This window comes from Dysidea avara, chromosome 3, assembly GCF_963678975.1.
Source record: "Dysidea avara chromosome 3, odDysAvar1.4, whole genome shotgun sequence".
In the NCBI taxonomy this organism is placed as follows: Eukaryota; Metazoa; Porifera; class Demospongiae; order Dictyoceratida; family Dysideidae; genus Dysidea; species Dysidea avara.
The window spans coordinates 6312108-6372490 of NC_089274.1; the positions used below are offsets into that span (position 1 = coordinate 6312108).

The following is a 60383-nucleotide window of genomic DNA, read 5'->3' on the forward strand; positions in this document are numbered from 1 at the left end:
CTATACAGTGAATCAATCCATTTGGTCGATTTTTCAATATCTGATTATGGCATACCTATTTGCAAAGTTGTTACTTGGACCCAACCAACCCAATTTTGTATATAGTCTTAATTAGCAAAACAATAAAATCACAAGACACCTAAAATATGAATTGCATAATTGCTGCAAAATGATCTAATTGGAATATTCAGTGGGTAATATCTTAAAAGGTAATGTTATCCATAATAATTATGCATAGATCCCTTAAAACCAGTGCCCTATAGCCATGATGTGTGCACGCCATCTATGGCTCATGCTATATATGTAAAATAGTAACTAGAAGGTATTCAACATGTCTGCAGACAGTGCAGTATGAATTTTTTTTTTTAAATTTAATCTACTGAAACAAATGGCTTGTGACCAGAAATTGTAAAATGTCTAAGGCTATAATGTTATAAGTCTAGCTATTTTTTTGCCTACCGACCAACCCATTTTTGTTGCAAAAAAAAACTCCCAGCAACAACTTTTCAAATAGGTATGGCTGTTTACTTATAAATTACATTGAATGTGTTGGTGACATGTCTACCTATAACAAAATGCATGCATGCTATGATTCTGAAGCAAAAAGATTGGCATGTACATACATCCATGCAGTTGTACAAAATAATTGGAGTACAAACAAATACTCAAGTAAAACACAAAGATGTCTTCTTCTACTACACTATTAATTTTATTACTTGTTACACTGTAAAAAAAAATTAGTAGTGAATTTAATTTCTGCCACAACACTCACTATTTTTGTGTAGTAACCTTCACTACTCTTTTGCATAGTGACCCTCACTACAAAATTTGTAGAGGATGTCATTACACAAAATAGTGAGTATTGTGGCAGACATTAGTAGTGACCTTCACTAGTTTGTTTTTCTGTGTATACATCAAGTCTATTAGCTAATATAAGTGCTAGACAAGTAGTAGAATCTATACACTGTCAGTGGAGCACCACTTCAGATATTAATAAAAATTTGATCTTGTTTAAACAAGACAATAACTACCATAGATAATACAATTCAATCCTGTTATATTACTGCAAGTAGCTAAAATAGATGCATTTCCAAGTTTCATAAGTTCAGTAAGATTATGGCCCATGGTAAATGTGTCATTCAAGACTTATACAGCCTTTTCTATACTTCTCTACCCTATCCATGGTTAAGCTCATGCACATGGTCGACCTGGAGGCATGCAATATACCAATATGTGGAAGTTAGCTTTTTATTTGTAAATAAATTTGTGCATTCAGTGCAGATGGTCGCTTTTTACTATCTACCTGTAAACATAGTCGTATTAAGTTAAGTAATTGTGAATCTTCTGAGAATGGTTTTGTTTGCTCTAATTGATGTATCTATAATGATAACCAGAGAATACAGCTAAACATTGTTAAACACAACCATTACTATATACCTTAGTTGTTTTTTTCCCACAGTTCTTTTGAACAATGATGAGTTTGGGATAACAGCAGTGCTGCTTCCTATAAACAAGACATTGTCAACTAAACACACTTTATAGATAATACAAGACATATACCTCTCTTTGTCTCAAAGCTGCAGTCTTTCCAATACAAATATTCAAACACAGACATCCAAATGACCACATGTCAACTGCAAATGTGTACAGTGTTTCATAAGGTCCTGATAGGGTGATGTGCATGGATACCAGTAGTTAATACACATATCAACCAACTACAACACTATAAACACAACATCACCTCAGCAGCCCGATATCCTGGTGTTCCTAGTGGCAGGATGGAGGCAAACTTGATCATCTGGTCAGTAGGCACTTTTATACCAAGTCCTGGTACAGTACCAGCAGAGTCAAAGTCTCCTAGTTTGACTTGGAATTTTGAGCTACAATTACAGTAGAGTGGGTTACACTTGCATCTCATCTTGATCATTATGTTGCTGGCTGCAGAGGTTAAATAATACAGTTCCATACAATATTCTCTCTGCACGTTCATACCTAACTACAGTGAACTATACGCATTTACAGTGCATGAATTTAATACACAAATATATGTGATTGTCTCAACACCTAGTTCACACAACTTCTAAATTTCTTTTTATTTTCACACCATTAATTTACTGAGTTCAAAGAATCAATTGTTGTGAGGGAGTACATTTTAGAATTATAGCACTAGACAGCAGGAAGATCAAGGAAATCAATCTGTACAGTGACTGTACTGAAAAATATGCTACACTCACAGCCATAACTTGCGTTTGCAATAGTCTACAGCCTTGGGATTTGGAATGAAATCTTCACCAAAATCAACGACAGTATGGTTTTAGCCCTGTAATCACTTGTGCATGTATAATATATATGATGACATGTCTACTGCATCATAAACAAACACACGTGACATGCATGTCATTGGGGCTACAGAAATTAAACAAGGGATTATCAAACTCTCCATGAGCAGGCAAATAATACTGTATGGAGTATAGGTTTAATTAATGCCGGCTTCCCTGAGTAACAGCTCGATTAAAGCTTGAATTTTTTTTGTTGTTGTAGCATGCACAATTTTACCAACATTTAAACATTTTGTTTTTCTCACACTTGTGTGAACTAGGGAGGTTATCGCTGAGACGGTCACATATTTACAAATTTACACATAAAAAATATTATATATATATGAATGAATGAGCTTTGGAAACAAGCCATCACTATAGGTACATGACATTAACCTATAATAGCCAATAATTCACATACCCTTTAATGTAGAGTTGGGAAATATTTCAATAAATCACCAATATTGCCTAAGCAAGTGCTCGCAATACCATTATCGCATGTATTTTGCCTTCGCGATATTATTGTATAGGCAATATTTATTGCATTTCACAATAATTATTGCACTGATCATCTATTTAATCCCTTATATGAGCTGAGCCACACAGTACAGCTATGCAACTACCATGCAACTCAAAAGAGAAAGCACGAAGATCATGTGCATGCAGAACTAGTGTGTAGACTCCACCAAAATTAAAATGGCAAGAAGTCCCTTAGGCCAACACTTCATTATCATATAGCTCGAAAATGTTTGAGGGATGAAAGTTTCATGAATCTGTGTAAAATAAGAATTTCACGTTATTTTTTTTAATTCACGAAAGTCTAGAAAACCTTTGCACATTGTTTTGCTAAAGTACTATTAAGCTATATGCAACCTTAAAGTTTCACATTTATATCTGCTATTACTCATGAAATTTGCAAGTTTCATCCCTAAACAATTCAGGTTATACAGTACTTGTTTTGCATCACCTTAAGAGCAACTAACTAGTGAGGACAAGTGGTTATTATTACTTCAAAAGTGACAAAACACTGTGCACCAGGTAACTATAGTTTCAAATGCCTACAATATAGAGGAGTTTGAACCTATGAAAATATCTCCCAGTTAAACAATGGTTTTGATTGCAGTATTACAATAACCAAGCGACATAATGGCTAACTGCTGTATTAGATTATCATGACCTAACTCTTAATTACAATTACCCTATGTGGTAGGGCGAAGTGATATGCAGGCAGCTAACAGGAAATAAGGTTTCAATCAGCATTGGCATTAATTCCATAGTAAACTTTGATATGAAAGCCAACAGTTTGTGAAATAGATTAGATGGCACAGCATTAAAAGCAAGCTTTGAAGTACGGCGACCAATAGCTATTTGTAATAAAATTATAGATATAAATGATCACTTCATGTTATATTTCTACAATTGTGCTCCTAACGTACATTGCCACACACAACTTCATACAAACAACACAGTATTTACCTACCCTTTACATCCCTATGGACATATCCATTTGAATGTAAATATGCAAGAGCTTTGAGTACTTCTTTTAACATAAACTTGACATTATTAAAGGCTTTCTTAAACTTTCCAAGATCTTTTGAACAGTTAACATATAGATGTTTCAAGCAGCCAATTTCCTTAGCTGATAATATTTGACGTAGATCATAGTCCATTTTTGGCATGAAATGGAAGCAGTGACGAATGACGTTCATGCCTATCTCCCATCAGAACTGCCAGTAAAGGTAGAATATTCTCATGCTTTAGAGCTGCATGCACATTGACTTCATTAGGACGATAGACAGTCTGCAGACACAAAAGAAATGCTAAAACAATTAATGACATGTAGAATTTAAAAAGTACCTTTTTAACAGCATATTGTTTTCTTTCATGAAACATTATAAATACAAATCCATTTCCACCTTTTCCTATTTTATTATCAGTAGCTCGTCCACTCGGTGTGGGGTACTTTGTATTTCCATTAAACCTTATATCACACTGAAATAAAAAAGAAGGGAAACATGAAGTACATAACCCTACACAAGTATACATACAGTGAGAGATAGCGCTCTTCAAATTTTTTTGTCTACCTACTTACTGTAAAAATGATGTAGCCAGGATTTCGACAGTTTTCTCGATGATGTAATCTTTCACCAATTCCATCAGGTACCAGCCCATCAATTTCATCTTTATTCACTTGCTTATATCCATCTTTCTCCTCACTATGTGACAAAAACAAACCAGTGATATTTTACATAAATTTCTGTACACAATATACCAACTAGGTATCATAACACTTTTACAAACCTTTCATTTTCATCACTTGATTTAAGTACTAGCTTCACTTTATTTGTTCCAGGTATTCGTTCTTTGACCATGTATTTGTTACGGACAGGGAGGGATGCATATAACTTAGTATTAACTACTTTAACACTATCTCTCACTAAAACAATATAAGTTGTTTTATTATAATATTGCGGTTTGGAAGGTGCAGCAAAAGCTGCATCATGCTTTTCTCTTGTGTTGTCATGTTTATGTGGCACATCAACAACAACAGCATTGTCTCTAGTCCAATTATGGTCTTGATACTGAGGTGTTTTCATAGCAGTTGAAGTTTCAGTGACTGTACCAGCCTTGTGCTTAGATTTAAAGGCATTTGAAGAGCTGGGATGATGCTCAAAATCATCCTGATTGTTCAAAGCTACTCTTGTGGTATTTAGTTGTACACTATCTTGTCTTTGTAGTGATTTAGGAGCTTCAGTTCTAGTACATCTATCAGGCTCACTGTCATGTTTGAAGAGTTCTGAATGCAAATCATTATCAAGTGGCTTAATCAGTTTAACATCACTACATTTATCAGATTCACAGTATTCATTACGGAAGTCACATTTCTGCAATTCAGGTAATTGTTCAGGTTTGTTGTGCTCTGTTGCTTGCTCACAATCTACAATACTATCAACATGATGGGTACTATCAGATCTTCTAACATGATAGTGATTGACATCTTGTTTAACTATGGATAGTTGGAAATTGCCACTAAGATGTTGATGATACTGTTTCTTGTTTTTAAAACTTGTTTGATTGCTTTTCTGTGACACAGTCACTCTATCACTTCTTTCAGTATCTGACATAAAAACTGTTCCGACAGGTTCCTTACAGTAATTAGGCCTCTTGACTGGACATAGTGATGAATTAGATCTAGAGTGACATGTTCTAAGCACACTGTTATTGAACTGAGACATTCTTCCTTTAGTTAGATGAGCTTGGTGGCATATAACATATAATCCTTTTGTAAGTATCACTTATTAAGTGCTGGAATTGGACATGAAACACTAATTAAAATTCATTACAAAAGAAAATAATAATAATAACAACACAATGACAATAGAGCAGTTGCACAAATAATTACTTTAGATGCACTTAGAAAAACGTGTGGCAAGAATCCATTGCCACACTAGCCATTACGTACAGTATGTTACCATTTACTCTCACTCTTACTGTGTTCCTAGGATTAGTAACACCACCCCTAGGGTTAGAAAACGCCTTTAGGATTAGGAACACCGCCCTTAGGATTAGGAACACCGCGCTTGGGATTAGGAACAGCGTCATTGGGATTAGGAAAACACCCTTAGGATTAGGAAGAAGCGCTAGTAGGATTAGGACAACGTTTTAAAACATTAGGTTAGGGTTAGGTAGGGTATGGGTTAGATATACAGTGATATATATTGATTTACATTTGTGACATTTAAATATGGCAAAATAAAAAAAGCTGACAGCTAGCACCAGTGGTACAGTGGTTAGGAACGTTGCTCTTCAGGCTGGAGGTCTATGGTTCGAGTGTCCATTGTGACAAGTTGTATTTTTTTTGTTGTCTGTACCTTTTGGTGTCACATTTTTTCTAAGTTATAATGGTAACATACTGTACCTAATGGCTTTTCATTGCCACAATGCATGAAAATTGCGTATTCGATTCTACTGCCACAACACAAGTATGGATAGCTTAGATACTACAGTGTTACATTCACATATTATAAGGTATTAATATACTAGAAGGACGAGAGCGTAGCTGGTCTGGTTTCTGAAATTACGATAAAATTCCGCTTTTTATTAGCACACTCACTAAGCCAGATGCCTATTCACGTTTACCAATGTGTTAAAAGAGTTTTTCTGACACAATTATGAAGAAAGAAAGCAGTTTAGCCTCGCCATTTCAACTTACGGGTGAACCTGTTTCGAAAATGCGTGAGCGAATAAACACTATTTTTGCTATCCTAGTAGCCACAAAGCAGACCAGCTATGCTCTCACTACTCTAGTATGTTAGTACCTGATAACAGACGATTATCAACACCCACATAGTTTGGCTGTTAGTCACTCTACAATAACAGGAAAATGAAACACGCAATTTTCCCAGCATCTGGCTGTACAAATGCCACACGTTTCAGTTGAACGCCGCACCTGTGACGTCACATGCAACTGCTCTATGAGGATTACCAGCAGAGGCATCAATGGGAACTTGTGTCAGTGTGTTAGTACATAGATATTAGAGAGAAGGGATAGGCAACCGAGCGCGCGCCGTGTATATCTACCATTGATTGTGGTTGAAGCACTCCTCGGTATTGATTAAATCCATGCGGACAGGATGGCAGTTTGTGGTTTAGTCGTCTTACAGTTGATTTCAACCACCTTGTGGTATTGTAGTTGATATACAAGACTTTTAATGCTTCTGGTTTCTGCTGTTTAATCGTCTTGGGTGGTTTTCATCGCCATTTACGATTTTGATCATCAATGGGTACCTCCGTTTTTTGTCTACCTGTTACGAAGAACAGAAGTCTAGTTCCACTGGGGAAATAGTGCCGAAGTCTTCGCAATACTTTGAAGTTTTGCACAGTACCACTGAAAGATATTTCTCGTATAACAGCGCTTGTGTTGTAGTTGATAAATCATGGAGTAATATTTTATAAAGAACCGAGATGAGACTGCCAAAGGGCATTAATCAAGCGGAATAATAAAATGAAGTACACCATGCAAAACTATGTTACTTTAGGGTTACTGTGGCATTGTTTGCCAGTCGAAAGTGAACTTACCATGAACACAACAGGTACACAAAAAAATCGTGTCAACTGAGATTAAAATGATTGATGGCGGCAAAAACTCACAAGACTTACAATAGGAGTTTGCCTAGTACTTGTAAAACATAAAGAGATTGTCATGAAATACTCCACGCCCGTAGAAAGTAGTCCAGAGCAGAAGACACCATTTTGGCCTCATGCATTCACCAACGGCGGAGAGTTTCAGGGCGCGCGCTAGTTTCTAATCCCTGTACTCTAATATCAAGAGTTCATAATATATATACTAAGGAGAGTATCCTACTCTCATATACCCCTGTAGAAAGGCGTATCGTGAAGTTATGACGTAACACATCTGAGTTCGCCCGTTTTTCTTTGTATAATTAATGATGTCATTAGTTGAACACGGTATCGATTGAATGCGTGCCTACCAACGTCGCTAGCAACCAAATAAACTCCAGCTCTAAGCGTTTCTCACCCAACTACAATCGTTCCTTCATGGATTAAGACCTCTTCGTAGGCGTTTCTTACTAGGCCATTCGCAAATACGGCTATCCTGAGCGTCACAAGTGTGAAACGGCACAAACTATTCTTGCACTTTTACGGCTTCCTGTACGTCACAAACCATAACATCTTGTCGTTACGTCATAACTTCATGATACGCCTTTCTACAGGGGTATATGAGAGTAGGATACTCTCCTTAGTATATATATAATGAACTCTTGCTAATATCTATGGTTAGTATAGGGCAAACTGACATCTGCTATTCTAAGAATTCAACCTTATGATGGAATAATGGAAATGGACCACCCGCCCGCACGCAAATATGCCTATGGGAAACAGAACTTTAGGAGTGACCTAAATGCCGAATTAAAAAGCGTTGCTGCCGCAGCAAGTTTGGGTGCGCCAGGACCGAGCCCGGCCAGGACAATTTAAATGACTGGTGCAGTATCACAATAATAACACTTGCCATGCGACATCACTCACATAAAACTAGCTTCGTCTTGCTGCTGCATAAAGGGAAATACCCCCCGACTTAGGCGTTAGTTAGCCCGCCAAAAAGTTCCACTACTTCCTTCACCAGTCGCCATTTACATGATGCCATCACGTGATCTCAACTTCGCCCTGATTACAAGTTTGGGGCTCTGATCTCTCGTCCGCGCATGGATTGTCGTGGTGAGTTATTTTACCCTGCTCGATAGAGTGCATAAATACAATAATAGATCTATTTTATTGATTTGCAGCTATTAATATTCTCAAGCAGCTGTACACGTATTGTGCATCGTTAAGGGAAACAGTTAAGTCGTTATCTTCAGGATATGAACTAGTAATCAATGGAGATGATATCAACTACACTCACTTTTGTCACACAGCGGTTGTTGCAGCTCAGACGATCCCAGGTGGTCAATTTGATGTCGTCCAGACGCGAGCACAGCTAGAAATATTGCATAGCATTGTGGAGGTAGGCTATGAGTATGCATAGCTTATATTATTATAATTTATAGTAAAGCCATATAATATAATTACAATGAAGTCATGGGAATAATTTTCTATACCCATGGATTCCATTTCTGTTTTAATAAAGTGTGAACAAGAGTTAATAATAGTGGAGGGAGAGTGTCTAACACTGCATAGGCCTGTAAAAATGATCCTGAGAAATTCAAAGGGATTCCTTCAGATGTGTAAAATGTTCACACAGGCAGAACAAGGTAATGTGATGATTGCACACTGAGAGAATAAAGAAATGTGATGATTGAAACAATCTTCACCTATGGAGAATACTACAAATTACAGAGTTTTACAGAAAGAATCCCTTTGAATTTCTCAGGATCATTTTTTACAGGCCTATGCAGTGTTAGACACTCTCCCTCCACTATTATTAACTCTTGGTGTGAACTACAGTGTCTCTGTGTCGGGAGTTTGTAAAAGACGGAATAAGGAATAGCGGAATAACGGAATAACTCACATCACAACGAACGGGCATTTAAATGGCTTATGCAATGTTAGGGTGATTGTACTGTTACAGCTGTGAACTACACTGCTTCGTCACTCATAGATGTCCTAGCGAAATGATTACTATACGCTCTTACTACTACTGTATGTAACTAAGCTAGAATATACAATAGTTACTACCAATGTCGCAAGCAAAAGGGGGTGTGACAGCCGTTTCGTTTCATCCCTCCACTGGAAGGATGAAGACTTAAAACGAAACTAATAGCTAACTACTGTATATTCTAGCTGTGCTAGCGCGATGATACTTAGCTACATACAGTAGTATATAGTAAGAGCATATAGTAATCACTTCGCTAGGACGGCTATGAGTCACTCTGTGATGAAGCAGTGTAGTTCACAACTGTAATAGTACACGCAATCGCCCTAACATTGCAAGGATATCTACGAGGGATGAGTTCACAGCTGTAACAGTACAATCACCCTAACATTGCATAAGAAGCCATATTGATATAAAACACCCATTCGTTGTGACTCGAGTTATCTGCTATTCCATTATTCCTTAGTTCCGCCTTTTACAAACTCCCCTCTGTGTCCTATTTTGCTGAGTCAAGTTACCTTGATCAAAGTAATACTTCAACCAGTGACAGAGAAGTGTTGATTGGTGTTTATTTGTGTTGATAAGGTCAAGGCTTTATTTGACTTAGCTGGTGATTTTCCTGGATGTGTTTCCAGTTAGACAATTCTCTCCAATTTCATTATGAATTCTTGCTATGACTGTTGTAAAGATCGTCAGCTGAAACTTTTTATCCATCATGTAGTTTACACTTGTACTGCTGTGCTGACATGGTGTAATTGCTCACTGACTTTTCACCCATCAATGGCTGGACTACTGCCTGAATAACGTCTTCCTCGTTTGTGGAATGCTCTTCCTGTAATCAATACCAATTTATCAATTGCAACCATCAAGGCTAAACTAAAGAAATTTATGTGGAATCATTTTCTAACTCATTTTGACGATGACAATCACTGTACCTACCATTATCTATGTCCGTGCAGCAAATGTCACAATCTCTCGCCACCATCAAACTTTCAAACACTATAGCTAAGTTATAATTAGTTAAAATAATTATAATGTATGTATAACTTGTGTTTTTAGGCTGCAAGCATCAGTTGCTTGCAGACCCTTGGCATACTTGCCATAAAGTAATAATAAATAAATAAATAATAAATAATATCACACTGTTGTAAAATAAGAACTCACCCATATACACGTTGTTTTAGTTTACATAATACTAACCTCAACGAAGTTATTGCACGGTAGCATGTAAACTTTGGTAAAAGCCAGCCCAAACAAATAACGGGATGTTTACAAAGACGTCTTATACTCCATAGAAAGTTTATAGATATTGCAATCCATTTCACAGCTGGTTTCTTCATGATTTATTCCATTTTGGTGTTGTGCACGTGTATATTATGGCTACAGTCCTTAGTTAAATTTTAATTAATCCCAATTTCATGACAGTAGCTAGCTGTAGGTGTACACTATTTCCCTTACTTCAGCACTACGATCCCTGCTCAAACCTGGAATTCTCTTTACACTTTTTGTTTAAGGTAATACAAGTACAAGGAATTTTAAGACTTCAGAGTAGGAGTTGTAGCCATGAGATTAAATAGTATAGCTGCAGGTGTAGGCAACCTTCCTTGCTTCATTTTTTTCTATGGCCTCCTTAAAATAACCTTTGTTTACTCTTTTTATCATTGTGATTGCATGGTTATGCATCAAAGGATAAAATGGCACCTGAATTCTGCTTCATTTGCTGCTGATTATGCAATACTAAAAATGAAGGAAGCACCTCTGCTATCACTACGGCAATCGCAGACGGTTTCCCTGAAAAAAATAGCAACCATTACATGCAGCCTGAGAATCAGCACCTATGCAGTAGTAGAGAAAGAAATGGAAGACAAATGTAAGTTTATAATGCATCCATTATAGCTGCTGCTATAAGCAAAAGGCATGTCTTGGGCCTAAGCAACAGCAAGCAGTGAAAAACTCAAGCCCATAGCATTGTATTATCTGTAGTCAAGTTATGCTTGAATAGAGGCATCGGTCAGTTAGTACAATTTTATAGTTCCATAGTGAAGTATTTGGGGTTGCTCTGAAGACACATTTGGGTTTGATTATGCCTAACCAATGCTGTCAAGCAGTCATGAAGGAAAAACAAAGCTGGTTTTTGAGTGATGTTTTTAGACAAATCCCTACTAATACTACTGTACTGTATAATGAGGTATGCTGTCAAGAAATATTATTTCAGGTTGACATGTGCTCTCCTTGCAGAACATGTGTAGGACCTCAACAGCAAATGTTCTATCTCTTGGTTATCAACAGGTAAATGCATGATTTAGCCATGTTCCTGGTAGTCATGCTGTTCTATTTATGTAGTTACGACACAACAAGGGGTTATTGGTGGCTGGTACTAAGAATATAGAAAGTTATTATCCTAATACTATTTCTACATATGTAAATGGACAACTATGGCAGAAACTTCTCACCAGGTTTGTTAATCAGAAGTTGTATGATTGTAAGTGCTCAACCAAAGCACGCAATGTATATAATGAATATTAAATCAAAGAGTTAATGATTCTTGGTACATTGCTCTGTGTATTTTATGTGCAGCATCTAACTTATGAAAACATCTTGTGACTTCACTATGTATTATTGTTCTCCTTTCTGTCATATGCATATGATACGTCCAAATTTTGCATTTTAGGATTGGATAAGTCACCGTTGACACTAGGGATTTGTTATTACATGTATGAACTTTTGGCTTAAAAGTTTTTCTTTCATATGTACGGAACTGCAAAACATGTCAAGCTATCATATATACAATAGCAGTGCTAGTATTTGGAAACTTGACCTGCGTGTATAGGTACAAGTAAAGGTTTAAGTTCGATTAGGGATTAAAGAAATTCGCCTACAGTTGAAGATGTACCTAGTGGACATTTAATCCCTAAATCTTATCTTGTTTGTTTAACATTATTATGACTGGTGAACCTGTGCGTACCGCATTAGAAGAAAGGCTTATTGTTTTCATGCCCCAGCAAAATGGCCATCATGCTTCGTTTTCAGTACCAAGCCCAAAAGTGCCTTTAGTACAATCTGAAATGTTTCCAGCAGGTTGCTTAAATTCATTCAGTGGATGACTGACTGACTGATGCCTTCAGACAAGCGTAACTCAATAACTGCTAAGGCCACACGCTTGATGTTTTCACTGTTTGACGTCACTTTAGCCCGACAAGTGCTTTTTGACATACTGCAGTATGTACAATGCATGCTTTATGGACTTAACTGTGTCCTCCTTTGTGTCCCATTTATCTTTGCTGATAGCACAAGGTGTTTGCAGTGACGGCTTCCCTATACTGTACACTTGTGACAGGAATCATCTTAGTTTTCCGTTGTGACTGGATGTCCTTTTCATAGTGTTCTTCATTCGTAATGCTGTGTAATGGGCTGGAACATATATACCTATCCAATAATGCCAAGATGCCATGAAGGTATTGTGAGGCTGTTTTAGGGTTTTGTCCAGAAAACCCAAGCCTTCATGATCCTTATATACAGTACTATTGTACTGTATGATATGCATATATATATATAGTCTTCATATACTTTTGGTTCTACATACATGTAGCACCTTACTATAATATAGCTAGTTTGTTTTCTCAGTCTGTTTGGGTATGCAGGAATGTTGTCTAGTTATGCTACTGAACTTTTAGTGACATGTGGGAAAATTTGCCATATGAAATGGCTTCTTTGACATCATTTTAGTTCCTCAAAGTTAATCAATGGTGAATCTCACAGGTTTTTTTTTCTATGAATGTAGTTAGTGATAATGATATTTATTACAAAAATAAGTACCATGGTATGTTATCCTATGCAACCCTAAAATATATGCATTGCTGTGTGGAAGTGTATGATCTATGATGCAATCTTTTTCATAGGATTATGCATATCAAGCTAGGAGTTGATGTAGCATCTTTTGTCACAAAGCATTTGTTTTTTTCTACATAGTTGTCAGGATTTTCTACTCTGTAACCATATGAATTTCACACTCACTCAATGTTTACAACATTGCCTAATTAATGTAGTTCACCACCTGATATTCACCAAATTTGGGTATTCACCAAATTTGAGTCCCTTGTAGATAGGTACTTCCCTCACTTCATTGTTGTAGCTACAATGTACATGCTGATTTTTTTTCAAAATCAGTTTCTTAGTAATGCAACAGATGGGACTAACTTTTCGGTAAATTATTTTAAATATTAACCCAGTGAGGTCATATGTGTATGTGTGACCATCTCAGCAAAAACCTGCGTAGTTTGCACGAACTTTTCTAATAAAACATATTGAAAAATAAATAGTGAAATAACACATACTATAAAGAAAAAAAAAGTTATGAATTTGAAATCTTGTAGTTACTTTGTGAAGCAGGTCTAAACGTTTATACTGTCTTGTTTGGAGAGTTTGTTTTGTTGTTCCTGCAGCCTATAAAAGCCATAAGTGTTACATGTGTGTGTTTATGATGTGATAGACGTGAGTACAATGTTGGTTGTCATTTATTCATCTGAAATGCTTAATGTACTTGTATGTTCCAAGTGAATTTAGGACTGAACTATACCTTGGCAGATTTGCCAATTCATGGCAAACACTTGAGACCAAGTCCCAATTCTGTAGACCAATGTGCACATCAGTTGTGGATGTGAGTTTAAATGCCTGTAGGTTATTTTCAGTTGTGTAAATTGAGTTCATTGCTCCTTCTACTATCTAACAGTATAATTCTCTAAAACTAATAACCACAATGGGCTGAATATTTATTAACCTATTCCATTTATGCTGTAGATATTACCGAGGCAATAAAAGAAATTTGGAAATATTGTTAACTGTATGGGATTTTACTGGGAGGTCACACATGTGTTGTGTACTAGTGGCTTTGCAAAACTGATGTATTTAAAACGCCTTAAACAGTCCCTGGGTTATTTTGCAAGCATTCAAGATGCTATAACTTGTTTGCATCATTGACTGACCTATAAGTCTTATTAGGCTTATAGGTTTGGTTATAGGTTTTTATGTATTCAAGTCCATGTTTGAGGCTGACATATGGATAGTAATTATTCCAGCTGTACTATATGTGGGAACACTGCCATGCTACAGAAAGGGGAAAGTTTTGTGGTAAGATGAATTGTTTTGATATACAGACCACTGCAGATGCTGCAATTGTTGTTTCCTGAGCTGTCTAAGCTTTTCCATTGGTTCTTTTTGTAGGATATCATATGTAGTAGGCATGTGCACACACCCACACACAGTACATAGTACATACACATATGCACATGCACAAACACACATGCAACACAAAGATCTTGTGCAGCATTGCATTTTTCTACAGGATTGGTGATGATATGATGATTTACTTGTTGCAAAACTGTTCACTCTTTGTCAAACTTGATCATGGCTGTTTTCTGCAAGTTACAGGTAAACATTAATACATATTTCAGATGTCAACTAGCTGTATATCTTACAGGACCACCTATTGGAAATCTGTTTCCAACTGCCAGCGTGCTTTTTCAACGTGTAAAGTCTAGACAATCCCAATCTAAACAAAAAAAGCGAACTATTGATGATAAAGCTTTCAATTCAGTTCCCAGTGCTAAAAGACACAAACATCAACTGGAACATATTGAACCAACCAGTTGTCATATTGACAGAGTTACTACATCACATGCTATCCAACCCAATCCACTGGAGATGTCAGAGCTGTATCTTACTGCTTGTGAGTCACCTGATGAGATTGTGGGACATCCCACAACCAGTCAGTCCCATGGCAAATCACCTCAGAGAGGGAAAAAAAGAAAACATCAGGATGCCATGCAACTGATGTCTAAAAAAAGACTAAGATTAAGCTATAATGAAGTCATTGAAGTACCTAGGACAAGGAAAAAGACCATAAGGAGAAATGGTTATTTTATATTATTATCATATCATTACTATTTAATGGCATTTATAGGATACAAAAGTGATAGGAGGATGCCAAAGAAGTAAGGGTTATCCCTGTTGACTTTTATACACATGACTTCTGTTTAGGGATGTTTTTATTCGTAGAAGTCAACTGTTCTATACCCAACAATTAAGAGACTGTTTTCCTAGCCCAGGTAAGGAATTAATTGGCATTCCATCACTGCATCATTGTGTTTGATTTGGAATGGATCAATCTAGTGGGACTAAAGTATATGGTGTCATATAGTTTACCGATATAGGGGACCCCAGAAAAGGTAGAATACTGAATACCTGTGATCAGTATGCCAAACTTGCTCCTTGGAGTGGTACAAATTTCTTTTAATATTATATGCATGTAATACATGTAGTATTAATTTTCAAAAGTCAATGATCTGTGCTCATCATTTGTAATGCCACACGAAGTTTTAGTGGTGTGTGACTGAGGCAATCGTGTATTTTATATTTGACTTGATGTTCCTTGATGTGTCTGTGTTGCACGTTACTTTTGTATGGTGGTCTATTAACAATGTAGGCATTTTTTTGTGATGGCCCATTAAACTATATTAGGTAGACAATTTTCCCCAACAGAATGTTTATATTGATAAGTTTGGGTGCAACTGTACTGTCCCTAATTGCAAGATAACCCTGTAAGTAGCCATCCACTCTAGAAGCCTGTTCATATGTTACATGCTGTAATCATACAGGACATTGTCTCCTAGATCACATCCTTAGCAATATCAGTTCTAGTAGGAGAGGTGCCAAGAAGTTGATTATTGATGTGTTCACAGTTAGTAGACTAAATGGTGACTGGAATAACTACCAGCAACAACAGCAAAACAAGGTGTCTACAGGTGTGAACAAGGTTAGTAACATAAACCTTGTGGTTTATGATGTGATATAGGGTATTTCTAAGGGTATTACCCTTGGAAATACCCTATGATGTAACTTGTATGTCATCATCATCATCTTGTATAAATAGGACTGTATTGTGAGGATTGCTCACAGACTGATACAACTCATTCCCACATTTCAGTCACTGATAGCCAGTCATGAGTGAGTGATGTCTTATTCCACAATGATGTGTCTGCAGTACAAGTTTCAGTCTGTACAAATCACTTCTGTAGTCTGTAGTTATGCCAATAGCTCCTATACTCTCTTAGTTTTATGTGTTTAAAAGGCTTTACTTGTTGTAGTAACTTCTGTTAAAAATTTTTCATTTTAGTATTTCTATTTCCAAGCAAAACTAAGAAAATGTTTAGCTTAACCATGTACATTAAGGGAACATTTTTGTTGTTATGGAATAAATGTCAAGGTCACACTGTGCATAAACTTGTGTATGAATGTGTTTCACTGTTTAGTTGAGTTTCAATATGACATCAAGTTAGCAAGCCATATGCCTATAGTGATCAGACTAAATTTCAGTCTATTTTTTTTTTCATTTTACAGTGGCCACACATCTGACAACTTCCCTGACATGTGTACATAATATTGTGCTAACTGATACATCTACAAATCCTGGTGTAGCAGCTCATGAAATTACAGACCAACTTGATACTACATGTATTAGACCTTCTATGTTTATTTTCTGGCATTGCCTACGTACAGCCTGTGACATGTTTACATGGGTTTGGTGGTCTAGGGTCTTCAGGATGGCTCTGAAATTCGTACAAAAGTCTTTGTAATGTCGAGCAATATCTTTTACCTATGAGCAGCTTCAGAGGAACTGGTTTTGCTTTCATGCCCTTCCAATGTGGCTATACTGACTATCCTATCTTCATCCTCTATGTATTCCTACAATAATGCTCATTGTATAGCAACACCATTCTATGAAAGTACAAAATGACTGGAAAATTTACAAGGAGTGTCAGTTTTGTACATTGTATTCTTTATTGTACAGAATTTACGTAAAATACTGCATCATTGTAACTTTCCTTGTATAGATAGACCAGATGGGTGTAGCTCTAAACTACAATGACTGTTGTTATGGTATCATTATACAGGACTACCAACTACAAAGTAAAACTGAAGAAGCATTGTCCTTTGCCTCGAGTAAGTCTGTCTTCATCTCTCATTGTCGTGATAATTACACATATCATTGTCTTGATATACAAAATTACCAGCTACACTGTACAACTTATTAATGTTATGTCATACAACTAAACTACTCCATGTTGACTGTTGCCTTTTTATAAGCCACATCTGTACACTGACCACAAAGTATACTGTCATCTACATGGCTTGTGGTCAGGTTAACATTTGTTGTATCATTCTAATGTTTTGATAGCATGACTGAGTTGTGTGGCAGAGTTGTGTGGCAGACAGGAAGTTTTTACTATATATGTGTATTGTGTGTGGGTGATTTATGTGTGATGAACAATCACCATTAGCTACATGCATAGTACACATTTTTGAAAATATTATGGATGGAAGACTTGCATGGCTTGTGTTTATCTCATGCCATTCTAATGTAATTCCTTAGCTATACTATAATACCTTATATGGTTACTCACTATACAGGGCTTCTATGAGAAATCCCCTAGTGGAGAACTGACTGGTTACATCACATTTGACACACTAGTAGGATGTTATACCAGTCACAGTCAGGTAAGTTACTAGACTAGTTACTGTAGTTACCACATGTGCTACTGTTAGGTTGGTGACTTTGTAATATCAGTAGTTGATCAGGTGATACCTGATGTGTTGTGGGGTAGCAAGTCAAACAGGAACACCTTCTATCATCGTATCTTTAACATGATCACTTGTTAGTCATAATATTATGATTTCTTAATGTGATAAGACATCAGAAGATTTATTAAGTTAGGAAGATATGAACGATTTTCCTTGAAGCAGATTTTACATAAGATGAAGGTAAGTCAAGAGAAGAGATTAATGATTTGTGATTTGTACACTGTAGATGCACAATTTAATCTTGCATTGTAGCAAACTTCACTTGTGACTGAGGTTAATATTTGAAACTTAGTCATCTTGAGACTGTATAAACATTACATGACAGTGATGGCACACAATTTCAAACTAATGTTGGTTAACCAAAGTCAGGATTTGGGAAGGTTATTTTAAGACTAAATTTTTAAGTAGCAAAATGATGATGTGTATGCATGTCAATTTAATATTTAACATTGTGAGCTGATTACAGAACTGATCTATGACTTGAAATATACTGTTACTATGTCAAACAATAAATAGAGCATTTTGCAAAATATCCCCTCCTCTGTGTTTATTATAACATGATTTTGTGTTTGTGTCAACTGTACAGCCTTCTCAGTGTGGCTGGTTGAAGGTCAAGACTAGTGGATGGAGACAAGTTACTGATAGTAATAAACAAAAACAACTCTTCAGTGAATGGTTGTTATGGCTGATGGATGAGTTAGTGGTGAAGCTGCTAAAGGTAACAATATAGCGTTCTAATTATTGTATTATTGAAAAGTTGATTATGGGATTCTTGGACCACAAGGATACCATAATACAGTTTCCCTAATACCCAGAGTTGGGGTTGCTACTCTGCAATTCGTTACATATTACTAGTTACTTCTATGCAATGTAACGTGTATTACTCTAAAAAAAAAACAAGTAAAGAGTTACATATTTACTCTAAGGGCAGTAACTAATAATATTATTACATATTGCATTTGTTCGTTACAAGCTTTAAACTAAGCCCAACCTTCTAAATACATGCTCCCAGCCTACAACTACAAGTGAGACAAGTGTTTCTCTGGTGTAGTTCAGCCTCAAAAACATATTTTGTTGTAATATCTTGGTCTCAAGGGGGTCTTCAGTGCTGTCAGGGCCCAAAATGCAGCCAATCACGTATTGAATACAATGCATATTAAAAAGAAGTACCGCCTTACGATTTCCAGATGTAATATTTGTTATATTACTCTTTACTTTGTCGTGTAATGCGTTCGTTACAACATCAGTAATATGATTATGTAACGCATTACAAATGTAACTCATTACCCCCCAACTCTGCTAATCCCATTTAGAAGTTCACACATGTCTTAAATATTACACAATATACAACTTGCAGTGTATTAAGTAGTGCACAATAGTGCTTTACCTACTGGACACTTGCTAGTTTTGGTGTACACAATATCTTGGCAGAGTATTATGTTGTGTTGGTCTCTTTATATGACTTAATCTATAGTACATAGTGTCTTACTCTACAGTACAACAATAGCCTGGTGCATATTATATGTATGCATAGACTTCACACATACTTGTAATGTTATTTCATTGTAGGGAGGTATACTAATAACCATTTCAGTGGTTGGCTTCCTTTTTGGAATTGTATAGTTAAGATTTTGCCTAATCAAGGTTGATAAAATTATTTCTCATCCTTCTTGTGTGTGTTCTATTAGAGTATTTTCACTGGATTGACAGGTCTTTGTTTTTGTAGGGATATTTCTATATTACTGAGAGCTCCAATCATCGCAACAAAGTGTTTTATTACAGAAAGCCAGTTTGGAAGAGGATACAACAACTTGCTCTAAAAGGTTGATAACTCTGTTATCTTCAATTATTCACTAACTTGGTATTTCTCTCAGATGTTACAAAAACTATGTTAACAAGGATTAGTCAGGTAAGATCTTGTACTGCAGTAAAGACTGTTAACCTGAAAAAGAGGACATCTTTTTGAGTCAAACGTTTAGTTTAAGGTCTCCAAGTTGCTATAGGCCTATCAAGCACCTTAATATCATGATAACTAACGTACAGCCTCATTACTAGTGAAATACGTTTAGGACTTATTTGACTTGTCCTGATGGTCCTGGCTGCTAAGGGAAATCCTGTTGAACAATCCCAACTACAATGTAGTTTTTTGAGACAAACGCATTGGAATACATTGGTCATAACAAAATGCATAGTGTGAAAATATTTTTACGCACACCTAATTGCTTCGGTAAATGACCCCATTATCTGCCTGTTCATGGAAAGTACAAAAAGCTTTGTTTTACTTCACTGTCATATTGAGGTGTGTGTTTGTTCATGTTGTGGTAAAATGTAACTTTATCTATAAACTTGAATAGCCTTGTAGCCCTTGTTGCTGAGCTTGCTCTCAAGCATGGGTGAAATGTACGTATACCAAAACAATACCTTGATTAATTCCCCAGTTCACAGCAAGCACAATGAGACAAGTTGTGCTTGTGAGATAATGTACAAAATCAATTGTTTCGTATTTCCTGCTTTTGTTGCTGTTACTCAAGTACTCAACAGAAAATTAAAGGCTATGATTTTATTTTAACAGGCCTTTCCTCTAGACAACTAAGAAAGAAAAATGCAAAGTAGTTAGGTTTTGGTGACTAAGGATCACATTTGGTCTGTTTACTAGGATGAAGTGAAGGAGTTGGTTGAGCTGAAGCAAACAGTGGGTGTAGCTAAACTACGATTACTACCTAGAGTGGGTGGAGTTAGGCTTATTGCAAACATGGGGTCACGTTTGAACTTGCCATTTGTACAGGTAAACATCAAGTATAGCTGACTGTGTTACTATTACTTGTGATGTGATAGATGACTACAACTGGTAAACAGGAACACTCCATCAACTCTAAACTACAAAATGTGTTCCATGTACTCAACTATGAAAAGGTAACATATAGTGTCACTGGTCAAAAGTGTTTAGGCCTAGATCAAAACACCTTCTTCTCTAATAGTAGTCCTTTTAAAGATGCTCACCCCAGATGTGTTTTGAAGCAACTCTACTATTGTTTGAAATTGCAAATAGTGGTCTTTCATGTATGCAGCAACGTGTTGAATACTATAAATTCTATAGTTTAATTCACCCAGTTATATTTGAATGAGGACACCTTGGCACCAACAAAAAGTATCCTGGTTTACAAGGTGTCCTGATTTTACAAGTCAGGTTATATGCTAAGAGATTCTTTGGGACCAATATCAAATGTCCAGATTATACAGGTGTTCTTATTGTCAAGTGCCCTGATTAACAAGCCCCACCACAACCCCCCCATGCACACACATAGCCTATAAATTGTAAAACACTCTAATAGAACAGTCATTTTTTGGCAAGTAGTTAAACAATCAAGCATATTATCTAATACAAACATTAATTTGTTGTTTTCTTTCATTACATCAGATGAACCACCCAGAGGAACTAGGTCATTCAGCATTTAGTCCTAATGATATTTATAACACTTTGCTACCGTTTGCTCAAAGACTTCAAGAGGAAAACAGAACAGGGTGAGTTGTGATGTTGTATTGTATTTATTTTGCTTGACCTGAAAACCGGATTAATAGATACCAGACCTTCAGTGATATTAAGAGTAAATTACTATTAAATAATACACCCCCTTAAATTAATTGTATGTTCAGCCCTTGCTTAAATTTGTCTCAGACAGTTATGCAGTAATACAGGTTTAGTGTATGCTTTATTAGGGAGTTTATTGTACTATTAAAGAAAGTCTTATTGTTGATTTTACTTTGCTGATTGTGATTTAGTTACATGCATGTATCTAAAACAGTTTGTAAAATGTTCTAATACTTTCACCCTTTACAGACCACTGTTCTTCATCAGTGTGGACATCTCATGTTGTTATGACTCCATCATCCAGTCTAAGATCTGTGACATCATAAAGAAGATCATTAAAGAGGTGTGTAGTTTTGTAATAGTAAGGGGATTCTTTTTAGAAAAAAAGTAGACCTTTTGTAGCATGGCATGGATTTGTGAAACATACATATTAATACTGGGGAGGCCTGAGGGTATACCCCCTATCCCTTCTGATAAGTGGGTACCAAAAGATTTTACTTAGTAGCATTTCATCAGTTCTTCCAAGATTACTGTATTCAAATAACTGACTGTTATATTAGAGTATTTGATTGTTCTATTGTTGTATCTAATTGCAGATGGTGTGCATGTGATTTTAAGAGGATGGTTTATCGAAACTTACCACCCCCTGCTTACAGACCTGTAGGGGTGAAGAGTAAAGCTGTTTTAATATACCGATTCACTACCATAGGTGTACTCCATAACTATTAAGAATGTGCACTCTAGTACTTTGTCCTTAGAGTTGTATTATTGAATGCCAACACATGGACTTGTATAAATCCTTTTATCCAAACTGTGGAAGTGACTGTTCTATTAGAATATTTTAACTGAGCTCTATATAAATGTATGGGCTTTGTTCATCCAAACGTTTCCATTATCTGAACACACCTAGTTTGGATAATGGAGGAACCACTGTACTTTGATCGGCCATATATATCTCCATCGTGCTTCATCCCACAACATTAAACTAAATGCCATTAGACTCAGCACATGATGGCAATTTAAATATTATATAAAAAGATTACATGACTACAACATGGATCCACCAGAAATAAAGCAGAAGTTCAGTGAAGGTAATGTCAACGATTTATCGCTTCATATCGCAAATACTGTTTCATGTTGGACAAAAACTGTTTAAATAAATATTGTAGTGTATGAAATTACCATTAAGTATGTCAAACAATAATCATCTTCATTTCATAGAAGACCAGTGTTTCCCTCATAAAACAAAGTTATGCATTCCTCCATATTTGAAAATTAACTTGGTCCACAAATGACTAATTGATTGATGGACACTAAAGTTACCATACTGTAAAATTACAATAAGAATACCAGGTACAAACCTTGTAAAATTTGCACTGCACCTTCCCAGATATGTGTGCATTCTGTGAACATACATACTGTAAGTATGAGTAGCTGCTACCTTGTAGTCCTATTATGTCTAACTTTGAACTGAGTATTGTATTTACTTCACATACAATATTTAGTGTAGGTCTAGTGTATTTCATTACAGGATGAGTACACCATTAGGAGATATGTGACTGTGATGGTATCTAGGAACAGGATCAGAAGACACTACAAGAGAACTGCTACTATACCAGGTAACTATAGTAGTTATACAGTGGAGCAACATTGAAAGGACAATCACACAATGAAAATCAGGACATGTACACTTGCGACGGTTCTATCTGAATTTGTGTGTGTATCTGCTGTCTGTATGAGTGTGTGTATGCATGCACACATGCGTGTGGCGTGGTGTGTGCGTGTGTGTGCGTGTGTGTGTGCGTACATGCATGCGTACATGTATATTGTGTTGAGAGCCATAAAATCAAGATGCCTTTTGTATAAGGATGTTTAGGATGGAGTCAAGCTGTGCTAGATAGGTTCTATAGTATTAGTAATGGTATGTATTGCAAAGAATTTTGGGCTCATGCAGTTATATCGAAAATTAAACCTTAGATTGAGTAACTCATCTCTGTACATGTACGTACCTGTTATGAACCCTTGTACTATTTACTATTGCCATTTATCAGTTTCATATGCAACTGTTTTAGGTGACACTGTCAGCTTCCCTGAGTTTGCAAATGATTCAATATCAAATTGTTCCCTCAGAAATGCTATCATATCAGACCAGGTGTGTGTACACATGACATGTAGTGTTGTCATGGGGAAGGTGTTTGTAGGTGGTGTATCCTTTTGAGGAAAAGGAAGCTATTCTGGCTACACTGAAGAAGCACATACTTCAGAATATTGTCAAGGTAATATTTTATTCATGATGTTAAGACAAAATAAAATAAGAACAAATTGTTTGTCCCTGTGTTTTTACATTATTTGATAATTTTTCATTTCTGCATTTGGTGCTTTTATTATGGAAATTGTTTTATGTTATTCAGTTTGGAGGGAACTATTATCGACAAGTTCAAGGCATAAGTCAAGGATCCATTCTTTCAGCTTTACTCTGCAAGTAAGAGAAACTTGGCATGCCTTCAATCAACATGTACAATACTGATTGCTCTATTAGAGTATTTTTAAATTACTGACAGCAGTTATTAGGTATACCTGATTGTTAAGCAATAATGCTTGTTCAGCACACACAATAAACTTGCACTAGATGAAATGGCTGCTGTAACCTTGTGCAACAGATGATTGCTTGAGCAAACTAGAAGTGTCACACCACACTCAGTACCTCATCAGGCATACTTATAGCAAATACTACTGCCTGTATTAACAGTTGCACCTGACTCTGCATGATTGTTGTTTAAACTATTTTACTGAATACTAGTACAGTACCACCCAGAGGTAATGTTGCACTCACGAGCAGTTGACACTCGTGTAGCCAATCTTTGACCCGCGATTTCTTTGGCATGTGTGTGCTAACTAACTTACCACATGTAGCCAAGAAATGCAAGCTCCCTTGGATGGCTGCTCCAGTAACCGCATGCCTTCACATGTAATGCATTTCAGTCATGTGTCGAGTCGTGGCCTGGATTTGAACGCTCGCGAGGGATTGTAACGTTACCTTTGGGTGGTACTGTATAAAAATTGCTTGAGAAACATGGTGGGCATGAATAATGCTCTCCTAGTATCCTTGTCATCATTGATAAGCGCATACATTTAACAAATGTAGCAGTAAATTTTACAAACATTTCCAGTAAAATGATAAGCACATGTGCCAGTTGATTGACACTGCAACCATTTCTTGATTTATCAACTTTTTTACCCTGAATTTTTGGGGGCCGCACTCTTTTTATCACAGCTTGGCTGTTTTGGTATAGATATCACTTCATTTTGTATGTGTAATGCTTCAAAGCAAAGCCAGCCACAAGCTGTTTTTTTATTTTTTATTATGTAACTAGTATATTATCAATTTACAAATGATGTAGGAATCTAAGTATTAAAAACTAGAAAGACAAAATTATACTATAACTGGAAAAATCCCTACATAATTATTTGTTTAATATCAAGGTAGGGATTTTCCCACAGAACTATGTTGATCATTCATATAATCTTGTTTCACTAGTTTTTATTGCTAGATCCCTACTTCATTTGTACAATACATACTTATTTTTTGTTGTAGCTTACAGCTATGATATACGCATGTGACTGTTGTATTAGAATATTTTGGCTGTTGTATTATGGTGATTTCAAGTGGACTTTCAGCTAACTGGACTATGTGTGGTATTTAAGGGGCGTGGTCACAGCTTTTTTTCATCGTGCTACCGATAAGAGGCTTGTATTTAATACAGCTAGATCGTTAAAGAGCGTGTTCCTTGATCACCTAAGTGTCGTGTGTTGGCTTCTTGGACCACATGAAACACTACCATATGTGACCGGATCTGTGAAAATTCGACACAATCGTGCATTTTCAATTTCCTGTATATTAAATATTTATAATCTACTTAGCCAAGTGTACCCTCTGGCAAAGTTTCAGCCTCATACGCCAATAACTTTAGGAGTTACAGCCCTACAAAGTAGCAACAACAGAAAAATCAATTTGTACAGCAAGTATAGGGAAAATAAATTACAGGCGCCTACAAAAAGGATTGTAACTTACCAACGAATTGAGGTACGGAGTTACAATTTTCACCTGCATATGATCACTTCGACGTGACGTAAACAAATGCTCATAACTTCCGTATCCTTGGGTCTACTGCAACGAAACAAAGATTTTCCAACTCCAGGCGAATAAGATATTTACACCTTTATATGGAATAGTCTAACATCAAGAGTACATAATAAATAAGTTTTATCATTGCAACACTTGAAATTAATAATAATTATTTGAACAGTGTTCTGGAAAACATTGTAAACCAGCCATCTTTGAATGGTTTTTAAACATTTATTGTATCATTATTTATTGTAGATTACAATTTAGCAATCACTGTATACCTGTGAGTCATACTCTCTACACAATAACAAATAAATACAATAAAAACACTCATGAATGTTACATTATACACTATACAGTTATTATTATGCTGCAATGGAGAGAGAATACTTACCAACACTGGACCCATCAGAAAGTGTATGTTACCACACACTAGATCATAATATAGATGGTATTACTATAGGTGATGATAAGACTGGCTGATGATTTCCTGCTGATAACAAAATCTAGTTCAGTGGCTAAAAAATTCTATCATAAAATGGTCAAAGGTATGTGTGCTGTTTAAACTGCATAGTATACGAAATCATTATATTGCTAATGTTAAAAGGCATACCAGACTATAATTGTTTCATCAATGTCAACAAAACTGTAAAGAACTTTGAACTGTTGGAAAACGGAAAGGTAGAACTAGTTAAGAATGGTTAGTTGTCTTGTTGTGCTATTCCTTTTAAACTTCCCTTTCTCTACCATTTCTACAGGTCCCCAGTGGATACCATGGTGTGGTTACCTGATCAATACTACCACAGTGGAAGTACGTGTGGACTACTCCAGAATGTTATTTGCTGGTAAAGTATTTTATCTATTTTCTCACTTATGTGTTATATTGACATATAGAACTCAGAGATGCTGTCACAGTACACTTGTACAGTAAACCATTACATCACATGCAACAAGTCCTTATGAGGTAAGTTGTAACTATTATACAACACTGTATATTAGGGATCATGGAGGTTTATACCTTCTCTCAATAAAATTTGACAAGAAACCAGCCTCACAAATATCTTCATGGCACCTTGGCAGTATTGATCAGGTATAACCAAGCCCAAAAGTGCCTTAAGTATGACTGGAAATGCTTCCAATAGGTTGCTACAATATTTTTGTTTTAATTATTCAGTATAATTTTCTGCTGACTGCCTGATGCCTTCAGACAAGTGTAGCTCAATAACTACTGGCTTGATTTTTTGACTGTTCGATGCCGCTTCAGCCCAACAGGTATCTTTTGGCATACCACAATATGTACAATGCATGCTTCGTGGACTTACCTGTGTCCCCATTTATCTTTGCTGACAGTGCAAGGTGTCGATTCATGGTAACACCGCGTAATGGCTTCTCTACATTTGTAATGAAAATTGTCCAAAAATTCTGTTGTGAATGGATTTGATTGCAGAGATCCTTCTCGTATTGTTTTTCACTGTGTAATGGGCTGAACATAACTCAAAATGAAGCATAATGACCACTTCACTATTTCAGTAATTGACAGTTGGGTGTACGTTCAGACAAAAACAATAAGCCCTGGCACCATTTTCTTCTAATGCGGTATGTGCAGGTTCACCAATGATGTTGTTTATAAGATAAACAAATAAGTACAAGAAAAATTAGGAATTTTAAGTTCAATTAGGGATCAAAGAGTAGGGAAACAAGGGTCACCTACATCTGAAGATGTACTAGTGGATATTTAATACCTTCTTCAGTCTATACACGCATGAGGGATTAAATCTTCAGTATATTCCTTACACTTGTTTTAATAGCAATGCTGTGCTTGTTATTTGTAGCACGATACACATCAAGTGTCATCCTCTACTGCTCAGTAGTAAAGTAAACAACATGTTACATAATTCATCACATTACCTGACCATATTAGGTCAACTCAGAGGATACAATCATTATTAACATTTATCAATTGTTCCTACTGAGTGCTATGAAGTTCCATATTTACATGAAGGAGATGCACATTAAGAGGATGACTCAATCACTAGTGGAATTTCAGTTCAGTAAGTTACTAGTATACACACAGCTGCACGTGTCACATTATCACTTCATCAGATACTATTATCAAGTTGGTTCAATATTGTTATAAGCTGATCAGAAATATCTACCATGAGGTTAGTGATTGTAGTTGAGTTTGTGTTGATATAATATCAGTTTATTACAGGTACCAGGATGTGTTGTTGAGTATCGAGGTTGTCAGTGGTAAGATTACTAGCTACATTTGTCCATTCACATTTAGGTCACAGAGTGTGTATGATATATCACTAGTGTTAGTTGCCATGAATGATAATACTGTTTACGTTAGAAGCTTATCCATTCACCAGCACAAATTGTTATCAAGTACATGTGCTTGCTGTGTGTTTGAAGTACATACTATCTAACTTTTGGGAAACTTTTTGACCATTGTATAGGTAATGATTAACCACACATGTCTCACTATACAGTGGCACCTTAGTCTGGTGCACCCGCCCCTTTGCATTAAGCAAGGGTTTGGTGAAATACAGATACTAAATCATTTTTAACACTGAAATTCAGTGGTAGCCAATTAATGCATGCCGATGACGTTAATACACACATCATCTTGGCAATGCAATGCTTACTTTTATACAAATTGTCTGACTTATGTACACTGTCTAATTGAATTCTTTTGAAATGATATAGGATCTGTTCTGTATTTCAACAGACCCCTACTTTTTGCAGCGGTGCCAGACTATGGTAGCACTTTTGCATTGACTACATAGTTATTTAGTGGAGTGAATCATTCTATACAATGTTTTCATAGCACTAGGACACATCTGTGTTGTGTTTGCATGGAACCTAACAGACCAGCTAATCAGTCTTGGCATGTAATAGGTTACTCATGTTGAAATTTATACCAATGAAACAGAGGAAACCGATCACAGTAGTTCTAGTCTCAGGGAAGATTCTAAGGCTTTCTGAAAATGGTTTCCTATTAAATCTCGGTTGTACTGTAAAGGTTAAAGACTGAATTTAACAAAGAATAGCACAAATTTTAGTTATAGGTAGAAATGGGCTACAAACTTTCATCCAGAAAATGTAGTGGCCACTATAATTGGCCAGAATATAGAAGAATTTCAAGTTTGACAAACATTTGAATAAGCTTTATCTATCAGTTGTAAAGCACTGATTTAATATGCATTTCTCACAAGACCATTCCTCCAGAAATTTTACATATAATACAATGGATGCCTTGATATTTATCCTCCAATACTGTTGTGTAAAATCCCTAAATGGTCTCTTTTAAATATATATATAAATTGCACCAAGGTAGCTAGTCAAATATCTAAATAACTGTTACATGTCATTGTTAGGTTATGCTTTACTGCATATGTCAAAATTTTGAGAAGAAAGCAGTCCACTCATTTGCCACTATTATACATGATTACTAAAGCATTAAGAAGAACTTCTTATTTATTGGTGTGTGAGCAACTATAATTATTGATAACACTGTTATTAAATTGTTTCCGTATAGTCTCCATCAGAAGAGTTGAGGTTTACGGAAGTTGTTAAAAGCCATAATTTTGATTTTGTTGTTTATTAATTCTTCTGTATGTCTGTACAATACAAGTAAAGAAATGGTTTGGAACTGTAGTATGTGACACTTGTTCATCTAGTTAATTAGATCGCAGCATCAAATTGGGTGAATAATTGTGACATAATGCATCATTAATAATACCTTTTCAATCATAGTCTATAGGCCTAACACTGTATAGTGTATACACAATGGCGGATCCAGGATGGGGCATTTGGGGCAAATGCCCCCCCCCCCTTCAAGAAATTGCATACAAGATCAAGATACTCTAATAGAGCAGTAGATTACTCTAATAAAGCAGCCACAATGTTCATGAGGCAGTGTAGCTTACCTATGAAGCTATAAATAGGATTTTATTTTATATAACAGACGTGATATATTTGGTAAAGGATAACTAGCTATTATTGTTGTGACCTTTTTCTTTTTTTTTTTTTGGTCTTCAACTGTTTTTCAGCAAGGTGCACCCCTCTCTTTCCAAACTCTGGATCCGCCCCTGATACGTATCTGAACTAGTGTAATGTGTATAGGCTCATGTGCTTCAGCGAGCTACTCTTGCCTACAAATTACACCATGCACAATCAACTATGTTTTGGCTATGCTTTTCCTCTATCACCTACAAGATGGCATTGAGCAACGGCTATTGGTAAACACTGAGAATTGTCCGTGTACATGGTCCAAAATGTAATATAATTCCCAGCCATTCTACATGACACTCCTACCGTGCACATCTAGAGCTGATCATGAATAAGAGTTACCATACCAAAATCAGTAAGACTTAATTATATATCAGCAAAACCTGTGCCCTTGTGGTATAAGTGATATATATCACTCTAGGCACAGTACACTCACCTGACAGGTAAAAAAACTACAGAACACTCACCCTGTTCCATTTATACATCAGTATTTGATATTTGATAGTGGTTTTAATAGCCGTTAGAATATTATTCATAAATCATTGTTTATACACAGTGCCAGAAAAATTGCTATTTGTGGGATCCAGTTTTTTAGTTTTTGCATTTTGTACTACATTAAGTCTATAATGCCCTCAGTCTGCAGTATGAGTTCCCTGTGATTGGTGTTGTGGTTACAGTTTATTTGGCTAGCTAGGGATGCTGGTAACAAAAATTTTGTATAATGCTCTGTGGTTAGGACTCTAGTTTTCTTATTATTGGATACAGCAGTAAAATGATAAGTCATATATAAGCTAACTAGCTGTATATAAACAAACACACGAGTAATGTTAGACAACATTAATTCCCATTGCACATCACACAAATTAATTATAGCTCAAAAAGTATGAAGATAAAAATTTTACAACTAGTCATAACTATCAAAATAGATACCACATGTACTATAGAATGTTTCATCTATGCATTCCATCAAACTACATTGAATGTCAATTATATAGGTAGTGACCTCACTTCCTGCCGTTGTTCTTTGCCTATCCATAGCTCCTGGTGCATGGTCCTCTTTCCTGGCCTGGTCTAATTAAGCAAAAATGCTTAATGTAATTTGTGTCTGGCTTATAGGAGGGGAGAATATATCTCCTATGGAGGGGGGTTGGGGTGGGATGAATAATTCAAGTGGACAAAGTGTGTAAGTGAATGTACACATACACATACCTTGTAAAGCATCAACAAGGCACAACAAAGACAGAATGCCCGCACACACTTTGTCCCTTTGCTGTAATTTGAATCAAGTCATTATCCACCCACTTTGCCTTAATAAAAAAAGGCTGGTAAATAGGTTACTCAGCATCTCTTGGTGGACAGGATTGAAGGTGCTACTCTTTATACAAACAGTGAGGAATGTCAAGGAGTGTGTGCGTGCGTGCATGCATGCATAAGATATAATTAATTATATTATTGCTTATCATCATAATAGGAGTACAAGTACATGTGGCATTGTATTTGAAACATCTTGTTATATAACCCTGGTATAGAGATTCTTGTGCTCTAAAGTATTAGGCAACTCACACTTCCTAATGTTTTATCATCAGCTCAGTTATATTTCCCCTAAACCATTAAAGTTCCAATGTGATTGCATCATCATCAGCTGATACTCAAGTATTATGCTTATATGAATACATCCCTGGATTAACATAATATATCAATAAGCTTCTCAATAATAATTGGAATATTTAAGAGACACTACTATCTTAGAGTGCAAGTGTAAACTGTAATTATAAGCATTTTGTGTTTAATTAAAAGCGCACTTTTGTTTCGCATGTGTAAACAAGACAAGACACAAGCTTTAAGCCTGTTAAGACACTATGTTACTTGGAATTCATGGTCTGGTTAATTGCTGCAATTAGTTTGACGGCTGATCTTCAGTTTTACAGGTGACAGGTAGGCTTCGTGGCGGCCACGTTGTATTTAATCAGCTGGCAAGAAACTGGCTACTACAAATACAGTCTGTGTTACTTTGTTTGCTTAAACTGTAGCTAACCGACAACTTCGCTGTCACAGGCGCTCAAACTGGCAGACTGGCGCTTTGTAAATTATCTCAGGGTAGTAATGGTGGCTCGAGCACACGTTTAGAGGTTTGTTTAAGGCTGTTGTTACGTGTTATATTCTTTGTAGCAGTGATTTAGTGAGTTTCTATGGCAAAAAAACGTTTTCATGGGAGTTCCTTCCAGTCCGTTTGTGAGTCCGTTTTCCCAGTCCGTTCCGTGTTTTAGTCATGTCCACATTCATATCACTTCATAGACATTTGTGATTACAAGTATAACAACAATTACAATAGAGTCAGGTGAACACTGTCAACAATTATTTTTCCAACAATTATTACAAAATGACCAAAATTTATTTAAACAATGCTTATTAGATAACCCTTCTGTTCAATTAGTTGCAACAACACTTGGTGTCCTGTGTGTTCTGGTTCTTCTTTCACAGCCCTCAAAAGCTTGCACAGAACTTCAGCACTTTTTCCATCCAATGCATCTAACAGGTAAGTCATCTTTTCATTTGGGGATTTTAGAGGATTGTTTACAATAAATCTGTCAGTTTTAGTCAAGATTCTGTATCTGTTTAAAAAAGGTACTAGGCAATCCAAATTTAGGTATTTATTGAATTCTGGGTGGAGCTTCAATAAAATATCCATTATTACACTGCCATCGTCGTTGTCTATAAAAAATGAATTGTGCATCAAAAAGTTGACTGTCAGCATTATCTGCATGTACTATTGTATTTATAGTTTATAAACCGTTATTAGCCACACGATTGTGTTTCTCAGTAAATCCAAATTCTCCATGCTGTAGTCATGTGTGTAAGCCCCAATGTTAGATCCCTCCCTAGAGAATACATGGAAGATAGCAGCAGGCTAATTTTGTCGATCGCCACATAGAAAAGTGTTCCGCTTTATCAATAGGGTGGTTTTCAGTCAGTGCAAGATACAACTGAATGCCTGTGTTAGTTTCCTGGCAATGCTACACTATTGATAATGACCTATACATCACTTGTGTTGCTGTTTTACCAAAGGTGCCCAGTAGATAAGCCTGGAGAACTGCCCTATTGTTTATCTAATAATTACTACAGCCATGACTATTACAAACCTATATATCAATGTACAGCATTTTTCAAGCTCTACAAGATAGGTCACAGTTTTTAAAATTGATTTGACATCCTGGTCATCCTTATCTGTAGCTGTAACTCTATTGTTTTTCAAGGTACATACAGTGGAACCCCTCTTAAAAGACACCCCTGAATTCTACCCCTGACATCCCAAATTGACAGTATTAGTAGCTTGTAAACCATTCAACTGAGGACACCTAATTGCAAAGGACAAAAATAAATTCCCCAATGGTGTCTGTCTTAGAGGCGCTCCACTGTACTGCTACAATGATCAGCCTATGTACATACCAATTTTCAAGTTATTCTCATACTCAGTTTACCCTGAAGCCATGACAAAAGTTTGATCTTTTATTATTCAAATAAACGTTCGTATAAACTCTCCGGATATTTATCAGATTCATAGCAAACTTTGGATGCGAATTCACCTTTACATGTTCTTTATTTGTGCTAAAGTTTTCAATACAATCTAGTTGCACGTTTGCATTTTATAACAAGTTTTGCAAAGTGTGTGAAAAGAAATGTAAGCCCTCGTAGACACCCTATGGCTTTAGTGGGCCCCTTTATTCACGCTACCCCATTGCAAAATTTATTTTAATGAATCATAAGCCAATAAATTGGCTAAATTCCAAATCAAATTCTAATTTAATTTGGGATTCATTGAATTGAAATTAACAAAGAATTTGACTGAACATAATCTTGTATTAAGATAAATAGAAATTTGAACACCCACGTCTCACAAATGGCTGATGCAAATTTAATCTAATTTTTTTTTGTGCAGCCACAGTTATAATTATAATGCAAAAGATAATGGTGTGTTTTAAAGAAGGGGTCGTGGAGCTATGCACGTGTGAAAATGCTTTTTTCTTCCTGTAAATCTCTCTCAAGTGGCAGTACATATTGAGACACATGCAAATGTGACGTGCGGTCTAGAAAGCCAGCACGCCACACTATGGGTATATTGTGACTTACTTTGGTTGTCTTCTCCCAGAGTTCTTTACCACATGGATGGTTTGTTGACAACAATAGTGAAGCTTCTTCCCTTTGCTTCAAAGCAGCAGTCTTCCCAATACAAATATTCAAACACAGACATCCAAATGACCACATGTCAACTGCAAATGTGTACAGTGTTTCATAAGGTCCTGATAGGGTGATGTGCATGGATACCTGTAGTTAATACACATGTCAACCAACTACAACACTATAAACACAACATCACCTCAGGAGCCCGATATCCTGGTGTTCCTAGTGGCAGGATGGAGGCAAACTTGATCATCTGGTCAGTAGGCTCTTTTATACCAAGTCCTGGTACGGTACCAGCAGAGTCAAAGTCTCCAAGTTTGACTTGGAACTTTAAACTACATTTACAGTAGAGTGGCTTGCACCGACACCGACACTGCATCTTGATCATAATGTTGCTGGCTATGTAATCCAAAAATAAAAATCACTACCATGATTATCATATCTCATAAAATGCTCACCTTTCACATCTCTATGTCCATTAGTATGGAGATATGCAAGAGCTTCCAGTGTTCCAGCAAGAATAAATTTAATGTTATTAAAACCTGTCTTCCATTTTTTAATATCTTTTGCACAGTGATTATAGAAGTGTTTCAACTTCTCTGGATAATAAAATTTGTCTTATAAGTCATAATCCATTTTCAGCATGAAATGAAAGTAGTAGAACCTTCCAGAGTGACGTTCATGTCTCTCTCCCATAAGAACAGCCAAAAGTGGCAGAATATTCTTATGATTCAATACTGAGTGGACATTGGCTTCAGTAGAGCGATAAACAGTCTATAACATAAACTAAGACAAATATATTTGTTACCTTTACAAACATATAGATATACATTTATATCAGCTCAACATAATCTATACATGCATGTATACCAACCTTTTTGACTGCATATTGCTTTCGCTCATGATAAATAGTGAAAACAAATCCATTGCCACCTTTACCAATTTTAGAATCAGTAGCTCTTCCAGTAGGTAATGGATATTTGATGTTACCTTGAAACCATTTGTCACACTATTCAAAACCAATGACTATCAACAAGCTCCTCATATAAACCATCCAACTTACAGTGTATATTATAAAGCCAGTACTTCACTCTAAAGTGCAATCTCTCACCAAGTTCATCCTTTTCTGCTTCTTCAACTCTTCTTACCCTGTCATTTCTTTCGTCTTCTACACTATAACTTAAAGAAACTTTATATAAGCAGACCACATTATGATGTCACAACCACAAGTGCATAATAAATGATAGGGGTTTCCCAGGGACTATCCCATTACTTCAACAAGTCTTATGACTTTCCTGAATGTCTCCTTACACAGACTAATAATATTGTTATGATAAGGATACACATGCTAAGCTGTACCTTTGATCTGCAGAATACTTCAAGGCAAATTTCACCCTAGTCACTCCAGAAGAATCCTTTTACCTCTTTCATCATGAATGTGCTGTGGGTCGGCAGTGATGCAAACACACTTGTGCTATACACCTTCACACTGCTCTCCACTAATACAGCATAAGTCGGGTATACAGGCTTTGCCTTTACCCGTATTTAATAATTTAATCATAATCAAGTAGGTTTGGTGTATCCTAATTTTACTGCTGGTGTCATAATTTCATCATCATTTTTGCTGTTAGTTGGCATTTTATTTTTTCCTAGGCCAGTCATCCATCTTGTAATAGCCATTATGGCCATACAGGTCTTTATGGTGAGCTTGTGCAGCATTGTACACAACTTATAAGCTTCAAATTGATCCAAAAATTTGCAAAAATTTGCTGTCATTCCTGGTACTCTGACTGTTGAATGTACTCCCCGTGACATAGCCTGACGTTCCAACTATAGTACCAGCATTGCCCTCAACTGTTTGTTGTTTGGCAGTTCCAATCTTCTTATCAGGCTCACTTTCTATTTCTAAGAAGTCTGGTCGTTTCACAGTGACATTTCCAGCCCCAACTATCTTAGACCTTAAGTGCTCTGACTGTAGTCCCTACTTCCAGTTCCAAAGCCAGATGAACCTATTGTGGAACTTTCTGTGGCATACCTTGATTCTCTTGTGCTGCTCCTTCCATCGTCTATGTATTAACAAATGACACTTTATCTCCTCTATGCACTTCTTTGAGTGGAGCATGACTTGTACATATTGGCTATTTGGTGCAGACTTTGGATAAGCGAGATGCCGGAATGAGAAATAAAAGTACACATCATTCTTGTATGTTTTCCAGATCTCGATAACAGTTTACATACGAGAAAGCTAATTGGGTCGAAACTACCACAATGAAGGTCATCTAGTTGTTTTGAAAATTCTTTTGCTTAGCATCTATCGCAATACGCCTCACAATCATCGGATCTTCACCTCGAACGAATCATAGCACTGTACGTCTAGTCATTTCGCTTTTCTACTGTCAATCTGGAGGAGAACACGACATTGAGGCCCTGGAAACAGTGAAACCATAGATAATAGACACCCTATGGTGAAACTAAGTCTCTCGAGTCCCCCGCTTGAGTCTTGACAAATTCAGTATCCGGTGTTAAATGCGCAACATTATCCGGAAAAAAATAGCCTGTGTTGAAGTCTTTTCTTCTCGAAGTTTCTAGACAATTCTGATAATGAAGGTGGATGGTCTGCCGGATGTCGTGATCCAAGCATGGCCAACACGTGGCTGGACTGATAAAAGTTATAAAGGTTGGATCTTAGGGTAGTACGCCCAATAAAAGAATTCAGTAAAGTTTTCGTTGTGAAATGCGAACAAGTGTGTTTAAAGAAAATGGTAGTAAAGAGTTCCAGATAGTTTACCTTCTATATTGGCATTGTTATTGGCATCGCCACAAGTGAATATGCCGGGACGAAATGTCTTTCTGATTACCGCGTCAGACCGCGAACGTTATGAGTGCCCGTTCTGTGCTCTAGCATTGGATGATCCTTTACAGTTAGAATGTGGGCATAGGATTTGCAGTAGCTGCGCCAAAGAAATACTCTTCACTGATCAGCCGTAAGTCGAGCAGTATCTATAATTGTAGTTGAAGTGAAGCGTAATTGGTGTGCGCGGTTTTTACCATGTAGAGATCCCATGAAGTGTTTAAAATGTGGATTAGCAGTGCGTTACGAACAGGTATCATAGGCAGGTACCTAATTTAATTTATGTGCTATCTAAATATTCCATCTTTCACCAGTGTTTCAGAGACAAGGCATGCACTAAGGACCTCAATTCTGTTCGAGTGAAGTGTAGATGGCATGGTTGTAAATGGACAAGCCTTTACTGTAATAGCTTGGTATGTAAGACTTCCACATTGTTGTATATCTACTACTGTGTGTTTGCTTCTATAGAATCATGAAAGGATTTGTCAGTGGATACTAAAGTCGTGTGAACGTTGTGGCAAGAAGATATCTCGACGAGAGGTTCACACTATACATCCAGGTTGTATGATTATGTAAACTATTTGTAGATGCCGTTACATCTCGATCCAGATAACTATGATAATGGCTGCTATCGTTTGCAACATTCTTGTTTATTCAAACAGTTTGGATGCAAGTTTAAGGGAACGTTCTACCAAATGAACCAACATGAAAGCAGTTGTCGGAATTATCACTCATACCTTATCAAAGTGGTAAGATAGCTAAGTGTACTAATAAGTTTACTTATTGTGTGTTGTGTACAGAAACCTAGAAATGAAGATATAATTATTCAAAAGAGTTTGTCTCAAAAGGTTGATAGCTGTAAGTATGAATTGCTAAGATGTCTTCATAGTATTGAGAAATCAATGACTGATATAAGTTTTAATCCTGAAGAGTTTTGCATTATAAACAAATTCATGGAAGTACAAAAGGCACAGTGTGAACTAAACAGAATGATGCGTGGTAAAAGTCAAGTTGCTTGCATTTACAACCAGTTGCTACCAAGTTCATCACTAATATATGAATTCAAAGTAAATAATATTTCTCAATGGATCAGTGATGCTAAACCTTATGTCACTGAAGAAATCTGTACTGGTCCTAGAGGGTACATCATTATGTATTTAATATACCTCAATGGAGAGCCAACTAAGGACACCTGGGGTCAGTACATATCGATTTACTTGCTGGTAAAACAAGGTGGAAATTTTGATGAAGATCTTGAATGGCCATTTGATCTCCCAGTGACCTTGACCCTTTTGTTATGTGATCAGACACACAGCCATTATCAGATGACCCATCGTCGTGGTCCACCACTAACTCCAGTAACAGCACCTCCATCATATCATGTTGTGTCTGGTAGTACTCACTTTGCTCCTACAAGTGTTCTCTCCAAGTCACTATGTGTGGACAACAACTGTTTATGTTTGTTGTGTACTCTGTGTAACTGAGCCATACATCTATATGTAATATGTGAAACAGTTTTTCATAGTATAATAATTGAAGTGTTTTTTGGTTGAAACAGCAAAACAGTTTTTCTTCAAAATATGTGTTTGTTGTAAGTATACAGTAATTGAAGGATTAATTAAATTAATGGTCAAGTTACATGCAGACTAGTTGTGAGGTCATGACTATAATATTGTATTGTCTTTACATACTGACAATGGACAGGCACTAAGTATCTGTTGTTGTGGTAACAAAAGTAATGCAAAACTAACAACAGAGTTACATGTCTTGAGTTGAACTGAACTGTTGAACTTTTAGTGGTTAGCTACCATCACATGATATTGTGTGGCTGCATGGATTACATAGCAGATGCTGACTAATTTCTTAATTAACCATAAGTGGTCTGTTTATACTATTTACTATGTCAACATTTCACTTCAAAGTCATCCCATTACAAACTATAGCAACAAATTCTTGTTGCTCATTGCATAACATGAAGTACGAAGACTAAAATTTTATAGTACCAGTATAAAGGATACAAGCTATTGCTATTGGCTACTACATAATTAACTATCAAAATGCACATGACTAAGGATAATCCAATGTTCATCCCCACCCAAACCCTCATGGGAGACATATTCTTCCCTCCTATCCTAGAGGACCACCAGGATAGGTGTGGAACAATGGCAGGGAGCAGGGTCAACACCTTGACTGAGTTAAGGATCAAATGTCCACTGGTATGTCTTCAGGTGTGAGGTGACCTCTCTTGTCTCACTACTATGATCACTAAAATTCTACTTGTTTGTCTGCCTTTTATGACTGGTAAACCCACAATAGACTAGCATCAGGCTTATTGATTTCATCTGAATGTGCACCCCCAAGTACCAATTACTGAAATAGTGAAGTGGACATTATCCTTCATTTTCAGCCATTACAAAGTGTTGCAAATGATGAACACCACGAGAAGGTCCTCTGCAATCAATCCAGTCAGTTATTACCAAAGTAAGTCTATACCTGCTACAAGTGTGATATCATTGTTAAAACACAAGAAAAGAGTACCACAATGTAAATGTTGAGTGAATATTTTAACTGAACGGTTATGAGTACGTAGGCTTCAGTCAAATAAATGCTCAAATTTTTGCCCAAAATGCTTTCAGGAATTTCCAAAAATTTCACCTGTGATGCTCTTCAGTATTCCCATTATGTTTGCATTTACATTCCTAGGTTAGTAACATTATCTTCGAATATATATAATCAATGAATGTTCTATTAGAATATTTCACTACAAAGTGACTGTTTTATTAGAGAGTATTGATCAAAGGAACCATGTGTATAATGCATTTGAGTACTTTGCTGTTTCTACTGACTGCTCTATTTGGAAGTATTAATCTATTTTCATGGAATTAAGGAAATATCCTGGCATAGCACTCCAGCCAATTATGCTTTTAATTATGCTGGCATATTTTACACATAGTTATGAGAAAAAATAAATGATAACTGGCCAGTTAATCAGTTTATCTAGTAAGGTTTCACAGCTCTACCTCTCTCTGTCTCAAAGCTGCAGTCTTCCCAATACAAATATTCAAACACAGACATCCAAATGACCACATGTCAACTGCAAATGTGTACAGTGTTTCATAAGGTCCTGATAGGGTGATGTGATGGATACCTGTAGTTAATACACATATCCAACACTATAAAACAACATCACCTCAGGAACCCGATATCCTGGGTATTCTTAGTGGTAAACTTGGTCATCTGGTCAGTATGGGCTCAGTACCAGCAGAGTCAAAATCTCAAAGTTTAACTTGGAACTTTGAACTATACAGCTACAATACAGTGGATTACATTTGCATCTCATCTTGATCATTATGTTGCTGGCTGTGTATACAAGTCGTTTCCTGTTTACAGCTTTAAATGTTTACAGCTTTATGTACATGTATGTATAGTATACATAGCGTATGATATGACTGCTCGGCTATGTGTATAGTATGCTACTGCATGTATGAGGATATAGGGAGCACCAATAACATACATTGTGAATTTATTTACAATTAAAATGTATCAGGACCACATACAACTTATGACACTTATATGACTTATAGCTGCAAGATAATGAAGAGTTGTATAGAGCAACTAGTAACTACTGCATTATGTATACAGTGGAACTTAACAAACTCCCTGACATTAAGGATGCAATAATTATTTTAATATTAGTGACCCAATCATCCTTTTTCACACATTGGTAAATTTTCTCTTTTTTATAGCTAAGTGAGGCACTGGGTATTTATCTATCTTGTGTTAAAATTTTAGCCTGATATCTTGAAGCATTCCAGAAATGGTGCCAATACATTACAAACTAATGTATTGCATTAAGTTCTGTTAGTGATAAAGAGACTTCTGATAGTTAAATCAAGTGTCCTTTCATTCATGTTTAGTTTTAGCCATTCCATCACCTGAGCAAATTACCCAATTTGTAAGTCAATAGGTACCCCATGCTTGTTATTACATGTTCTGATATAATCATCCATATCTTCTAGTAAAAAGAAGCTTTGGGTGTGAAACGTCATAGCTAGAAGATGTAATAGTTAATAGCTTTATCCAAGTGTGCAAACAATAGATTTAAAAGAGACCTTTGCATGTGTACATGTGGAAAAATGATGGTTTTCCAAAATATGATCACTAATAAAGACAAAGATTTGGTTCCAACAGGTCTGACTCATACACTTTTATCTCCACACATTAATTCGTTATAGTGCAGAATTTCTATGCTACAGACTGATATGGGGTCTGTGACCCTTACTTTAGCGAAGAGGTGGATATTGCCAGACTAATATAAGCCATGAATCAAGTAGCAAGGGATTACACTAGTATATCTACACACTTCCCTGATCTTCATGATGTCACATCTGAGACTGGATGATATATAGAACAACATGAAATGTGCACACTGATGAATTATATAACAGCGATCTATAATAATATACAATACAAATATAGGCAGCAGCATTGTTTAGATGCCACTAATCAGTGAAGTAAAATGTAGTAAGAATTCTTAGAATAGCTATATCACCGGGCACATAATTTTATATATAATTATAATAAATAAACTTTCTAATAAAACATACATACCTTTGGCTTAAATGAATTCACCTATCTCTGAATACACACTTTTATCTAACTTTAGGAACAAAGGTGTTTGGATAATTACATGCAATACAGCCTACATGGAGGAGAAGTATTTCAAGCTTAATGCCTAATTTTTATTTATAATGGATCATGTACAATCTTTCTCTGTAAAGTTATTCAAATACAGGGAGTCTGAAACATGTAACTAAAATGTGAAGAATGCAGAAAAGAGTCCCAGACTGATCCTCAGCAACATGCAGTCTAGGCATGTGCCAAAGGAGCCACAACAGCTGGGATCTTTGTCCTCCACATATATGTGTTTCGTTTCTTTTCTCTCATGACATGCACAGTACCAAGAAGGAGTACAGTTAGACCCTTGGTTATCCATTTTTGTGTCCAAACTGATTATGTAATTATTTCGAAGCTACATAGGACTATTAGATTTTGTGGTGTGTGTTGTGTGGCATAGGCTCTATTTGATTAAGTGTGTGTTCTATTAGAGCACTTAAATGAAGCACATGAAAACGAGCTCCACAATTCACCCTTATCATTGCCTGAGTATACATTGGTGTTCGATAACAGGGTTGTACTGTACAAAATAGTATTTGATATTCAGTAAACTGATGAATAGAATGGTTAACAAGTGCTATTAATAATGGGCAGTATAATACTTTATTCTATAGTTCATTATAGCTGTAGACAAAAGCCAAAAGGACAAAAGACATACTGTAACAGTTGGATGTTGTTTAAAGGACACACTTGTAGCCAGCTATAAATATAACAGTTGCTGCTCCTTGTGATTTAGCTCATGATGCATTTTGTGATCACTGTATTTGCATGTCACTAGCAAACACCAGTGTGATAGTAAAATTATGACGCTATGTGAAGTACATGTGTATGTGGAAATGATTGTAATATCATATTGCCACATTGTGTATAACCATTTTGGTGATCAGTTATATGTATTTGTCATTGGTCATGTTGTGACTTGTGATCATTTCTAATAAATTTATTTTATAATGTGCTTGTGCAGGTCAATTCATGCATAAAAGTTTGGATATTTTTGTGTGTAGGTTATCAAGATTAGAACTAATAAGTTACTGGTGTAATTTTATTCGACCATATTTCTGACAGTTCTGTGCTGTTTGTAGAAATACCAATTTATCAGCCACATATACAAAAGTGATGTACAAATTAAGTGTTACACATTACAACCATATGCCTAATGGGAGATTAAATAATAACAACCCCATTTGCGTAACTGTGGGAGAAATTGTAGCATGTTCCGTCATGATTTAATTGCACAGTTGTTGTTACATACATAAGTCATCTTTCAAAAAATATTGCATTGCAAATCTTTCATACAATGTACTTGCATAAAGCATGTTATTCTAGAACCTCATCTACAAGTGTATTGTAAAGTCTGCATCTCAATTGATTGTTCGGAATTGTCTTTGACAACATGCTTGACATTTCTTCCATTGTGCCACACAGTGTGAATTAAACCAAAGGGTACCATACACTCAATTCTCAATAATCATCAAGAAACAGAAGGAAGTGATAAGACAGTTGATTGAGAGGAAGCAAGCTGAGATCAGAAAAGTACATACTGGGTTAACTTTCAGCCAAGGAGTCCATAGGATTGACATACAAGAGATTCCTGGGATACATGAGTTTGTGAGATTGTGTACTGTTTGTGACATCGGCTGTAATTATAATGTTGGGTAACAAATGATTTTACATACAACAAACACTTTTGTTTCAGGTTTGATTGGAAGTAAACAGCCATAAACTATTAGTTGTTCCACTTGCATTTTATTGTAAAGAAAAAGGAAACTAGAGTACTGTTATGGAGATATACATACATTGTAGCACAATAGTTTGAATAATAATGAAGTGATCTGTGTATACTGTATCATATGGAAGTCTGTTGCTTCCCTAGTTTTAAAACTTTATCTTTCTGAATGACCATTCCTGTATATATGTATGAAAACTTGACCACACAAATATATATATAGTTACCATGGATATCGGTAGTGTTGTGTAAACTGACAATCATTACTGTGGTTCCTATCAGTCTATGTCAAAATAGCAGTGTGGAGCCATGAGATTAAGAAGCCTAAAATCAAATGAATTGTCTTTCCAATAAGGATGCTCTCAAGGAATCATTTCTGTGCTAGCCTTAGTTATTAGGTACAAATCTCATTTCATTTGCCTTAATGTGTCAAATAATTAGGCATACAGGAGAGAAGTAAGCTTTGCTCAGAGCTGTTAGACTGAACACTAATATGGAGTTCCAACAAAATGCAAACAACAAAGTAGGTTATTTATTGCTATACTCAAGAGTAACAAAGCAGGACATGTAGATTAAGTACACACAATGGCAACGCTAATTGATTATATCACTGTGTAGGGCAAGGCTACCACCAGTGTTGGGAGTAACGCGCTACTTATGTAACGCGTTACGTAATATTATTACTTTTGTGGTAACAAAGTAATATAACGAAATACGCTATGAAAACAGGTAATATAACGCAAGATACTTTACTTACAAACGTAACGCGTTACCTAAGTAATATAATTACTGTAACGAGTCTAATATGACGTAATATTATTATTAAAAGTAACGAAGTTACTAATCTCGTTAGTAATCCTCTGAGTAACGCCTAACCACAACGAAGTAACGAGGCCTACTGAATGAAGCTTATTCACTAGCTTCTTACTTATAACCAAGGTTTGCACATTGTCCAACAACGCAATCATGTCACGTGATAAGGTGGTAGTTTCACACGTGACAGCTTAAGGCTGTGGGCACAAAGTAATATAATATGTAATATTATTACAGTTACTTTATTTTATGGGTAATATGTAACTGTAAGGCCCCTATTTGGTGATTATTAGTTTCTCATCCAGCCTTTCTAATTATTATGATGCGGGCGGGAGGGTATTACCATTATGCCATTATTTTATAATATTAACACACTGATGTACAGACCTTGTCCAAATTGTCTTTCTTTCTTACTACAAACATTTCCTTCACCAGCTGATTCTACTTTTCGTGATCGCCAACTGTTTTTCGACAGTCTGAAAGCCTGCTTTGATGAAGTCGATAGAACACGATCGCAACTGGTACTGCAGCAATTTGCTAAGGAAAACAACAGTTCTCCTGGCGAGATATAGCGCGAATTGTAGCGTTCATCAACAAAAAATTATATCAGTTTGATATCACGTGTTCTTTTGAGCATGCACAGAGTAAATAATGGCTTACCATGCGGTAGCTTAAGAAGGATGCGGGCGGTGGATGAGAAACTAATAATCACCAAATAGGGGCCTAACTAAATAGTTCTGTTGCAAGTAATATGTAATATGTAACTAGTTACTTTTAAAAAGTAACTTGCCCAACACTGGCTACCACCTACACACTAGCTAGTACACAGCAAAATTACTTTTGTTATGCATGGGTACATGTTGTCAGGGACAGATCCAGATTGCTACATTCTCTGGTTTGGTAAGGTGAGACCAAAAAAAGGTCACAACCAACTGACAATAGCTGCCCACCTCACCAACTATGCATTTATACCTGATAAAGTACTTAAAAATCCTTACATAGCTTGCTACACACTGCTCTAATACTGTGACTGCTTTATTAGAGTGACTGCTCTATTAGAGTATCTTGATCTTGGTATACTAAAAAGCTTTAGAGGAGGGGACCCCCTGTATCCGCCCCTGCATGTTGTGATGCATGTATAATTTCATATAAGCTGTGAACAGAGGGTGGTGAGTAGGTTTTAGTTCTTAGTGCTGTATACAACTGCCTTCAACTCTGTATGGTTTTCGTATTGACTCTTTGGTTATGTTTCATTAACAAAATGCACCAACCGCCTTGTTATGAATTTGTTTTGCCAAGTACAGTAACGTAAATTGTACCATCCAACCGTTTTTGTAGTTTGTGTGGTCAAAATTTTACCCCATATGATTCAAAATCATCTGAAATATAGAAGTTATGCAGTGACTTTGCCTGTAATGTACCATTGAGTCGTACACATTGGTATCTATCACAGAGGCATGATTTTAACTACCAACACAGGTTGTCAGTAATGCCAATTTGCCATAATTTTGAGTAGTTCGTTGTCAGGAAGCTTTTGAAAAGTCTAAATAGATTACATCTGATTGGGTTTGGTGCTCATAAATATCTTTGACAATAAGTTGTTGCAAGGTTGAGCGCCCTTTCATGAATCCAAATTGTGAGGGTAGAGATACAATTAGAAATAGAATTCGTAACTTTTTCATAAATAATACGTTTAGTACCTTGGACACAATGCATATATATATATATATATATGGGTCTATAATTAGTAACACAAGTTTTGTTGCCAGCTTTGAAAATATAGGGGTGATGCAATGTAGCTATCTGCCATTCAGAAGGAAGACAACAGTAAATGGCATATGAAAATAAATAATGCAAAAGTTTGGTTAAAACAATAGCACAGTTTTTTAAGACAACCGGAGGGTTAATTCTATCAATACCAGTGGTCTTGTAGATAAGTCAAGAGATAGTAAAGAAGTATAAACTTCTTCAGTGGTATTGATGTGTCAATGGTAGAAGCCATGTCTTCAAATTGAGGTATAGGGAGTAGGTACTCTGAGAGAACACAGAGTAAAAGTACCTGTTGAACAAAGTAGCCGCTTTATCAATATCTTGGGTGGTAGAACTATCATTAAAGAAGACTGCCAGCAGGGATAGAAGCAGATTTAGTGATGTTTCTTACATGCTGATGTATTTTTGATATTTCTGAATCATTTCTGAAGGTGAAATTTGGATTAGATTTGCTTCAAAGTTGGCCTTGGCTTATTGGATGCTGTTTTGGAGGTTATCTTCTGCTGTTTGTATACGATTTAATTGTGATCAGTAGGATGGGATTTGTTTTTCTTTCGTAGAGCCCTAAGACACTTAATCTCATGGCGTATAAGTGTACCATTTAGGAAACTGAGAAGAGCTGGTTCTAATTCTACGAATAAACAGCCCTAGTGATCATGATATTGCTCTTAATAAATAGCCAGATATGTATAGAGTCTATGTCAGATAGCTGTTTACAGGCCGTATAGTCAATATGAGATGGGTAATTGATGAAGCCATATACAATACTGTATGCTCTTGGCTGCGATTTAACAGCTGGAGGTGAGTTTGCAACAAAATGATAATAGTATGCATATTTTTCATTAGTTATATTTTGGCCTAACAAAATTTAATATTTCAGTCAAAAGAAGTAGCTAGCCTACTATGGCTCCTCCACAAAGGGATGGAAAGAGGGAGAGGCAATTGCCACAAATGCCCAATCCTGGATCCACCATTGTTACATGAATAGCTAATATATTCATGAGAAAAAGAAACTAAAAGTATGACAAGGGCAATGCTACATAGTATATTGTATAGTCAGCAGTCTCAGCACATTCAGGCAAATTGATATGCAAAAGTGTTAGGAGACCTATGTTGTAGTTTAATTGAATGTTTTAGTTGCATCAGACTTGTATACTTAACTATATTGAGTTAGTGAGTAATAGGATAATCCCTGGGAAACCCCTATCATTTAACACATGCATATTGGTCATGACATCATAGTGTGGGATGTGTATATAAGTCAGAGTAACATCCAATACTAAGTAGAAGAGCTACTGATTGTAATGTTGGAAATGTACGTATTTGTATTTACAATGTATCATGAAAGAAGACATTATGCAGTTAAGAAGGTGATCATTGAGTTGTAAAGAGCATTAAAATGAGATACAGCTGACAATTAATTTTAGATTTTTATGATATATACCGACAGAGAGTTTACCAATCCAACAAAGTCAATATCCATTCATAATTGTATCATGAAAGCATTATTCCACTTATGGTAGTTTACTATGTAGGTAGAAGAGAGACATGAATGGCACACATGTGCATCTAAATTTTATTGCCTTTCATTTCATGCCTACAATGGATTGTGATTTAATGCAGAGATGGAAACATTTTGAAACATTTTTATAGCAATTGTGTGAAAGATCCCAGGAGTGGGGGGGGGGGGTTGGATTCAACAACACAAAATTGGGCATGTACACAGATATCAAAGGTGAGTATAGGCAAACTGCATGCATATGCTTTAATCTACTACACAGAGTTTCATTTTGTTTTATATTTGTAGCCAGCAATATAATGATCATGATGCCAGCCACTGAGTTGTAGATGTAGCTCCAAGTTTCAAGTCAAACTTGGAGACTTTGACTCTGCTGGTACTGTACTAGGACTTGGTATAAAAGAGCCTACTGATCAGATGATCAAGTTTGCCTCCATCCTGCCACTAGGAACACCAGGATATTGGGCTCCTGAGGTGATGTGTTTATAGTGTTGTAGTTGGTTGACATGTGTATTAACTACAGGTATCCATGCACATCACCCTATCAGGACCTTATGAAACACTGTACACATTTGCAGTTGACATGTGGTCATTTGGATGTCTGTGTTTGAATATTTGTATTGGGAAAACTAAGCAAAGATAAGAAGCTTCATTACTGTTGTCAACCCTGTCCTATGTGGTTAGGAACTTTGGAAGAAGACAACCAAGGTATGAATTTTTTGTGAGTCATAATGTAGTCATTGGTATACCAACTCTTACTAAGATTTTTTGCCCATTTTGCTTGCGCACCTACAGTGTTGGGAGTAACGCATTACATAATATTATTACTTTTGTGGTAACCAAGTAATACAACGAAATACGCTACAAAAACAGGTAATATAACTCAAGTTACTTTACTTACAAAGTTTACGTAACGTGTTACCTAAGTAATATAGTTACTGTAACGAATCTAATATTACATAATATTATTACTACAAGTAACAAAGTTACTAATCTCATTAGTAATCCACTGAGTAATGCCTAGCCACAACGAAGTAATGAAGCCTACTGAATGAAGCTTATTCACCAGCTTCTTACTTATAACCAAGATTTGCACATTGTTCAACAACGCAATCATGTCACGTGATAAAGTAGTAGTTTCACACATGATAGCTTAAGGCTGTGGACACAAAGTACGTAATATAATATGTAATATTATTATAGTTCTTTATTTTATGGGTAATATGTAACTGTAACTAAATAGTTCAGTTGCAAGTGATATGTAATGTGTAACTAGTTACTTTTAAAAAGTAACTTGCCCAACACTGTGCACCTATAATTCCTTACATATATGTGCAAGTTTGATGTTCATGTTTTGTTCACAGAAAAAAAAAGAGGAGAAAAAAGAAAAAAGAAAAAGACAGGAAGAAGAACCTCATCATTAAGGAGAAGAAGCTTCATTACTGTTGTCAACCCTGTCCTATGTGGTTAAGAACTTTGGAAGAAGACAACCAAGGTATGAATTTTCTGTGAGTCATAATGTAGGCATTAGTACCAACTCTCACTAAGATTTTTTGCTCATTTTGCTTGCGCATCTATAACAAGGGAGGATATGGGGGGGGGGGCTATTGACCTCCCTCCAAAAAATTTTAGTATACCAAGATTGAGATATTTTAATAGAGCAGTCACTCTAACAAGAGAGGCTGCCCAGGTCCAGTCATGGATTTTTTCTTCTTTCTCCTACTTTTCAAACATACTTAGTGCAGTTAATATAAACATCTTAGGCCTTTATAAGCAGGGCCGCCCACAGGGGGGGAAACTGGGGAATTTTGCCCCGGGCCCCAGCCTGAAAGGGGCCCCAGGAAGGGCCCCTGAATATCTGTTTAAAAGATCGATATACTCTAATAGAGCAGTCAGATCTAAATACTCTAATAGAGCAGTCACAGTATTCTTCATAGGAGCAGTGTAGCAAGCTTATAGATAAGGAGATATGGTTGGTGATGGGTAGTTATTGTCATTGCCAGCAGGTTGTGACCTTTTTTTTTTTTTTTTTTTTGGTCTTCACCTTACAACTTGGGTCAAGGGCCCACTTTAACTCTTTGCCCTGGGCCCCTTAATTTCTCTGGGCGGCCCTGTTTATAAGGCCTTCTAGTATACAGGCTCTGCCTTTACCAACTACTTTATAATCATAATAATCATAATCATAATAAAGCAGTCACAGTATTAGAGTGTGTAGTGAGCTATTTAAGGATTTTTATGTACTTTATCAGTGATAAATGTATAGTTGGTGAGGTGGGCAACTATGGTCAGCTGACTATGACCTTTTTATTTTTTTTTGGTCTCCCCTTATGGACAATATAGTGTCCCAGTTATTTTTACCCTCCTTTCCATAACTCTGGATCCACCCCTGCTATAATTCCTTACATGTGCGTGTAAGTTTGATGTTTATGTTTTGTTCACAGAAAAAAAGAGAGAAAAGCTTCATTAAGAAGAAGAAGAAGAAGCTTTTTAAGAAGCTTCATTACAGTTGTCAACCCTGTCCTATGTGGTTAGGAACTTTGGAAGAAGACAACCAAGGTATGAATTTTCTGTGAGTCATAATGCAGGCATTGGTGCCCAGAGTTGGGGTCGCTACTCTAAAAATGTAACTCATTACATATTACTAGTTACTTCTATACACTGTAGAGTTACAATTACATATTACTCCCAGAAAATTAGTCACTAGTTACATATTACACATTACTTTTAGGGCTGTAACTATAGTAATATTATTACTAATACCATGCCTGTTTCACTGCCCATACAAAAATCTCAAAAGTATATAGCAGTGAAATTTATCCCGTATTTCACTGGTAGTAGTGAAAAAGTTGTAATTGCAATTTCATTGGCTAGAATTTATGTTAACAATGTAGCGCCAATTAGTGTTGATGCGTGTTTAGTACCATATATAATATAGTACAATAAGGATTCGCAACAGTGACGTCATTTCCGTAGGAACTAATAGTTTTATGTACGGACAATTCTCGTTACGGGTTTGATTGGTCTTGGTTACAGGCTCAGAATCAGCCTCGCTTCACAAAATATAACCTTCATACAATCCTTCAGTCACTGGGGACTTAGTTGATGCTTAAAATATTCTCAGTAATAGCGCCACAAAAATTATTGGTGCCACACCTGAGCAACCATAGCGAAGAAGCTCCGAGACAAACTGGCTGCAAACTGCCGTGATTTGATAACACTCACTTAATCTAATAGTGAATAGGAAACTGTCATGGTAAATTCAAGAAGAAATAAAGTATAGTTGGTGAGATATCGCCCCTCAAGGTTCCTACCCGTAACGAGGATTGTCCGTAATGACGTCACTGTTGCGAATCCCTGTACTATATTAGGCCACACCAAGTCAAACCTTAGTTTCTGGTCACCCGCCCGCATGGAAAACTGGAACCCCAGTTTATGAGGACTATTATTAATATTACAAGCGCTTAAGTGTACGTGACCAAGGACAGTGATTTTTAAATACTGCAAAAGATCGAGATACTCTAATAGAGCAGTCAGGGATTCTAATAAAGCAGTCACACTACCCTTAACTCTAATACTAGAATAGACAGATACTACTATAACGTTTTTGACTTGTCCTTGATTAGCTATATAGCTAGCTATTAGTAATGCTTCTGTTGCCAGTAAGTAATTTCAGTACAGTATGTATGTAGCATTGATCACTAGCCTAATGATCAGATTATTATTATTATCAATTTACCAAAAAGGAAGGCATACACAAAAGGCAAAGCCTGTACAAGGTGTCCGCCTACAAAAAACAAACATACATATACATATACCTACAGTACACTACAAACTAAACAGTACACAACAAAACACAAAACAGTGATTAAGAAGTTACTTGACACATAAGTAATTATAAAGGTGATGCCGGAAAGACTTTCGATTACTGTCTTCAAGGATATATAATGGCACAGCGTTCCAGAAGAAAGTTGTGTTGACAAAAAAAGAATATCTCCTAGAATTAATGGTGGACTGTGGAGGGACTAGTGAAAGATGGTGACTTCTGGTAGATGCTATGGAATTAAATGAACAGTGACTATTAAATGTAATAGATGTTTGCTGGTGATATATGTCATTGAGGAAACTGACCGAAAGGAAACTTCGTCTTGACTGGAGAGAAGGAAGGTGAAGTTGGGAGCAACAATCATTCGAAGAAATGGTCCAAGAGCTGGTAGATGGACTCCAGCGACTCCCACAGATCCATCGAGCTGCCTGCTTTTGTAGGGACTCTAGTAGTTGGATATCTCCCAAATTAGATATACCATAGCTTTAAACTTTCCTAACAATTCAGATGTAGTTCTCTAATGATTAGTCTAGTAACTCTTCTAGTGGATCTAAACTTGAACTTCCTTATCACTGATCACTAATATACTGACTAGAAATCCGGTAACGTTTGGTGAGCTCAAACTTCAACTTTTCCATGGTTACATAATTGCAAGTATGGTCCTAAATTAGCAAGTCCATGACATCCCTTAGTTAAAACATTAACTTAGCTTTCCCACATGATCACTGAAAAACACTAGCCTGGAGCACTCAACAACTCAACTCAAAACTTTGACAGCTACTTTACTCAAGGTTTACTGTATAGAAGGCTGGAAACGCATGCATATATAGTTGGCTAAGACTTCACTTTTGAAAGAGTTTCTGATGATGTGTTAATATAGCTTTGGATTATTATTAGCTAGCTAATAAATAATAATTTCCTGACATAGCTAATGAAACATTTCATTTGTAAAGCAAAAGTAGCTACATGAGCAGACCTTTCCTTAGTGTTAGCTACACATTGTTGTGCTCAGCAGTGTAGCTAGCCATCAACAATTTTTCTGGTGCATTTTGCAGAAGCATAATTAACTACTTATGCTATAAGAATGTTGGTTAAGCTTGGTTGTAAACTCAATATGAAATGGGTAAATTGAGCAAAATTAATAACATTACAGTATTACTGGTGTATATATGTAAGAGTCTATGATGGTCCTGAAGTCCTGATCATCCGCCCGCCCGCATCCTTTTGTTGGCTAGGAGTGACCAGAAACTAAGGTATGACTTGGAGTGGCCTTATCTATGTTAGTACATAGTGACAAATTGTGTTCATAGCAATGCTAACGCACAGCATGGGTATATGAGTATGGTATTAACTGGGAATAGTATGGGTAGCAGTGAAATTTGGGATAAATACCACTCTTGTTGTATTGGAAATGGTAAATTTCCAATACAACACTCGTGGTATTATCCCAATTATTATTATTATTATTATTAACACTTTACAGTGACCAGCACTGAAGGTCTACAACAACATGTGCTGCAGCCTTAGGATTACCTAACCTAGTTTCAAGGACTTAGACTTAATGACTTATATAGTAGCTGAAAAGGTGTAACAGAAAAGGGGCCAAAGTAAGGAAAAAAATCCCTCCAACCCCAGGAATCGAACTGCAGGTCACCCAATGTCTAGTCGGGGGCCACACTCAGTCTTCCTCCAGGAGGGATGGATTTTCTTCCTTAATCCTAAGGTATTTATTATTAACACTTTACAGTGACCAGCACTGAAGGTCTACAACAACATGTGCTGCAGCCTTAGGATTACCTAACCTAGTTTCAAGGACTTAGACTTAATGACTAATTTCACTGCTACCCATAGTACATATTACATTTATTCATTAAGAGCTATAAATTAAGCCCAACCTTCTAAATACATGCTCCCAGCCTACAACTACAAGTGACATGAGTGAGTACAGCCTCAAAAACATACTTTGTTGTAGTATCTTGGTCTCAAGGGCACTCCCCATACACTATCCCTCTTTGTTCTTACCTGTACAGCCATATTCAGTGCTGTTAGGACCCAAAATGCAGCCAATCACGTGCTGAATGCAACGCACATTAAAAAGAGGTAACTCATTACAATTTCCAGATGTAATATCCACTACTTATTATACTTGTCACTTTTTCATGTAATGCGTTATATTACTTCGTTATAACATAAGTAATATTATTATGTAACGTGTTACAAATATAACTCGTTACCCCCAACTCTGTTGGTACCAACTCTAACTAAGATTTTTTTGCTCATTTTGCTTGTGCACTTATAATACCTATTATGTGCAAGTTTGATGTTCATGTTTTGTTCACAAAAAAAAAAAGTAGACAAAAAAAAGAAAGAAAAAAGAAGAAGCTTCATCATTAAGGAGAAGAAGCTTATTACTGCCTGTCCTATGTGGTTAAGAACTTTGGAAGAACACAGCCAAGGTATGAATTTTCTGTGAGTCATAATGGTAACAACTCTTACTAAGATTTTTTTGCTCATTTTGTTTGTCCACCTATAATTCCTTACATATATTTACAAGTTTTATGTTCATGTTTTGCTCACAGATTAAAGAGCTAGAGAACACAAGGCCATTCTCAAATGGAAAAGGATTCATCAACATGTTGCAAGTCATGCAATGAAAATGCTCGGTCAATTGCACCAAATGCTTGAGCAAATGCTATCAAGACATTTACAATGATCAACTCTATTTTACAAGCTTCCTATCCTAAAGGACAGAATGATGGAGGATAGAGCCATGAAGTAGAATGTATTTGAATGAACAGGATTTTGTCAACATCTTATATGCTGCACATGACAATCTATGATTCATGTACTGTTTGCTATGCTAGTAGGCTAGGTGATGTAATGCTGTTGTGTGTATGTGTGTAAGTTTTCAGTTGCTATCAATTAATGGCTTCTTCCAGTTTGTTTCGTTGAGAGATTGTCAATTTCACGACAGGAAATAAAATCAGTGATGTAAAAGATAGTAACAAAGAGGAGTTCTTGCATAATTATGACAATGTCACAGTGATGCAACTAGACCAACACTACTACCAGGTCCCAGTACAATCTATAGAATTGCTATGGACAGGCATTAGTAGAAATAGATTCTATTAGGCAGTGTTGGGCAAGTTACTTTGTAAAAGTAACTAGTTACATATTACTTGCAACAGAACTATTTAGTTACAGTTACATATTACCCATAAAATAAAGTAACTGTAATAATATTACATATTATATTACTTTGTGTCCACAGCCTTAAACTGTTACGTGTGAAACTACCACCTTATCACGTGACATGATTGCGTTGTTGGACAATGTGCAAATCTTGGTTATAAGTAAGAAGCTAGTGAATAAGCTTCATTCAGTAGGCCTCGTTACTTTGTTGTGGTTAGGCGTTACTCAGAGGATTACTAACGAGATTAGTAACTTCGTTACTTTTAGTAATAATATTACGTCATATTAGACTCGTTACAGTAATTATATTACTTAGGTAACGCGTTACGTTTGTAAGTAAAGTATCTTGCGTTATATTACCTGTTTTCATAGTGTATTTCGTTATATTACTTTGTTACCACAAAAGTAATAATATTACGTAACGCGTTACTCCCAACACTGCTATATAGGTGACATTTCTAAGTTACCAGTAGCTGTGCAAGGATTCACTGTACAATAAATGAAATGAATAATAAGAGTTAGTAGTAGCTATACAATGCTCTACTTTTATCAAAATTATATAGTTTCTTATAAGATGCAGGAGCTACAATTTAGTGTTTATAATTGTTAGTGTTGGATAAGATGTGTCATAACTAAATATAATTTGTATCTAAAACACAAAACATATATCATATAGTTAGCTAACTATAATAGCAAATAAACATAACTACCTGTAATGCTGAATAAAGTCAACTGTATCATGATCAGCATCAGTTCAGCAAGCAATGACTGCTCAATACTGTCATCTATAATACTGTTGAAACACATGATTGTTCACTGTTTACCAGGGCATAGCAAAAAACAATTAAGGCATGATCATGAGTGGGCCTAAGAGGGATGTCTGACTTTGCACAGAGTGTGAAGCACATGCACTGAGGTATTCTAATTCACTGCAACAGAATCCAGGTCCATGCAGGTCCGGGTTTGAACGCTATCTCTAGTATTTTCATGTGGTAAAATGGTGAAAAGGTTTTCAAAGACCATCTCTAGAACTTTTTGCAAACTTGTATCTATGCATAGTACAATGCAAATGAATGTATGGAGTATTATATTTATTGAGGCAGATATAAAGGGACACAGAGCATCCTTCCACAGCTTTAACTGGGCAATGAGAAGTATATACATATATATATATACACACATGTATTGAGAAGACTGCAACTTTAAATCAGACAACTGCTCATGTACTTTACTTTGAGACTCATTTTTCAGTCTTTCACGCAGGATGATTAATTAAAATGTCAAAAGAACTGCCATGAGCCTTACTTGTAATTACTAGTAGCTATCAAAATGATCAAAAACATGCATATTTAGGCATGAATACACAAAAATGTGGCTGTATGTATAGCAAAAGTATAAAAGTTCATGGAAGGTATGCATTATAGCATATAATCAAAGCGACAAACCATATTTGTGACTGAATTTGACAAAACCCGGCTTCGACGCACAAAACTTCGTTAGGAGATATGGCGATTTTAAGTAATCATTGTGTAATAACTTCCCAGTGCCTACAGCTGTGCAAGCAAAATTTGCACCAAGTATGCATCTATTTACTAGCTATCACTGAGTGGGTGTATACATTTCTGATACCCAAAATTAGCTCTGTTTTGGGCAGCTTTTCTCGAGTGGGTAATAATATCACAGGTGATAGTAATAGGGTGGGAGGGTGGGGGTGGATAGTAATAGGGTGGGAGGGTGGGGGTGGATGGTGGTCTTAATATACGGGTATAAAATGGAGTAAGAAGACGATTGGAATCCAGAGGCCAAGTTTGGGCTCCCCATGGCCCTCAAATCACTCCAAATTGACCGAGAACACTATTGGTGAGCTCTCTGTGAAGTCCCAGCTCACTACACACCATTATCACAAAGCCATGGCCATCCAATGGCGCCAATCTCCCACTCGTGGCTTTGACAGGGTCGGAAGAAAGCTGCCACAGAAACCAGACTTGCCAGTCCTGAAGGAAGTACAGTGTGGAATGTGATAGTGTATTAGGCCAGCAATCCATTTCTGGTAAAAACGTAAGTTTGATTTTGTGTGTGTGGAAGCCTTGTTATGTGAAATCCGGTCACATTTATATAAAATTTGGTTTTTAAAAAAAATTAATGTATATGTAAGTTTACAAATGGAAATTAGATACACACATTTATTAATACATCTTGGTCACAATAACTCTCTAAATGTTATAGTATTATACGTATGAATACTTTGTGTAATGCAATGCATGAGAGTGTCATGGTGCTGTGCAATATTTATGATTGCTTAATGACACATTTGAAGAATGCCACATCATCAACAACAAATTCAGGATTATCCAGTATTGATAGTGGAGCAAATTTAGGACAACCAGATGCAACATTCATGTCTGATTTTGGATGATGAAAGCTGGTACTGGTTGGGTTGGGTCTGAATGACTGTACAATATTGTTGTTGCCTTTCTGGTTCACTAATGTCATTGTCACCATATGCTGAAATGGCCATTCTAGTAAAGCATCATATTCTTCCTTCATGATGGTAAGGAAGTAAGATATGTAACGCCCCTTGCCACTACCATCACCATTTAAATACACATGTAGACACAGTCTGTACCCAAACCTGTTGGTGTAAAATGGTGCTGAATATAAACTGACAGTCTTTCCTAGTAGAGCATCCCTCCTACGTCTGGTGATATCTGGTATCTTCCATATGTAGTGACCATCATATGAAGTAGTTTGAGGTGTTTGCACTTCTTCATAAGTACAGAACATATGGTTAAATGCATTAGTAGCTTGTGTGGACGAAATATCTTCAACACTAATACAGTCACTTTGCAAATGGTTGGTTTGCAGTTGCTTGGAGTCATCCACACAGCTTCTTAAGTTTGCAGACAAACACTCTTGAGATAAGTTATTAAAGTAAGTACCGACAAGTGACATGTGGTTGTGCATCCTTTCAACTTTGTGCTTTTCTAATTCTCTGCTACTTCCCTGGTATAGGCAGCCTAAAAAGCTAAAGGGACATTGTTTTTTTGCTGATCTCAGATTATTTATTGTACAATCAAGTGTACTGATGGCCTAAGAATGTCACACATTAGATCATATTATATATCTTATTATATTCATGAAGTTTTAAATTACCTCTTCGGTTTGATCAGTGCAAGAAATTGGTACATTTAATTCGTGAACCTACACAATATTATAATGTCACGAACAATGCACAATACTATAGTATGTTCATGTTGAGCTGAATCCTCAAAAACATTTAATAACTCATGGATGCAATTACACACAATCTTGAAATTTGGCTCATTTGTAGTACTGCTTGACCCGCTAAAACTATTTCAAAATCTTTTTGTTCAAAAGTTTGACATAATGTTTACGGCCAATCGAAATTTTCACAATACATTTCCTATGGGGAAGCCATATAAGTACAATGTCCATTACAGTCCCTTCCCAAACTTGTAATGGAGCCAAACCGTACGTGTCTGTTGTTGATACCTTTGCTGTTACCAATAATCATCTGGTTGGCTTAAATATTAACTCTGTTGAGAAAAATCCACTTTTAATTTTTAGCTGTTTTTCAGGATTCAGCTCAACGTGAACATATAGTTAACTTTATTACCTCTCGCTGGTTACAACAGGTTCCTTGTATCACTAATGGTGTCCTAGTTTTTGAATTCTGCAGTGATGCTGGTTCTGGTAAATGATCATCAAGGCTCGATCTTGTGATCTCACCTCGGATCTCACCTGCACCCGCATGTCCTTCATTGGAACATGATACCTCAAGTCATAGGCGGCGGAAAGGGGGGGGGGGGGGGGGGGGGGGCTAGGGGGCTAAAGCCCCCCCTCAGAATGATATCACACCGAAATTATCTTTCTTGGAGTGGGGCTGAAAACCGTGATAAAGATCGAGATACTCTAATAGAGCAGTCACTCTAATAAAGTAGTCAGTGTGTAGCGAGCTATGAAAGGATTTTTATGTAGTTTATCAGCTAGAAATGGTAGCTGGTCAGGTGGAAAGCTCTTGTCAGTTGGTTGCGACCTTTTTTTTTTTTTTTTTTTTTTTTTGGTCTTACCTTACCAAACTATAGAAATAAGTCTGGGTCAGCCCAGCCCCCCTTCATATCAACTACTTCCTCCGCCGCTGCCTCAAGTAGCTGACACCCATCTCTGAAATGTTCCTATAATAGATTTAGTACACTTTGATAATAATAATAATTATGATGTGTATGAATATTAGTCCATAGCTATATAGAGAGCTACCTGATAGCATCGAAATTCTCCAGACCAGCGGCAATGAGGGCAATTGACAACGCTGCATTCGATTTCTTTGGCTATCGCTTTGTCATGAAAGTACTGTATATGAAGAACACTATGTGTCATCAAGAGTTTGTAATGGTGTAGGGAGAGTGTCGAACTACGCTATACCCCAGTGAAAAATGGCACTAATTATAAGTACAGTGGGCGCGCGCATATACGTTGAGAGCCGGACTGAAGGTACAGAGTGAAAGAACAGCGTACTCGAGAAAAGTATGGCACAACGCACTAAGGAACCGCAGAAAGACACAGCCAAACCTGGAAAGCCATAGATATCAACTTCGCGTGACGTCTTAATTCGAGATTTCATTCATGATCGCCATTCGAGTCCATGCCTCGACAGTTATGATAGGGTTTTCAGCCAGAGGGCGGACCACCCGACCCGGCAAACTAAGAAGGTATTAAATCTGGACAATCAACATACAGCGGTAGGATTTACGAGAGGACACAAAGGTACTGATGCGGGGCTCTTTTTCATTAGGTAGTTCTCGAGTCAGTATAGCGAAGTTCGACACTCTTCCTAACACATTATAAACTCTTGATGTCATGCACTATTGAACTACATAGCTAAATTCCAGAGCCTCACCCCTGTGAATTCGATGTTTCTCTGACATTTATCACAGAAGAGAGTTTGAGAGCTATAAAACAAGATCAACAGCAGTTAATTATTCAGTATATTGAAATAGTTAGCTATATAGCTATGCGAAAATTAAACCTTTGCTGTTTTAGTTTCACGGCACATGGTGTACACAGGTGATGACCGCATGGAAACTGCAAGGGACCGATTGACAAATAGCCACATTGAATACACCGCAACCGTTCGTCCAGTATCTTTAGTTGTACTTGCATATCAGTGCAATGTATCTCGAAGTGTAGACCAATTGCAAGTTTTAACGATATATACACGAAAAGCCCGCAAACATCTCAGCTACATAATTATATGGATATTCTATACAGTCGATTGCAGAATTGTTGAAATTTCTCTTCCCGTGCCGTAAACATTCCGTGGGCTGGAAAACTATTTGTAGTGATGCCGGATCAGCCGGATTGAGGAAAGAGATTAGTGTGGTTCAATTGCTGTTGAATCCGTGGCAAGGACAATAAAATTTCCTCACAAGGAACCTTACGGAAACACTCACGGTACGCAAGGCCGGAGGAGACGGTCCGGTTGGTCAGGCCTGAGCCGGACCAATAATCTGGACTGAGTTAAACCAACCGTGCTAGCTGACCAGCTCGAACTACATTACTCTCATGCAATCTTTAGACGATCACATCTGCATGTAGCTACGTACACTTTACAGATGTTATTGAAAATGCATGATACGAGTAGTTACCTAGTTTCTCAGCACAGAACTACACGTATAGTACCTCCAATTACCTTACAGTACAACATAGCATTCGTATGGTTTTGTACAGAAATGATTGTGGGTTCTACGTACAGTATCACGTGTGCTGACAGTTGGTGGCATTAATCACGAGTAAGGCAGGTGCCTTCTTTGATTCTAAACCAGCACACTTATATCACAATTCAATCTTCATAATCATTAGCATTCCTTGGCTTTTCTCTCTTGGCTTCTTTTACTGGGCGAAGGGCTGGCAGTGACAAACCAGATGACTCATTCCGTGGCAAGAAGCTGTACACCCATACATTATATGTGACCGGATTTCACATAACAAGGCTTCCACACACACAAAATCAAACTTAC

The 60383-nt window shown here is 36.5% G+C and overlaps 5 protein-coding genes and 1 long non-coding RNA gene across 19 annotated transcripts; 3 read left to right on the plus strand and 3 right to left on the minus strand.

Moving 5' to 3' along the window:
* Positions 1-1232: 1232 nt before the first annotated feature.
* LOC136249082 (uncharacterized) lies at positions 1233-8869 on the minus strand. Of its 4 annotated transcripts, XM_066040999.1 has the most exons (9): positions 8367-8521; positions 4620-5624; positions 4411-4534; positions 4176-4310; positions 3799-4118; positions 1742-1938; positions 1561-1664; positions 1438-1504; positions 1233-1378 (listed from the first exon to the last, which is right to left on the minus strand). In XM_066040999.1, exons 2-5 carry the CDS (start codon positions 5552-5554, stop codon positions 3978-3980), a joined length of 1335 nt encoding a protein of 444 aa, XP_065897071.1. In that variant the 5' UTR covers positions 5555-5624; positions 8367-8521; the 3' UTR covers positions 1233-1378; positions 1438-1504; positions 1561-1664; positions 1742-1938; positions 3799-3977. The 4 variants fall into 4 exon arrangements, with proteins under 4 accessions (XP_065897071.1, XP_065897069.1, XP_065897068.1 ...); XM_066040997.1 differs by lacking the exon at positions 8367-8521 and adding an exon at positions 8740-8869 and having other exon boundaries at positions 1561-1938; XM_066040996.1 differs by having other exon boundaries at positions 1561-1938.
* On the plus strand, positions 8096-29441 carry LOC136249074 (telomerase reverse transcriptase-like). 6 transcript variants are annotated; one of them, XM_066040980.1, is made up of 36 exons: positions 8106-8555; positions 8624-8841; positions 11668-11718; positions 11773-11885; positions 14771-14856; positions 14906-15340; positions 15389-15419; positions 15466-15533; positions 16098-16240; positions 16358-16431; positions 17379-17427; positions 17896-17982; positions 18031-18118; positions 18176-18246; positions 18653-18784; positions 19793-19889; positions 19941-19975; positions 20723-20851; positions 20902-20979; positions 21485-21588; positions 21905-21998; positions 23172-23274; positions 23728-23807; positions 23857-23931; positions 24067-24137; positions 26141-26198; positions 26245-26329; positions 26389-26481; positions 26540-26626; positions 26676-26745; positions 27614-27656; positions 27703-27832; positions 27885-27943; positions 27994-28031; positions 29162-29267; positions 29323-29441. In XM_066040980.1, exons 1-36 carry the CDS (start codon positions 8543-8545, stop codon positions 29389-29391), a joined length of 3363 nt encoding a protein of 1120 aa, XP_065897052.1. In that variant the 5' UTR covers positions 8106-8542; the 3' UTR covers positions 29392-29441. The 6 variants fall into 6 exon arrangements, 5 of the variants coding, with proteins under 5 accessions (XP_065897050.1, XP_065897052.1, XP_065897051.1 ...); XM_066040978.1 differs by having other exon boundaries at positions 8105-8555; positions 14906-15419; XM_066040979.1 differs by having other exon boundaries at positions 8107-8555; positions 14906-15419; positions 23187-23274.
* A 2628-nt stretch (positions 29442-32069) lies between these two features.
* LOC136249089 (uncharacterized) lies at positions 32070-36562 on the minus strand. Of its 5 annotated transcripts, none has more exons than XM_066041009.1 (7): positions 35334-36562; positions 35086-35147; positions 34849-34983; positions 34433-34748; positions 34171-34373; positions 33924-34118; positions 32070-32507 (listed from the first exon to the last, which is right to left on the minus strand). In XM_066041009.1, exons 5-7 carry the CDS (start codon positions 34360-34362, stop codon positions 32487-32489), a joined length of 408 nt encoding a protein of 135 aa, XP_065897081.1. In that variant the 5' UTR covers positions 34363-34373; positions 34433-34748; positions 34849-34983; positions 35086-35147; positions 35334-36562; the 3' UTR covers positions 32070-32486. The 5 variants fall into 5 exon arrangements, with proteins under 5 accessions (XP_065897081.1, XP_065897079.1, XP_065897080.1 ...); XM_066041007.1 differs by having other exon boundaries at positions 35038-35147; XM_066041008.1 differs by having other exon boundaries at positions 35086-35153.
* Positions 36220-38463, plus strand: LOC136249088 (TNF receptor-associated factor 3-like). The gene is made up of 6 exons (XM_066041004.1): positions 36220-36958; positions 37030-37078; positions 37140-37238; positions 37294-37365; positions 37413-37574; positions 37626-38463. Exons 1-6 carry the CDS (start codon positions 36804-36806, stop codon positions 38307-38309), a joined length of 1221 nt encoding a protein of 406 aa, XP_065897076.1. The 5' UTR covers positions 36220-36803; the 3' UTR covers positions 38310-38463.
* An 8648-nt stretch (positions 38464-47111) lies between these two features.
* Positions 47112-54920, plus strand: LOC136249091 (uncharacterized). Of its 2 annotated transcripts, none has more exons than XR_010698042.1 (8): positions 47112-47546; positions 47619-47804; positions 47854-48038; positions 48695-48825; positions 49772-49886; positions 53505-53609; positions 53733-54285; positions 54795-54920. It is a non-coding gene; the product is annotated as an uncharacterized lncRNA (long non-coding RNA). The 2 variants fall into 2 exon arrangements; XR_010698043.1 differs by having other exon boundaries at positions 53508-53609.
* Positions 54921-56634: 1714 nt separating this feature from the next.
* LOC136251807 (TNF receptor-associated factor 3-like) lies at positions 56635-59291 on the minus strand. Its single transcript, XM_066044217.1, has 5 exons — positions 59264-59291; positions 59102-59197; positions 57983-58107; positions 57499-57546; positions 56635-57435 (listed from the first exon to the last, which is right to left on the minus strand). Exons 1-5 carry the CDS (start codon positions 59289-59291, stop codon positions 56635-56637), a joined length of 1098 nt encoding a protein of 365 aa, XP_065900289.1.
* Positions 59292-60383: the final 1092 nt, after the last annotated feature.

Excerpts from the sequence above, each read along its gene's own strand:
- LOC136249082 (XM_066040997.1), bottom strand. The coding sequence starts at position 5,554 with ATGTCTCAGTTCAATAACAGTGTGCTTAGAACATGTCACTCTAGATCT. Across the intron at positions 4,535-4,619 it reads TCAAGTGATGAAAATGAAAG|TGAGGAGAAAGATGGATATA; the intron begins GTTTGTAAAAGT and ends TTTGTCACATAG. Across the intron at positions 4,119-4,175 it reads AACAATATGCTGTTAAAAAG|ACTGTCTATCGTCCTAATGA; the intron begins GTACTTTTTAAA and ends TTGTGTCTGCAG.
- LOC136249074 (XM_066040978.1), top strand. Across the intron at positions 18,247-18,652 it reads AGATTTTACATAAGATGAAG|CCTTCTCAGTGTGGCTGGTT; the intron begins GTAAGTCAAGAG and ends TCAACTGTACAG. Across the intron at positions 27,944-27,993 it reads TCAGAAATATCTACCATGAG|GTACCAGGATGTGTTGTTGA; the intron begins GTTAGTGATTGT and ends AGTTTATTACAG.
- LOC136249089 (XM_066041009.1), bottom strand. The coding sequence starts at position 34,362 with ATGATCAAGATGCAGTGTCGGTGTCGGTGCAAGCCACTCTACTGTAAA. Across the intron at positions 34,119-34,170 it reads CAGGATATCGGGCTCCTGAG|GTATCCATGCACATCACCCT; the intron begins GTGATGTTGTGT and ends TATTAACTACAG. Across the intron at positions 32,508-33,923 it reads TCTGGGAGAAGACAACCAAA|ACAACGACGATGGCAGTGTA; the intron begins GTAAGTCACAAT and ends CATTTTTTATAG.
- LOC136249088 (XM_066041004.1), top strand. The coding sequence starts at position 36,804 with ATGCCGGGACGAAATGTCTTTCTGATTACCGCGTCAGACCGCGAACGT. Across the intron at positions 36,959-37,029 it reads ATACTCTTCACTGATCAGCC|AGATCCCATGAAGTGTTTAA; the intron begins GTAAGTCGAGCA and ends TTTACCATGTAG. Across the intron at positions 37,239-37,293 it reads GCCTTTACTGTAATAGCTTG|AATCATGAAAGGATTTGTCA; the intron begins GTATGTAAGACT and ends TTGCTTCTATAG.
- LOC136251807 (XM_066044217.1), bottom strand. The coding sequence starts at position 59,291 with ATGTCAGAGAAACATCGAATTCACAGGG. Across the intron at positions 58,108-59,101 it reads CTCTCGTAAATCCTACCGCT|GTGAGATCCGAGGTGAGATC; the intron begins GTATGTTGATTG and ends ATGCGGGTGCAG. Across the intron at positions 57,436-57,498 it reads GCACTGATCAAACCGAAGAG|GCCATCAGTACACTTGATTG; the intron begins GTAATTTAAAAC and ends TGACATTCTTAG.